Here is a 72,089-nt window from a genome sequence, read left to right on the forward strand (position 1 = left end):
GTCTGGATGAATCAGAATGTGAAGATATGCATCCTGTAAGTCTATCGTGGACATATAATGACCTTGCTGAACAAAAGGCAAAATAGTCCTTATAGTCACCATCTTGAAAGTTGGGACTCTTACAAAACGATTCAAAAACTTCATATCCAGAACTGGCCTGAATGAATTTTCTTTCTTTGGGACAATGAATAGATTTGAATAAAACCCCAGACCCTGTTCCTGAAACGGAACTGGTATTATTACTCCTAAAAGCTCTAGATCTGAAACACACTTCAGAAAAGCCTGAGCCTTCACCAGATTTGCTGGAATGTGAGAGAGAGAGAGAGAGAGAGAATCTTCTCACAGGAGGTCTTACTCTGAATCCTATTTGATACCCTTGAGAGACAATACTCTGAATCCACGGATTTTGAACAGAATCTGCCCAAAAGTCTTGGAATAATTTCAATCTGCCCCCACCAGCTGAACTGGATTGAGGGCCGCACCTTCATGCAGACTTGGGGGCTGGCTTTGGTTTCTTAAAAGGCTTGGATTTATTCTAACTTGAAGAAGGTTTCCAATTAGAACCAGAGTCTTATGGGGAAGGTCTGGTTTTCTGTTCCTTGTTCTGTCGAAAAGAACGAAAACGATTAGAAGCTTTAGATTTGCCCTTAGATTTTTTATCCTGATGCAAAAAAACTCCCTTCCCTCCAGTGATAGTTGAAATAATTGAATCCAACTGAGAACCAAATAAATAGTTACCTTGGAAAGAAAGAGATAGTAATATAGACTTAGATACCATGTCAGCATTCCATGATTTGAGCCATAAAGCTCTTCTAGCTAAAATAGCTAAAGACATAGATTTAACATTAATTTTGAGGATATCAAAAATAGCATCACAGATAAAATGATTAGCATGTTGAAGCAAATGAACAATGCTAGACAAATCAGGATCTGTTTCCTGTTGCACTAAGCTATCCAACCAAAAGATTGATGCAGCCGCAACATCAGCCATAGCAATGGCAGGCCTGAGAAGATAGCCAGAATATAAATAAGCTTTCCTTAGATAAGATTCAAGTTTCCTATCTAAAGGATCTTTAAAAGAAGTACTATCTTCCATAGGAATAACATAATTTATGTAAGAACTTACCTGATAAATTCATTTCTTTCATATTAGCAAGAGTCCATGAGCTAGTGACATATGGGATATACATTCCTACCAGGAGGGGCAAAGTTTCCCAAACCTTAAAATGCCTATAAATATACCCCTCACCACACCCACAATTCAGTTTAACGAATAGCCAAGAAGTGGGTTGATAAGAAAGGAGCGAAAGCATCAAAAATTAAGGAATTGGAATAATTGTGCTTTATACAAAAAATCATAACCACCACAAAAAGGGTGGGCCTCATGGACTCTTGCTAATATGAAAGAAATGAATTTATCAGGTAAGTTCTTACATAAATTATGTTTTCTTTCATGTAATTAGCAAGAGTCCATGAGCTAGTGACGTATGGGATAGTAGATACCCAAGATGTGGAACTTCCACGCAAGAGTCACTAGAGAGGGAGGGAAAAAATAAAGACAGCCAATTCCGCTGAAAAATAAATCCACTACCCAAATCAAAAAGTTTCAATTTTTATAATGAAAAAAACCCTGAAATTATAAGCAGAAGAATCAAACTGAAACAGCTGCCTAAAGTACCATTCTACCAAAACTGCTTCTAAAGAAGAGAAAACATCAAAATGGTAGAATTTAGTAAAAATATGCAAAGAAGACCAAGTCATTGCTTTGCAAATCTGATCAACAGAAGCTTCATTCTTAAAAGTCCAGGAAGTAGAAACTTACCTAGTAGAATGAGCCGTAATCCACTGAGGCGGGAATCAACCCGACCCCAAATAAGCATGATGAAACAAAAGTTTAACCAAGATGCCAAAGAAAAGGCAGAAGTCTTTGACCTTCCTAAAACCAGAAAAGATAACAAATAGACTAGAAGTCTGTGTGAAATCTGAATAGCTTCAACATAGGATTTCAAAACTCTTACCATATCCAAAGAATGTAAGAATCTTACCAAAGAAGTCTTAGGAAAAGACAAAAATTCCTCCCTAATGTTGATAGAAATCACAACTTTAGGTAAGAATTGAAATGAGGATAGCAAAAACCACCTTATCCTGATGAAAAAATCAGAAAAAGGAGACACACAAGAAAGAACAGATAATTCAAAAACTGTTCTAGCTGAAGAGATGTCTAAAAAGAACAATACTTTCCATGAAAGTAAATAATGTCTAGAGAAAGCATATGCTCAAATAGAAGAGCCTGTAAAGCCTTCAGAACCAAATTAAAACTCCAAGGAGGAGAAATTGGCTTAATGACAGGTTTTTATAAGAACCAAAGCCTGAACAAAATAATGAATAACAGGAAGGAACACTGCCTTATCCTGATGAAAAATCAGAAAAGGAGATCCACAAGAAAGAGCAGAAAACTCAGAAACTATTCTAGCAGAAGAGATAGCCAAAAGGAACAATACTTTCCAAGAAAGTAATTTTAATGTCCAGATAACGCAAAGGTTCAAACGGAGGAGCCTGTAAAGCCCTCAGTACCAAATTGAGACTCCAAGGAGGAGAGATTGACTTAATGACAGGCTTGATACAAACCAAAGCCTGTACAAAACAATGAATATCTAAACCAACCTGAAATATTGTAAAATTCTAGGAATTCTAAAAGAATGCCAAGAGAAAAACACCAAGAAATGTAAGTCTTCCAAACTCGATAATAAATCTTTCTAGAGACAGATTTACAAACCTGTAACATAGTATTAATCACTGAGTCAGAGAAATCTCTATGACTAAGAATCAAACGTTCAATCTCCAACCAGCAGTACAAACAAACGCTCCATTAGAATTTTGGAAGAATTAGAGGCGGAAGATATAGGCAGAATGATAATTCCAAGGAAGTGTCAATGCATACGCTACTTCCGCCTGAGGATCCCCGGACCTGAAATAGGCCCCTGGGAAGTTCCTTGTTAAGACGAGATGCCAACAGATCTATTTCTGGAAGCCCTCACATCTGAAAAATTGAAAAACATATCTGGTTAAAAAGACCATTCTCCCGGATGTAAAGCTTGATTAACAGAGATAATCCGCTTCCCAAATGTCTATACCTGGGAAAAGGACCACAGAATTTAGATAGGAGCTGGATTTAGCCCAAGCAAATATCCGAGATACTTTTGTCACAGTCTAAGGACTGATAGTCCCACCCTGATGATTGACATATACCACAGATTTGATATTGTCTGAAAAAAACAATAAACGTCTCTTCTTCAAAAGAAACCAACTGAAGAACTCTGGGAATGCACGGAGTTCCAAAATATCAAATGGTAATCTCGCCTCCTGAGATTTCCAAACTCCTTGTGCTGACAGAGAACCTCAGACAGCCTCCCAACCTAAAAGACTCGCATCTGTAGAGATCATGGTCCAGGTTGAAAGAATCGAAGAGACCTGTAGAACTAAATGATGGTGATCTTAACCACCGAATCAAAGATAGATAAACAGAATTCGAAGATTTAAAAAGTGAAATCCTAGAATCCCTGCACCATTATTCAGCATAAAAAACTGGAAAGGTTTTCTATGAAAATGAGCAAAGGGAATTGAATCCAATGCTGCAGCCATAAGACCTAAATTTCCATGCATATATAGCAACTGAAGGAAATAATAGAGACTGAAGGTACCGACAGACGGAACCCAATAAAAATGTCACTTGTCTGTTAGAGACAAAGACAGTGACACAATCTATCTGGAAACCCCAAAAAAGGTGACCCTTGTGTGAGGAATCAAGAGCTTTTGATAAAAAAGATCCTCTAACCATGTCTTGAAAAAACAAAGTTGAATCATATGAGATTCCGTAGTCTCAGAAAATAAAAATAATCTGAATGAAAACAGAAAATGAAGATATGCATCTATTGTATCTAATGAAAACAAATAATGCTATCACTGACCAAAAAAAGGCAGAATAGACCATATAAATACCAATCTAAAAGATGGTACATTTACAAAATAAAAAGATTTTCTAACTTTGGAACAATGAATAGTTTTGAATAAAACCCCAAAACCCAGTTCCTAAAATGGAACTGGAATAAATACCCCAGAAGATTCCAGATCTGAGCAGTGCTTGAGCCCCAACAGGTGATCAGCCGCACTTCAACATTACCCAAAATATATAGGACTGAAACACATTAAGGAAAGTGTTAGCCTTACTGGAATAGCTGGAATATAATAGAGAGAAAAAGACTTCTCATAGACGGTTTTGCTCTAAATTTTATTCTGTACCCAAAATCTAAGAAATTTGGACCGAATAGAACCAAACAAATTTCAAAAAAATCTTAACCTGCCCCTTACCAGCCAAGCTGGAATACGGCACATACATGGAAATTTAAGGAGCTGATTTTGAACTAAAAAACTTCCAATTAAAAAACATGTTACTTGGGTAAGAATTTAGAATTTTGTTCCTTAGTAAGAACAACCAAACAAAAATAAGCTTAAAGTTTAGTCTTAGAACTCAATCTTGAAGCCCAGAGTAACAGTTAAGAATTGAAACCAATATGAACCAAATAATTGATTATCTTGGAAAAAAAGAAATAAGGATTTTTAGAAATCACAAAATTCTTCTAGCTAAAAACAGCTGAAGACATAGATTAAATCTCATTTGTGAAAATATTTCAATAAAATGAAGATACAAATGAAATTATTAGCATGTTAATACAGTTAAAGGACCAGTCAACACACCGGACTTGCATAAACAAATGCAAGACAACAAGACAAATGCAACAGCACCCAGTCTGAACCTCAAATGAGCAGTAGACTTTGTCCCTTAACAATGCTAAATAAAATATAATCTGATACTTGAACTTAAAGTAAACAGAAAAATTAAGCAAATGCAACATCATCCAAATAAATCACAGGTCCAAGAAAAGTACCTGAAAATAAATAATTTTCCTTAAATAAGATACAACCATCTAAAAGGAAAATAAATACTATTTTGCTATAGAAACAATAGCATATTTTAGCAGAAGTAGAGATAGTCCCATTAAATTGGAGAACCCTCAAAATTGAAATTAACTGCCGGCAAAGAATATAATTTAAAATCTTTGAAGAAGGAAGAAAATTCTCAGCCTATTCCATTCCCTAATATGAAGAACTGGAAAAAAATCTCTGAAAATACAGAAGATAAGATAAGCAGAAAAAAAATGTTAGCTAGTCTTGAAAAAGAACTAGTTACCTCAATATCTAAAATAATCAACACCTTTTCAACAAAAAACAAATGTACTCTAATAAAAAATAAAAAAGTAGATTTGTTAGTGTCAATATCTGATGAAGAAAATTCTAAATGAGAAAAAACATCATCAGAGAAGGATAATTCAGTATGTTGTAGGTCATTTGAAACTTCATCAATTAAAAAAGAAGTTTGAAAAAGACCTAAAAATTTTAATAGAAGGCGCAAAGTCAGACAAAGCCTTTAACATAGAATCAGAAAAATATTCTTATAAATTTTCTAAGTATATCTTGTACATAAGATGTAAAAAGAATAGCAATACATAAAGCATAAATACTAATGGATTCTGCATGTAAAAGTTTATCATGATAACTTATTACAAACCATAGCTAAAGATAAACATTCATAACATTTAAAATAAATGAACTTAGCTTTGGTAGGACTTATCCCAGTCAACAGGAATCCCTCAGTATGTTCTGATCCAGGAATAGTTTTATGGAAAATCTTGCAATATGTAATAGAAAAAAACAACATATAAAGCAAAATTATCAAATTCCTTAAATGACAGTTTCAGGAATGGGAAAAAATGCCAATGAACAAGCCTCTAGCAACCAGAAGCAATGAAAAAATGAGACTGAAATAATGTGAAAAAAAAGGTGGAGACAAGAATGACGCCCACATTTTTTTAGCGCCAAAAAAGACGCCCACATTATTGGCGCCTAAAATTGTTTTGTAAAACTGAATTGTGGGTGTGGTAAGGGGTGTATTTATAGGCATTTTGAGGTGAGGTTTGGGAAACTTTGCCCCTCCTGGTAGGATTGTATATCCCATACGTTACTAGCTCATGGACTCTTGCCAATTACATGAAAGAAATTGCATGCCCTACTTGAATCATAAAAGTTTAATTTTGACTTGACTGTCCCTTTAAGAGCTGAATGCCCTTTTAAGGGCAGTGAAAAAGCTGAATGCCCTTTTAAGGGCAATGCACATACAAATGCCCCTTTAGAGTTAGGTTTTTTTATTTGGGGGGGTTTGTGGGTTTGTTGGGTGGTGGGTTTTACTGTTGGGGGGACTTTATCTTTTTTTTTTACAGGTAAAAGAGCTGTTAAACTTAGGGCAATGCCCTACAAAAGGCCCTTTTAAGGGCTATTTGTAGTTTATTGTAGGTTAGGGGGTGTTTTTATTTTGGGGGCTTTTTATTTTTATAAGGCTATTAGATTAGGTGTAATTGATTTTATTTTTAATCATTTTGATTATTATTTTTGTAAGCTTAGTGTTTTTTATTTTTTTCGTAATTTAGTGCATAATATTTTTCGTAATTTTAGATTTTTTAATTTTTTCGCTATGTGGTTATTAATTAAAAAGGTCTCAATTTTTTCCAAACTGTTTATTAGGAATCAATATATGTTAATAATAAGAGAAAGATTTACAGGTATATATACACATCTATTTTACAGCAGAACAGTCCAAATAATTAATACAGGGCAACTCTACTACAACCCCAATTTGTGCAACACTGTGCAACACTGCTAAAATAATCATAGGAATATACTTAGCCACATTCTCCATGGTGTCCACTATCAGCCATCTTTTCAGCAGGAACAAGATAAGAAGAGAGAGAGGTTTTGGTGTTCCAGTTTTTTATACCCAATTCAATAGGGAATGGATTATCCCAAATGCCAGTCAAAGGCTATTGGGAGTGTCTTTAGTTCAGAGAGAAAGGTGTATCTGGGGGGAAGGGATTTTAATAACAGCTAGGTCAGTAAGCTATGTCACCACATTCCCTCACTTTTTAATCTCCTATGTTTTTCTTCTCCTTTGTTTTCTAGTTATACCCACTAGTACAGAAAAACACATAGTGAGCGAAAACCTTACATGGAAAATTCTCCCACCATCCTTTCGGAATCATTCCCTCGGCGATATGAGCTCTTCTGTACTTTCCTAGGACTGTCAATTCCTAGTCTAACTTTATACAATTCATTAAAAAAAATGCACACAATATTATACATAGACACAAATTCTATGCTAAACCCCATTTGCAACATTTATATAATGGTCTTAAAATTGGGAAAAATTTAAAGTTCATCTATGAGTGCGTGAGTGTGGGTACACTAGATGGGTATGCGTGTAGTAAAATCTTTATTAATAAAGTTTGAATTGTGTCTGTAAAACAAAAGTTATAATAGTTCACTGAAGTTCTTTGTTGTCATCTGGTCCTTGCTTTTGCTTTACCAATCGTCTCTCTCTTTGAACCACTTTGTTTTTTCCAAGACCCTCAAAGGAATAAAAAGAGATTAAAACCAGGCATATATTTACTTCAGACTACAACACTCCATCTGTAGTAGAAACCACATTCACAGTTATTAACTTCAAGTTGGGATGTGCCTCTATCATTGCATTCTATCCATTCAATTCACCCCCTTACTTAAACTTATGTTGTCTGCCCTATATGATTATTTACCCTTTTATGCCATATATTATTTTGGCCTAATGCCGCATTTTACATCTTCATTGTGATACATTTTATACTTATTTAATTTGTCCAACTCCACCATCATAGATTCTTGGTTAGATCAGTCCTGATGACACCTGAAAACAACAATCTATAATATGTGTTATTGGGAAAAGCTGGAAGGAAAGGTGAGAAGACTTCTATCTTCATTGGTTTTCTTCCTGCAAGATAAGACTTCAGACAGTTTACATGGAAATGTTATTGCATGTGGCCTCCCAAAACAAATCACAATGGGGGTATCTGTTATTTGTTTTCCTTAGAAGGAAAATGCATCAATTAACTATCGGCTAGATTACGAGTTTGGCTTTAAGAGGGGTGCATTAGTTACGTGTACTTTATTTCCTTTGCACACTTTTCTTAACGTCGGTATTACGAGTCTCAAAACATCCTCGTAACGCGTCGTGGTAACACGACTACTGCGTTTATTTTTTACGCGTAATCATGGCAGCGTTAAACATTCTCCCATAGAGATCAATAATAAATAAAAGAAGAACGGATTTTTTTAGCTAACACTCGATCTCACGAGAAATATGCACTGCTCTGTCATATTACGTATACCACATAATGCACAACAAAAACACAGCTCAAATGTACTAACAACAATCACGCAACATAGCACATACGCATTACACATTCACAATCGGAAAAGAAAAAGAATAAACATGATTTACACTAAACAAGGAATACAGAAATACCTTACGATCTTGCAACACGGAACAAAACAACACGAAAAAAGAATTGCACACTCATACACAAACAAAACATTCGCGTTCAAGATTACGCAACATTAGTACAAAGAAACATTTACACCACTTCACAAATACGACACCATCGCAAATATGGATTTACATTTACAGATAATGTTTTGGGACAATGTTATGCAAAACGATCACTATGACATCATCACATTATACACATTACATAAATACTAACTCAATATGAGCATGCGCAAATTCACACAACTAATACACATTGCACACTACTAACACATTACTAGCAAAGCACACCTGAACATACTTTACTTGGCAAACCGGTACATTATTAAACATTTACATAGGGTATATAAGCATGCCACAAGCATGGCTTCTTTGACTGTGTTGCTGGAGGATTTTTGGAGATTAGAGAGTTATTGGTATTGTGAGATTTAGTGAGTGAGTTAGTTAGTGGTAGTGTGAGATAGTGAGTTAGTTAGTGGTAGTGTGAGAGAATGAGATAGTTAGTGGTATTGTGAGATTTAGTGAGTGAGTTAGTGGTAGTGTGAGATAGTGAGTTAGTTAGTGGTAGTGTGAGATAGTGAGTTAGTTAGTGGTAGAGTGAGATAGGGAGATAGTGGTAGTGTGAGATAGTGCGAGAGCTTTAGTGAGCGACAGTTTGTTTGGGTGAGTGTGCGAGTGGTTTTTCTGAATACTTAACACATTTACATGCAAACACATTGAATACATACACTTATCAATAACACTACATACACTCCATACCCCATCCCCTCTCATACTACACTTCATACTCCATTCCCTGTAATCCCATACCCCATTCCCTTTAAGCCCATACCCCATTCCCTTTAAGCTTATACCCCATTCCCTGTAAGCCCATACCCATCCCATAGTTAGATTTTGTTTACATATCCTCATTTTAGTCTTTTTTCTACATTTTTGTCTGTTTAATACACCTTACCCTCTTTTATTTATATCCCTTTCACACTTTGAGCACTTTTTTTCCATTTTTGTTAATTATTTTGACCCCCTTTCATTTGGGCACATTCACTTTTTGTTGGAGTATGTCGGGAGGTTGGGATAGGGGGCAGATTAGCCCGCAGCTATTAGAGCTCATCAGGCAGGAGTTTAGAGAGGAGCTTGTAGAGGAGGTTAGGCAGGAGAGGGGGAGAGGGAGAGGGAGAGGAAGAGGAACAGGACAGGAAGGGTGACAGGAAGGGTGACAGGAAGGGGGAGGAGGAAGCGGTGGGTGGACCTGGCCACTTTGTTCAAGATGAACAAGTGGCTGGGCCCAGTTGCAGCCAGCGTAGAGCTTCACAGTCCGGGAAACAGAGGCTCACATCACAGGGGAAAGCCAAGCTGACTAGGGAGGCGAGATATACTATGGAGGAGAAGGAGGCCCTCATAGAGGCTTATATGGAGAGGGCTAGGAGGCTGCAGGCTCAGAAGGCCACCCCTAGGGAGAAGAGGAAGCTATGGCTGGAGATCAGAAATGCCGTTAATGCAGTAGGGGTCCAGAACAGGGATGTCAAGTCCATACAGCATCGCTACCGGGACTGTAAAATGGAACACAAAAGAAAACTCTCGAGGGAGAACCAATATCTAACAGGGACCGGTGGCGGTCCTGAAATGATTGTGGAATATTCCCGATGGGAGGAAATGTTGCGTCCTAGCATCTCAGAGGTGGCCATAGTCGGTATCAGAGGAGTCGATACCGGGAACCTGCCACTCTCATCTGCCGGTCAGCTCATTTAATAATCTCTTTACATAAAAAATAAAGAATGTATTTAAGTATATGATTAACGCAATTACGCTTTTTTAGACATTATTATGTAAACGCATTCACAATTACCTTGCGAAAGTTGCATTTCACGAAAAGCCATCACATTAGTTTCTAGATTAGTATCTAGTCTATAGATAAGGTGTGCATTTAATCAGACTGAAAACAAATGCAAAAACACATTCAGATTGACCATATAGATATCAGAAACACGGTTTGGAAAATGCGGAAATCGTATTGATTGTTGTATATAAAAATGTTTTAATGAGGCTGCCTTTGTAATTCTATTGTAAGCAAAAGCATTTACATCTTTATTTGGAACTGTGCTAATATCTCGATTTCTTTCTTTTTACAATATACAGAGTCTGAGCCCGGGGAGGAGGCAGCACAGCACCCACAGACTCCTCCTTCACCCAGGTATGAGAGTGGTGGAGAATGCTTGCCACCTCGGGGAGACATGGAAGACATCCCTCTATCCTCATCCTCGGAAGAAGCCCCCAATGCAGAAGAGATCCCTGCAGCAGCCCCTCCTGCACCAATAGCCCCTCAGGAGGAGATAGCAGAGCTGCAGATATTAAGAGATTTTCTGGAAGAGATGTGTATGCCTCCCGGAGGGAAAATGCGGAAAGCAGAATCCAGCTGACGGAAGCAATTAATGACATTCGACAAGACCAAAGAGAGCTTCGCCAAGACCCAAGAGAGATCTTGCATGCTCTGAGAGATATATTGCAGGTCCTCCGGGAGCGCATAACGCACCATCTGCTGCTGGACCTCCTCCATCTCATCCTCAATCTCCTCCTCAGCCGGGTGATCCCAGTACTCTTCCTTCCCCTCTTCCCCAATCATCTCCGATGAGAACTCTTCGGAGGGGGCAGTTGTCCCCCCAGAGCCTCAGTCTCGTGGGAAGAGGGGAAGGAAGAGGAAGTAAGTATTTTTGTTATATATATATTTATGTATTTATTTAATGTGTAATGGATAGGTATGTGATGATGTGGTCTTCTTACACTTGTGGAGCCCACTCTGTATATAATCTGCTTCTATGGGACCGGGTCCATGGAGGCAGATTGTTTGCAGAGTTTGTTTTACAAGTGTGTGGACACCACATCATCACATACCTATCCTTGTTGATTACATTGATTGGTTTCTGTGATGCGATGTCCAAACTGTTTCCCTAATCTCAAACAAAATGACCATTACAATTATACATGATGGCATAGCACTGTTTTGATGCCAACAACACAGCTTAAAGGGGCAGTCATAACATTAATTATTGTTGGTTACAAAGAAAACACTTTATTACAAATTATCAAGTTTTGAAAAACCAGACTTAGAGAAATGCACGCTTTACTTCTGTGATTAACCTTGTATCTATGCCTCAGAAAAATGACCACTTATTTCAGTTCTTTTGACAGACCGCCATTTCAGCCAATCACTGATCAATCCAGGGTAACTATACTGCATGAGCTCAATGTTTTCTATATGAAACACAAAAAATAATGCCCTCTAGTGGTCAAAATGAATTCAGATTAGATGCACTCTTCAAGGTCTAAGAAATGAGCAGATGAACCTCCTAGGTTTAACTATCAACTAAGAATACCAAGAGAAATAAGAAAAATTGGTGATAAACGTTTGAGATATATTTTATACAAATTGCCTTTTTGGAGATTAAAATCATTACTGTTTTGCTTGACTTGACTGTCCCTTTAAACAAGAACATATGCTAACATATACTGATCCTTAGGGATTGTTGGTATATCTACATGTACTTGTTCAAACAAGAAAATATTTGAATAGGATACTAAGCCTGTATGCCATATTTCTATCGATGTGTTAAATAAAGTCAATTTTCTTAACGATACATTATTGTGTTTGAATTATTTAAGAAAGACATTTAATTTAGAAGGAATCTGGTTTCATGTCCTTTTAAGAGTTACATTAGAAATATATGCTCACAGTAATATATTTGGAGATTAACAATGTGGAACTCATACATGACACAATACTGAGCATTTGCATTAAAGGGACAGTATACACTCATTTTAAGAAAACTGCATGTAATAGACACTACTATAAAGAACAAGATGCCCAGATACTGATATAAAAATCCATGATAAAACGGTTTAAAGATTTACTTAGAAACTCTCACTTTAGCTATGTTGAAAAGTTAGCTGGAAAGCCCATTGCAAGTGGGAAATAAAAAAATCTTTTGCATATGAAAAGACCTTTTACCCAAACAGGAGTAAGCTGGAGAAGGTAGCTGATGGTACTCGCATCAAACTTTGAGGCTTGGTTAGGAGTCAGAAAATCACAGCAATGGTATTTAAACATAAGCAAAACTATACATTTAAAAGAAATAAGGACTATATAAATAGATCATCTACAAAACATATATGCTAAGAATAAATGAGTGTATAATGTCCCTTTAAGAAAAAATACCACGACATAACATCTAGAATAAGTAGGCATCTAATATATTTAGCATATGATAAAGGTCAATGCATATCAATTACTTGATTCAAATACAATAGCGCATCTTTAGGAATTAGATATGCAGAATATTCAACACAACACAGTAATTATTTATAAACATGAAAATATTGTTCACAAACATATTAAACAAGATGGAGTATATTCATGGATTTGCACTTGCCTCAAAATATATTATGCATGAAAACATATTGCCTTCATTTGTTTCTTCAACGAGACAGCCATCAAAAGAGATTTTTGTGTTCTTTATCAGCTATGGTTCAACAATGTACATGATTGATACAATCCATACTCACCATGGTTTTAAACTTTGCTTCTCATTCACAAACGTGGGTTACGTGCAAAATCAAATATTGCGGGACTATGTAAGCCAATTAGACGGATTTAACACCTTGGCATGTGACGTCTTAACCAACATGGCGCATCCGAGATCGCGTAAAAATGTCATCCAATCAAAGGTGCATCCGAGATCGCGCAAAAACGGCATCCAATCCAAGAACTCATTTTACAGCTTGGCATGTGACGTCTTAAGCAACATGGCACAAGTAAACACATCAGCCAATACAAAGACTCATTTTACAGCTTTGCATGTCAATAAGAAATGTATTTATCTTTTAAAAAATAGTATGTGCTATATTGTTATCTATGAATGACACGCTAGATAACGTAATACTGTGATATATGAAATAGAATCCATTGTTGGTACTAAGGAAATATTTCATTAGAAGCAGAGGATTATTAACTATTTAGCAAGCAGCAGGGTTTAAATGGACATGAAAACCACATTTTATGTTACACGATTATGTACGACATTGCAATTTGAACTACATTTTCACATTAAATTTGAACTACATTTTCACATTAAATTTTAATCTTTGGAATAAATGTGTTTAGAGATAATATCAAGAGCAGAAAAACCAAAATAAATGCTCTAAAGGCTGATTGGTGGCTACATATATATAGATCGATTGTCATTGGTTCACCTATGTGTTCATTTAGAAACCAGTAGTGCCCTGCTGCTCCTTAAACAAATGATACAAAGAGACTGAAGCAAATGTGAGAATTTATGGAAAGAAAATTATTTCAAAATCGTATGTTATACATAAACGAGAAAATAGATTATTGTGTTTCATGTCCCTTTAAATGAGAAATAATGCTACGAGATACATTATGAAATTCATGATTGGTTATACATTATATGTTACCTATAGCTATGATGTCCATCTTTACCATTTAAAAAGGGCCACATGAGAAATACATATGTCAGGGATGTTTTCAGATATGTTAAAAGATTTATTTGGAATAACAATAATGACACATGTATTGATCAAACGTGTCACTTATTCAAGTTGAAATATGGTCAGCCTACCTATAGCAATATATTGTAGGATAATTAAAGAGAAAAAATAATAAGAGAAACATATTAATCATCTAAAATATGCACATTACACACAGTGATTGATTTTGTTACACTACTACAATAAGATATAAGTAAAATTGGAATACATGTGCTGTCAACATTCAAATAATAGTCTGTTTTTACAAATATATGTCTATGTTGATGTAAAAAGGACAAAAATACATTAGAAATGCATATCTATTCCTTAAGAATTGTGGTCAGCATCACTTAAAGGGACATGAAAACATAATTTATGCTTACCTGATAAATTCATTTCTCTTGTGATGTATCGAGTCCACGGATTCATCCATTACTTGTGGGATATTCTCCTTCCCAACAGGAAGTGGCAAAGAGAGCACCCACAGCAGAGCTGCCTATATAGCTCCCCCCTTAACTCCACCCCACAGTCATTCGACCGAAGGCTAGGAAGAAAAAGGAGAAACCATAGGGTGCAGTGGTGACTGAAAGTTTCAAAAATAAAAATACAAATGCCTGTCTTAGAAAAAAACAGGGCGGGCCATTGACTCGATACATCACAAGAAAAATGAATTTATCAGGTAAGCATAAATTATGTTTTCTCTTGTAAGATGTATCGAGTCCACAGATTCATCCATTACTTGTGGGATACCAATACCAAAGCTTTAGGACACGGATGAAGGGAGGGACAAGACAGGGACCTATAAACAGAAGTCACCACTGCTTGAAGAACCTTTCTCCCAAAAATAGCCTCCGAAGAAGCAAAAGTATCAAATTTGGAAAATTTGGAAAAAGTATGAAGCGAAGACCAAGTCGCCGCCTTACAAATCTGTTCAACAGACGCGTCATTTTTAAAAGCCCATGTGGAAGCCACAGCTCTAGTAGAATGAGCAGTAATTCTTTCAGGAGGCTGCTGTCCAGCAGTCTCATAAGCCAAATGGATGATGCTTCTCAGCCAAAAAGAAAGAGAGGTAGCCGTAGCCCTTTGACCTTTCCGTTTACCAGAATAAACAACAAACAATGGAGATGTCTGACAGAAATCTTTAGTTGCTTGTAAGTAGAATTTTAAAGCATGAACCACATCAAGATTGTGCAATAAACGTTCCTTTTTTGATGAAGGATTAGGACACAAAGAAGGAACAACAATCTCTTGATTGATATTCTTAATAGAAACAAAACTTTCCAAGATAAAAGCTTAATATCTATGGAATGCATGGATTCAAAAGGAACCCCTTGAAGAACCTTAAGAACTAAATTTAAGCTCCAAGGCGGAGTAACCAATTTAAATACAGGCTTAATTCTGACCAAAGCCTGACTAAATGCTCGAACGTCTGGGACATCTGCCAGACGTTTGTGTAGTAAAAAAGACAAAGCAGAGATTTGTCCCTTTAGAAAACTAGCTGATAATACCTTCTCCAAACCCTCTTGGAGAAAAAACAAAACTCTAGGAATCCTAACCTTACTCCAAGAGTAACCTTTGGATTCACACCAATAAAGATATTTGCTCCAAATCTTATGATAGATCTTCCTGGTAACAGGCTTTCTAGCCTGAATCAGGGTATCAATGTCTGACTCAGATAAACCACGCTTTGCTAAAATCAAGCGTTCAATTTCCAAGCAGTCAGATGCAGAGAAATTAGATTTGGATGCGAGAACGGACCCCGGATTAGAAGGTCCCGCCTCATTGGCAGAGTCCATGGTGGAACCGAGGACATGTCCACTAGGTCTGCATACCAAGTCCTGCGTGGCCATGCAGGAGCTATCAGGATCACCGAAGCTCTCTCCTGCTTGATTCTGGCAACCAGACGTGGGAGGAGAGGAAACGGTGGGAATACATAAGCCAGATTGAAAAACCAAGGCACTGCTAGAACATCTATCAGCACCGCCTCCCGAGACCTGGACCCGTAACGAGGAAGTTTGGCATTCTGACGGGACGCCATCAGATCCAAATCTGGCGTGCCCCATAGCTGAATTAGCTGGGCAAACACCTCCGGATGAAGTTCCCACTCCCGCGGATGAAAAGTCTGACGACTCAGGAAATCTGCCTCCCAGTTTTCTACTCCTGGTATGTGGATCGCTGATAGATGGCAAGAGTGATCCTCTGCCCATCAAATTATTTTGGTAACTTCCATCATCGCTAGAGAACTCCTTGTTCCTCCCTGATGATTGATATAAGCTACAGTCGTGATGTTGTCCGACTGAAACCTGATGAATTTGGCCGCAGCAAGCTGAGGCCACGTCTGAAGCGTATTGAAAATCGCTCTCAGTTCCAGAATGTTTATCGGAAGAATCGATTCAACCTGATACCATAAACCCTGAGCTATCAGGGAGTTCCAGACTGCACCCCAGCCTAACAGGCTGGCATCTGACGTTACTATGAGCCACTCTGGCCTGTGGAAACATATTCCCTGAGACAGGTGGTCCTGGTCCAGATGCAGTTGAGGAGAAAAATCTGCATAATCCCCATTCCACTGTTTGAGCATGCTTAGTTGCAGTGGTCTGAGATGTAGGCGGGCAAAAGGAACTATGTCCATTGCCGCTACCATGAGACCGATTACCTCCATACACTGAGCCACTGATGGCCGAGGAATGGAATGAAGAGCTCGGCAAGTGGTTAAGATCTTCGTCAGAAAAATTTTCATTTCCACCGAGTCTATCAGAGTTCCTAGAAGGAAACCTTTGTTTGAGGGAAGAGTGAACTCTCCCTTATGTTCACCTTCCACCTGTGAGATCTCAGAAAAGCCAACACGGTGTCCGTATGAGATTTGGCAAGCTGGAAAGTTGACGCCTGAATTAAGATGTTGTCCAGATAAGGAGCCACTGCTATGCCCCGTGGACGAAGAACTGCCAGAAGGGACCCTAGCACCTTGGTGAAAATTCTGGGAGCCGTGGCCAACCCGAAGGGAAGGGCCACAAACTGGTAATACCTGTTTAGAAAGGCAAATCTGAGAAATTAATGATGATCTCTGTGAATAGGGATGTGTAGATAAGCATCCTTTAAATCCACGGTAGTCCTATATTGACCTTCCTGGATCAGAGGAAGAATAGTCCGAATGGTCTCCATCTTGAACTTTGGAACTTTGAGGAACTTGTTTAGAATCTTGAGATCCAAGATTGGTCTGAAAATTCCCTCTTTTTTGGGAACGGCAAACAGGTTTGAGTAAAATCCTAGCCCCTGCTCCTCTCTTGGGACTGGGCAGATCACCCCCATGGTATATAGGTCTTCTACACAGCGTAAGAACGCCTCTCTCTTTGTCTGGTTTGCAGACAATCAAGAAATGTGAAATCTCCCCCTTGGAAGGGAGTTCTTGATATCCAGAAAATATCCCTGGGACACAATTTTTAAAGCCCGGGGATCGTGAACATCTCTTGCCCAAGCCTGAGCAAAGAGAGAGAGTCTGCCCCTACTAGATCCGGTCCTGGATCGGGGGCAACCCCTTCATGCTGTCTTGGTGGCAGCAGCAGACTTCTTGGGCTGTTTACCCTTGTTCCAAGTCTGGTTAGGTCTCCAGACTGACTTGGATTGTGCAAAATTTCCCTCCTGCTTTGAAGTAGAGGCAGTTGAAATGGGACCATTTTTAAAGTTCCGCAAAGGAACGAAAATTATTTTGCTTAGCCCTTGTCTTAATTGATCTATCCAGAGGAAGGGCATGACCCTTCCCTCCAGTGATGTCTAAAATAATCTCTTTCAGTTCAGGCCCGAAAAGGGTCTTTCCTTTGAAAGAGATGTTCAAAAGCTTAGATTTAGATGACACATCAGCAAACCAGGACATAAGCCATAACGCCCTGCGTGCTAAAATGGCAAGACCTGAACTTTTTGCCACTAATTTAGCCAGATGAAATGCGGCATCTGTAATAAAAGAATTAGCCAACTTAAGAGCCTTAATTCTATCCAAAATCTCTTCTAAAGGAGTCTCCATCTGAAGAGCCTCTTCTAGAGCCTCAAACCATAAAGCAGCAGCAATAGTTACAGGAACGATGCAAGCAATAGGTTGAAGAGAAAAACCTTGATGAACAAATATTTTCTTCAGAAGACCCTCTAATTTTTTATCCATAGGATCTTTGAAAGCACAACTGTCCTCAATAGGTATAGTTGTATGCTTAGACAGAGTAGAAATACCTCCCTCCACCTTAGGAACAGTCTGCCATGAGTCCCGCAAGGTGTCAGATATAGGAAACATTTTCTTAAAAACAGGAGGGGGAGAGCACGGAATACCTGGTTTATCCCACTTCTTAGCAATAATATTTACAATCCTCTTAGGGACTGGAAAAACATCAGTGTAACTCCTTTACAACCCTCAAACACAGCAGGAACCCTTGGAGAAGCAGTTGGATGACTCGGAAAAAAAGAAAACTGCACAACTGAGGCCGAAAATAGGCCCCTCCCACCTCACTCGTTTTTTGAGGCCTAGTAAAAGAAAACACCTGTTTTTTAAATAATTATGTGGGTTAAAAAACCCAAACACAAGCCACAATGACCCCTCAGTCCCTTACAAAAAAACGTTTAAAAATGCTTTCCTTTTGAAAAATGTTTTTATCTTTTAAAAATGGTGTCACCAGTAACAAACAAACAAGCCCTTCAAGTAAACTGAAACTTCTATGACTTTAATCAAAGTAAATCAAATGAAATGCAGCTTACCCTTCCCTCATGGGAATATTACCAGCCTTTTCTGGAATTAACACAGTCTGTCTAGAAAAATGTAGCCTGAACATACCTCATATGCAGCTTAGCATGCAAACTGTTCCCCCAACCGAAGTTTTTCCTGTACTCTTCAGCCCTTGTGAGAACAGCAGTGGATCTTAGTTACAAAGTGCTAAGATCATAATCCTCCTTGAAGAAATCTTCATCCCTTTTCTGCCAGAGAGTAAATAGTACGCACCGGTACCATTTAAAATAACAAACTTTTGCTTGAGAAAATAAAAAACTAAAATTTTTGTCACCACACTCATTACCATTTCCTAGCAGTTAGAGTAGGCAAAGAGAATGACTGGGGGGTGGAGTTAAGGGGGGAGCTATATAGGCAGCTCTGCTGTGGGTGCTCTCTTTGCCACTTCCTGTTGGGAAGGAGAATATCCCACAAGTAATGGATGAATCCGTGGACTCGATACATCTTACAAGAGAAATACAAACAATTAAGTTCAGAATTCAAAGAGAGGATACAATTTACATTAAATTCATAATTTACATTGATTATCTCAGTTTAATAATATTGGGATCATTTGTTAAAGGTGCATCAATTCACAAATAGTTTATAAATGAACCCATTGATGAGCCAACAACAAACAATATATATATATATATATATATATATAGACACACACAAACAACAATCAACATCGAGAACCTCACTTCTCTGCTACTCATGATATATCAAGAAAATGAAGCAAATTAAATAAGAGATGTAAATATTATATTTCTTGACAATTGTATTATATATCTGAATCATGAAAGACCATTTTTTGGTTCCATGTCCCTTTAAGGATTAACCACCTAAAATATAGATTTTAACAAATGACATGAATAAAGAGGACAAATAATATATTAATGACATTTATTTTATTATGATGTCATAAAACAGAAAGAAATAAGATAACGTTATGAAAAATCATATTGATAAATCAGCCCCATTGGAGCCATCTGACAAGGTGCCATAGTGCATCACAGTCCTTGGAGGGAGTTGACAAGGGCCAACAAAGCCCCATTGGAGCCATCTGACAAGGTGAAAGAGTGCATCACAGTCCTTGGAGGGAGTTGACAAGGACCAACACAGCTCCATTGGAGTCATCTGACAAGGTGAAAGAGTGCATCACAGTCCTTGGAGGGAGTTGACAAGGGCCAACACAGCCCCATTGGAGCCATCTGACAAGGTGCCATAGTGCATCACAGTCCTTGGAGGGAGTTGACAAGGGCCAACACAGCCCCACTGGAGCCATCTGACAAGGTGAAAGATTGCATCACAGTCCTTGGAGGGAGTTGACAAGGGCCAACACAGCCCCATTGGAGCCATCTGACAAGGTGCCATAGTGCATCACAGTCCTTGGAGGGAGTTGACAAGGGCCAACACAGCCCCATTGGAGCCATTTGACAAGGTGAAAGAGTGCATCACAGTCCTTGGAGGGAGTTGACAAGGGCCAACACAGCCCCATTGGAGCCATCTGACAAGGTGCCATAGTTCATCACAGTCCTTGGAGGGAGTTGACAAGGGCCAACACAGCCCCATAGGAGCCATCTGACAAGGTGAAAGAGTGCATCACAGTCCTTGGAGGGAGTTGACAAGGAGCAAAACAGCCCCATTGGAGCCATCTGACAAGGTGCCATAGTGCATCACAGTCCTTGGAGGGAGTTGACAAGGGCCAACACAGCCCCATTGGAGCCATCTGACAAGGTGAAAGAGTGCAACAGGCACAACAACAACATAATAGGCCAAATGGCAACAAATAACAAACAAACATAGAACAACATGTGGATGGAGGAGTTAGTAGTGCACCCTTGGGCCATCTCCGGATCCTCCACTTATGGGTCATCAGCTTCACCCTCATTGTCCTGTGCATTTCCATCTGCATCTTCACGCCTTGTGCATTCTAGAATCAAGCTAAGAAGATGCAGCTGGAGACGCACGGTGTCATGGATCCTTCCCAGCAACTGAGTGTGACCCAGCATGGTCTACTCTATGCGGGCTAAAGCCTCTAGCGTTAACCATGTTGAGTAACAATCTAAACAAAAAATAAAAATACAAATTAGCAATAATTACAGAACATAATAAAAAGAGAGCAAAGAGACATTGTAATAATTACACAAAAAATCATTATAATTTAATATCCTAGAAATAAGATTGACACATTAAATATGTTCTTCAAGATAAACCACTAAGATATTAAGTCAAATCAAAACCCTATCAATCTTGAAAAATATATTTCTTTGGTTTATGACACATTGTGAAAATGGCAGTGATACCAACTCAAAAATATTGGCATATATACATAATAGATATCAAACATCTAGTCAATATCATTTAGATATTTGAAAATGTGGATGTTGATTTAACAAAATGAAGACTGGAAACATTTACATTAATCAAATAAAGAAGATGTTTAAAAAAAACATTTTCTATTCAAATTCAATTTATGTATAATTAGATCAGTTTAATGGCCCTTTAAGAAAGTATGTTCTAATGTGGATTTGTAATGATACTTACACCGGTGGTTGGGAAGGAGAATCCGACACCCAGGACAATGAAGGTGGGGACTGTGGTAGAAGTCTTGAGGGGGAGGGATGGGGGAGGAATGGGGGGAGGTGGGTTAGTGTTCTGCCACTCAGGGGGAGCCTGCACAGCTGGGGAGTCAGGGGCCTGGTGAGTTGGTGGCTGTGCAGGTGGGGGAGCTGGACGGGTGGAAAAATGGGGAGTGCAGCGAGGGGGGGCAAGGGATCTTTTATTGGGAGGGAGAGGACAGGATTTGGAAGGTCCAGGAGTGGGTTCTGTCTGTGGAGGGGCGGGAGTGGTTCTGTCTGAGGAGGGGTGGAAGTGGGTTCTGTTTGGGGAGGGGAGAGAGTTTGATGCCCATAAGTGGAAGGTCCATCTGAAATATAGAACAAATATATATATATATATACATATATGATATTGAAATATCTTATTATCTTGCAAGAAATCAGTTCTTTTAGACACATGCCTGTGTTTTTTTTTTAAAAAAATACAACAATTGAATAATATGTAATAATATGTGTGTAATATGATCAAATTTAAATGGCCACTACACATAGCCTTTGAAACCAGGTAAACCCTGATTACATCTATTTCAGTGATTGCCTTTGTAATCTTAAATTGAATAATTTGAAGCTTGATACTGCAAACAATTACTATTCTAAATATATACACAGTAGATACTACCATTCATATTATGTATTCAGAATATAATCTTCTATATCTGATCTTAAATTGATTTTTTTAGAGTAATCTATATTTTACATTCTGATTAAATGTATGTCATCCCAATATTAATAGACACATTCTGAAATGCATGCTTATTTTCTGAGGAAGATTAATGTTTGTTTGAAATGAACAGTCTACATATAACTTTTTGGAACAAACATTTACATATCATACATCATGAAATTAAATGCATTAATTGCAATATGATTCTGTTTGATGTGGTTTTGAAGTTCAAAACAATGATGACATAATGATATGGCCTGCATCTATGCACTCTGATGAATAGAAATGACTGTCTGAACAATCAAAAGATGCTTATTGTGGGTTTGCATGGAATATGCATGTGACATCATAATGTCTGTCATTATTTACAAATCATACATAAATTGTATTAAAAATTAAAAACATATGTTCATGCTGCATGATATATAAAGGGGTGCAGGAGGGTATTAAAAAAATGGAATAAGATATTTTAAATGGACAAAGCTATAGACTTTAGTTTTAGTCAAAAGTATGATTTGTAAACAATAATACATGTTAGATACATGTTATATATATTTGACGTACCATCAGACTCCAAGGGAGCCGCTTCCTCCTCCATCTCACATGTTGTTCCAGCAATAACTGTAAAACATAATATGTTGTGTACATGTTAAAATCAAATATAATAAGATATGTTACTGGTGCTCAAGGACACACATCAATGTGGCATTAAAGAGATACAGAACCAAAGTTAGGAATTAATTACATAATTTTGATGGAGCATGCAAATGAACTAAGATTTGTAATTATCGATGAGTAATAATTTGATTTTAATGTCTGGATTTTGAAAACATTCCCAAAAGCTGAGTACATGGAACATTTAAGAGTTTTCATATGTGTATCACTTGATGATTGTTGTCAAATTATATACTAAATAGAAACATGGGATAGCCATGTTATGAAGCACAAAGGTGTAGACTAAGAAGCTTTGAGATCTTAATCTTAAAATAATATATATATATATATATATATATATATATATCATCAGAGGAGGAGTATATTATCTTTTTAATTCAAATGGAATGCTTCATCAGAATCATGTTCAGAATATTTATGATAAATACACCTTGAATGACATATGAATGAGTCAATGGACTTACCAGAACCCTGCAAAGGCAGGTCACTATTGGTGCTGGATCCCTCTGGGCTCGTCACAATAACTAGTTCTATTAATGATATTAAAATGTATTAGTGATCACAGTTTGGACATCACTAAATCACATTAGTCTAAAATATTCCAAATAATATATTTTTCGAAATTTGAAGATTAGAGCACTAATATGAACAATCAATTTGCGAGTTCATCAAGGTGATTGTAAAGAAAATGATGTCTTTCACATATGTTGGATTTCTTACTATATTAGACAGCCAATTCTTCTCATATGAATCAATGGCATATCTAAATATAACTATTGATCCCTGTTTTACAAATAATACACACAACACTTTGAATAACAACTGGTTAAAAAACATAATTTATGTAAGAACTTACCTGATAAATTCATTTCTTTCATACTGGCAAGAGTCCATGAGCTAGTGATGTATGGGATATACATTCCTACCAGGAGGGGCAAAGTTTCCCAAACCTCAAAATGCCTATAAATACACCCCTCACCACAACCACAATTCAGTTTAATGAATAGCCAAGAAGTGAGGTGATAAGAAAGAAGCGAAAGCATCAAACAAGGAATTGGAATAATTGTGCTTTATACAAAAAAATCATAACCACCACAAAAAGGGTTGGCCTAATGGACTCTTGCCAATATGAAAGAAATGAATTTATCAGGTAAGTTCTTACATAAATTATGTTTTCTTTCATGTAATTGGAAAGAGTCCATGAGCTAGTGACGTATGGGATAGCAGATACCCAAGATGTGGAACTTCCACGCAAGAGTCACAAGAGAGGGAGGGATAAAATAAAGACAGCCAATTCCGCTGAAAAAATAATCCACAACCCAAATCAAAAAGTTTTCTTTCATGTAATTGGCAAGAGTCCATGAGCTAGTGACGTATGGGATAGCAGATACCCAAGATGTGGAACTTCCACGCAAGAGTCACTAGAGAGGGAGGGATAAAATAAAGACAGCCAATTCCGCTGAAAAAATAATACACAACCCAAATCAAAAAGTTTTAATCTTATAATGAAAAAAACTGAAATTATAAGCAGAAGAATCAAACTGAAACAGCTGCCTGAAGTACTTTTCTACCAAAAACTGCTTCAGAAGAAGAAAAAACATCAAAATGGTAGAATTTAGTAAAAGTATGCAAAGAAGACCAAGTTGCTGCTTTGCAAATCTGATCAACAGAAGCTTCATTCTTAAAAGCCCAGGAGGTAGAAACTGACCTAGTAGAATGAGGAGTAATCCTTTGAGGCGGGGATTTAACCGACTCCACATAAGCATGATGAATCAAAGACTTTAACCAAGATGCCAAAGAAATGGCAGAAGCCTTCTGACCTTTCCTAGAACCAGAAAAGATAACAAATAGACTAGAAGTCTTCCTGAAATCTTTAGTAGCTTCAACATAATATTTCAAAGCTCTAACTACATCCAAAGTATGTAAAGATCTCTCCAGATAATTCTTAGGATTAGGACACAAAGAAGGGACAACAATTTCTCTACTACTGTTGTTAGAATTCACAACTTTAGTTAAAAAATTAAATGAAGTCCGCAAAACCGCCTTATCCTGATGAAAAATCAGAAAAGGAGATTCACAAGAAAGAGCAGATAACTCTGAAACTCTTCTAGCAGAAGAGATGGCCAAAAGGAATAAAACTTTCCAAGAAAGTAATTTAATATCCAGAGAATGCATAGGTTCAAACGGAAGAGCCTGTAAAGCCCTTAGAACCAAATTAAGACTACAAGGAGGAGAGATTGACTTAATGACAGGCTTAATACGAACCAAAGCCTGTACAAAACAATGAATATCAGGATGATTAGCAATCTTTCTGTGAAAAAGTACAGAAAGAGCAGAGATTTGACCTTTCAAGGAAGTTGCAGACAAACCTTTTTCCAAACCATCCTGAAGAAACTGTAAAATTCTAGGAATTCTAAAAGAATGCCAAGAGAATTTATGAGAAGAACACCAAGAAATGTAAGTCTTCCAAACTCGGTAATAGATCTTTCTAGACACAGATTTACGAGCCTGTAACATAGTATTAATCACTGAATCAGAGAAACCTCTATGACTAAGTATTAAGCGTTCAATCTCCATACCTTCAAATTTAATGATTTGAGATCCTGATGGAAAAATGGGCCTTGAGATAGAACGTCTGGCCTTAACGGAAGTGTCCAAGGTTGGCAACTGGCCATCCGAACGAGATCCGCATACCAAAACCTGTGTGGCCATGCTGGAGCCACCAGCAGTACAAACGAATGCTCCATTAGGATTTTGGAAATCACTTTTGGAAGAAGAACTAAAGGCGGAAAGATATAAGCAGGTTGATAATTGCAAGGAAGTGACAACGCGTCCACCGCTTCTGCCTGAGGATCCCTGGATCTGGACAGATACCTGGGAAGTTTCTTGTTTAGATGAGAGGCCATCAGATCTATTTCTGGAAATTTCCAGATTTGAACAATCTGAAGAAATACCTCTGGGTGAAGAGACTATTCGCCCGGATGTAACGTCTGGCGACTGAGATAATCCGCTTCCCAATTGTCTATACCTGGGATATGAACCGCAGAAATTAGACAGGAGCTGGATTCCGCCCATACAAGTATCCGAGATACTTCTTTCATAGCCTGAGGACTGTGAGTCCCCCCTTGATGATTGACATATGCCACGGTTGTGACATTGTCTGTCTGAAAACAAATAAATGATTCTCTCTTCAGAAGAGGCCAGAACTGAAGAGCTCTGAAAATCGTACGGAGTTCCAAAATGTTGATTGGTAATCTCTCCTCCTGAGATTCCCAAACCCCCTGCGCTGTCAGAGATCCCCATACAGCTCCCCAACCTGAAAGACTTGCATCTGTTGAGATCACAGTCCAGGTTGGACGAACAAAAGAGGCCCCTTGAATTAAACGATGGTGATCCAACCACCAAGTCAGAGAAGATCGAACATTGGGATTTAAGGATATTAATTGTGATTTCCTTGTATATTCCCTGCACCATTGGTTCAGCATACAAAGCTGGAGAGGTCTCATGTGAAAACAAGCAAAAAGGGATCGCGCACAGTCATGAGACCTAGAATTTCCATGCACAAAGCTACCGAAGGGAATGATTGAGACTGAAGGTATCGACAAGGCTGAAACCAATTTCAGACGTCTCTTTTCAGTTAGAGACAAAGTCATGGACACTGAATCTATTTGGAAACCCAAAAAAGGTTACCCTTGTCTGAGGAATTAAGGAACTCTTTGGTAAATTGATCCTCCAACCATGTCTTTGAAGAAACAACACAAGTTGATTTGTATGAGATTCTGCAGAATGTAAAGACTGAGCATGTACCAAGATATCGTCCAAATAAGGAAATACCGCAATACCCTGTTCTCTGATTACAGAGAGAAGGGCACCGAGAACCTTTGAAAAGATCCTTGGAGCTGCTGCTAGGCCAAACGGAAGAGCAACAAACTGGTAATTCTTGTCTAGAAAAGAGAATCTCAGAAACTGATAGTGATCTGGATGGATAGGAATATGAAGATATGCATCCTGTAAGTCTATTGTAGACATATAATGCCCTTGCTGAACAAAAGGCAGAATAGTCCTTATAGTCACCATTTTGAATGTTGGTATCCTTACATAACGATTCAATATTTTTACATCCAGAACTTGTCTGAAGGAATTCTCCTTCTTTGGTACAATGAACAGATTTGAGTAAAACCCCAGACCCTGTTCCAGGACTGGAACTGGCACAATTACTCCAGCCGACTCTAGGTCTGAAACACATTTCAGAAACGCCTGAGCCTTTACTGGGTTTACTGGAATGCGTGAGACAAAAAATCTTCTCACAGGCGGTCTTACCTTGAAACATATTCTGTACCCTTGTGAAACAATGTTCTGAATCCAAAGACTTTGAATCGAATTGATCCAAACATCTTTGAAAAATCGTAATCTGCCCCATACCAGCTGTGCTGGAATGAGGGCCGCACCTTCATGCGGATTTGGGAGCTGGTTTTGACTTTCTAAAAGGCTTGGATTTATTCCAGACTGGAGGTGGTTTCCAAACAGAAACTGTTCCTTTAGGGGAAGGGTCAGGCTTTTGTTCCTTATTCTGACGAAAGGAACGAAAACGATTAGCAGCCCTATATTTACCTTTAGATTTTTTGTCCTGAGGCAAAAAGGCTCCCTTCCCCCCAGTAACAGTTGAAATTATTGAATCCAACTGAGAGCCAAATAATTTATTACCTTGGAAAGAAAGAGAAAGCAACGTTGACTTAGAAGTCATATCTGCATTCCAAGACTTAAGCCATAAAGCTCTTCTAGCTAAAATAGCTAAAGACATATAGCTGACATCAATTCTAATGATATCGAAAATGGCATCAAAAACAAACTTATTAGTATGTTGAAGAAGTTTAACAATGCTATAAGCATTATGGTCTGACACTTGTTGCGCTAAAGCCTCCAACCAGAAGGTGGAAGCTGCAGCAACATCAGCCAAAAAAATAGCAGGTCTAAGAAGATTACCTGAACATAAATAAGCCTTCCTTAGAAAGGATTCAAGCTTCCTATCTAAAGGATCCTTAAAAGAAGTACTATCTGCCATAGGAATAGTAGTACGTTTAGCAAGAGTAGAGATAGCCCCATCAACTTTGGGGATTTTTTCCCAAAACTCTAATCTATCAGATGGCAAAGGGTACAATTTCTTAAACCTTGGAGAAGGAGTAAATGAAGTACCCAGACTATTCCATTCCCTAGAAATTACTTCTGAAATAGCATCAGGAACTGGAAAAACTTCTGGAATAACTACATGAGGTTTAAAAACTGAATTTAAATGCTTATTAGTTTTAATATCAAGAGGACTAGACTCCTCCATATCTAATGCAATCAACACTTCTTTAAGTAAAGTACGAATAAACTCCATCTTAAACAAATATGAAGATTTATCAGTGTCAATATCTGAGGCAGAATCTTCTGAACCAGATAGTTCCTCATCAGAAATAGATAAGTCAGAATGATGGTGGTCATTTAAAAATTCATCTGAAATATGAGAAGTTTTAAAAGACCTCTTACGTTTACTAGAAGGAGGAATAACATAATTTATGTAAGAACTTACCTGATAAATTCATTTCTTTCATATTAGCAAGAGTCCATGAGCTAGTGACGTATGGGATATACATTCCTACCAGGAGGGGCAAAGTTTCCCAAACCTTAAAATGCCTATAAATACACCCCTCACCACACCCACAATACAGTTTAACGAATAGCCAAGAAGTGGGGTGATAAGAAAAAAGTGCGAAAGCATATAAAATAAGGAATTGGAATAATTGTGCTTTATACAAAATCATAACCACCACAAAAAAAGGGCGGGCCTCATGGACTCTTGCTAATATGAAAGAAATGAATTTATCAGGTAAGTTCTTACATAAATTATGTTTTCTTTCATGTAATTAGCAAGAGTCCATGAGCTAGTGACGTATGGGATAATGACTACCCAAGAAGTGGATCTTTCCACACAAGAGTCACTAGAGAGGGAGGGATAAAATAAAGACAGCCAATTCCTGCTGAAAATAATCCACACCCAAAATAAAGTTTAATGAAAAACATAAGCAGAAGATTCAAACTGAAACCGCTGCCTGAAGTACTTTTCTACCAAAAACTGCTTCAGAAGAAGAAAATACATCAAAATGGTAGAATTTAGTAAAAGTATGCAAAGAGGACCAAGTCGCTGCTTTGCAGATCTGGTCAACCAAAGCTTCATTCCTAAACGCCCAGGAAGTAGAAACTGACCTAGTAGAATGAGCTGTAATTCTCTGAGGCGGAGTTTTACCCGACTCAACATAGGCAAGATGAATTAAAGATTTCAACCAAGATGCCAAAGAAATGGCAGAAGCTTTCTGGCCTTTTCTAGAACCGGAAAAAATAACAAATAGACTAGAAGTCTTACGAAAAGATTTCGTAGCTTCAACATAATATTTCAAAGCTCTAACAACATCCAAAGAATGCAACGATTTCTCCTTAGAATTCTTAGGATTAGGACATAATGAAGGAACCACAATTTCTCTACTAATGTTGTTGGAATTCACAACTTTAGGTAAAAATTCAAAAGAAGTTCGAAACACCGCCTTATCCTGATGAAAAATCAGAAAAGGAGACTCACAAGAAAGAGCAGATAATTCAGAAACTCTTCTGGCAGAAGAGATGGCCAAAAGGAACAAAAAACTTTCCAAGAAAGTAATTTAATATCCAATGAATGCATAGGTTCAAATGGAGGAGCTTGAAGAGCCCCCAGAACCAAATTCAAACTCCAAGGAGGAGAAATTGACTTAATGACAGGCTTTATACGAACCAAAGCTTGTACAAAACAATGAATATCAGGAAGAATAGCAATCTTTCTGTGAAAAAGAACAGAAAGAGCAGAGATTTGACCTTTCAAGGAACTTGCGGACAAACCCTTATCTAAACCATCCTGAAGAATACTGTAATATTCTCGGTATTCTAAAAGAATGCCAAGAAAAATGATGAGAAAGACACCAAGAAATATAAGTCTTCCAGACTCTATAATATATCTCTCTGGATACAGATGTACGAGCCTGTAACATAGTATTAATCACAGAGTCAGAGAAACCTCTTTGACCAAGAATCAAGCGTTCAATCGCCATACCTTTAAATTTAAGGATTTCAGATCCTGATGGAAAAAAAGGACCTTGAGACAAAAGGTCTGGTCTTAACGGAAGAGTCCACGGTTGGCAAGAGGCCATCCGGACAAGATCCGCATACCAAAACCTGTAAGGCCATGCCGGAGCTACCAGCAGAACAAACGAGCATTCCTTCAGAATCTTGGAGGTTACTCTTGGAAGAAGAACTAGAGGCGGAAAGATATAGGGAGGATGATACTTCCAAGGAAGTGATAATGCATCCACTGCCTCCGCCTGAGGATCCCGGGATCTGGACAGATACCTGGGAAGTTTCTTGTTTAGATGAGAAGCCATCAGATCTATTTCTGGAAGTTCCTACATTTGAACAATCTGAAGAAATACCTCTGGGTGAAGAGACCATTCGCCCGGATGCAACGTTTGACGACTGAGATAATCCGCTTTCCAATTGTCCATACCTGGGATATGAACCGCAGAGATTAGACAGGAGCTGGATTCCGCCCAAACCAAAATTCGAGATACTTCTTTCATAGCCAGAGGACTGTGAGTCCCTCCTTGATGATTGATGTATGCCACAGTTGTGACATTGTCTATCTGAAAACAAATGAACAACTCTCTCTTCAGAAGAGGCCAAGACTGAAGAGCTCTGAAAATTGCACGGAGTTCAAAAATATTGATCGGAAATCTCACCTCCTGAGATTCCCAAACCCCTTGTGCCGTCAGATACCCCCACACAGCTCCCCAACCTGTAAGACTTGCATCTGTTGAGATTATAGTCCAGGTCGGAAGAACAAAGAAGCCCCCTGAACTAAACGATGGTGATCTGTCCACCATGTAAGAGAGTGTTGTAAAATCGGTTTAAAGATATTAATTGAGATATCTTTGAGTAATCCCTGCACCATTGGTTCAGCATACAGAGCTGAAGAGGTCGCATGTGAAAACGAGCAAAGGAGATCGCATCTGATGCGGCAGTCCTAAGACCCAACATTTCCATGCATAAGGCTACCAAAGGGAATGATTGTGACTGAAGGTTTTGACAAGCTGATATCAATGTTAAACTTCTCTTGTCTGACAAGGACAGAGTCATAGACACTGAATTTATCTAGAAACCTAAAAAGGTTACCCTTGTCTGAGGAATCAATGAACTGATTGGTAAATTGATCCTCCAACCATGAACTTGAAGAAACAACACAAGTCGATTCGTATGAGATTCTTCGAAAATGAGAAGACTGAGCAAATACCAAGATATCGTCCAAATAAGGAAATACCAAAACCCTATTCTCTGATTACAGAAAGAAGGGCACCGAGAACCTTTGAAAAAAATTCTTGGAACTGAGGCTAAGCCAAACGGTAGAGCCACAAAACTGGTAATGCTTGTCTAAAAAGAGAATCTCAGACACTAAAAGTGATCTGAATGAATCGGAATATGCAGATACACATCCTGTAAATCTATTGTAGACATATAATGCCCTTGCTAAACAAAAGGCAGGATAGTCCTACAGTAACCATCTTGAATGTTGGTATCCTAACATAATGATTCAATAATGATAGATCCGGAACTGGTCTGAAGGAATTGACCTTCTTTGGTACAATGAAGAGATAAAATAAGACCCCAGCCCCTGTTCCAGAACTGGAACTGGCATAAATACTCCAGCCAACTCTAGATCTGAAACACATTTCAGAAATGCTGAGCCTTTGCTGTGTTAACTGGGACACGGGAAAGAAAAGAATCTCTTAGCAGGAGGCCTTAACTTGAAGCCAATTCTGTACCTTTCTGAAACAATGTTTCTGAAACCAGAGATTAAGAACGGAATTGATCCAAATTTCTTTGAAGAAAACGTAATCTGCCCCATACCAGCTGAGCTGGAATAAGGGCCGCACCTTCATAGGTACTTAGGAGCTGGCTATAGGTTTCTATAAGGCTTGGATATATTCCAAACTGGAAATAGTTTCCAAACTGATACCGCTCCTGAGGATGAAGGATCAGGCTTTTGTTCCTTGTGAGGAAAGGAACGAAAATGATTATTTACCCTGGAAAGAAAGGGAAAGCAAAGTTGACTTAGAAGACATGTCAGCATTCCAAGTTTAATCCATAAAGCTATTCTAGCTAAAATAGCTAGAGACATATACCTGACATCAACTCTAATGATATCAAAAGATGGTATCACCAATAAAATTATTAGCATGTTATAGAATAAAAAACATAATTTATGTAAGAACTTACCTGATAAATTCATTTCTTTCATATTAACAAGAGTCCATGAGCTAGTGACGTATGGGATATACATTCCTACCAGGAGGGGCAAAGTTTCCCAAACCTTAAAATGCCTATAAATACACCCCTCACCACACCCACAAATCAGTTTAACGAATAGCCAAGAAGTGGGGTGATAAGAAAAAAAGTGCGAAGCATATAAAATAAGGAATTGGAATAATTGTGCTTTATACAAAAAAATCATAACCACCCCAAAAAAGGGTGGGCCTCATGGACTCTTGTTAATATGAAAGAAATGAATTTATCAGGTAAGTTCTTACATAAATTATGTTTTCTTTCATGTAATTAACAAGAGTCCATGAGCTAGTGACGTATGGGATAATGACTACCCAAGATGTGGATCTTTCCACACAAGAGTCACTAGAGAGGGAGGGATAAAATAAAGACAGCCAATTCCTGCTGAAAATAATCCACACCCAAAATAAAGTTTAACAAAAAACATAAGCAGAAGATTCAAACTGAAACCGCTGCCTGAAGAACTTTTCTACCAAAAACTGCTTCAGAAGAAGAAAATACATCAAAATGGTAGAACTTAGTAAAAGTATGCAAAGAGGACCAAGTTGCTGCTTTGCAGATCTGGTCAACCGAAGCTTCATTCCTAAACGCCCAGGAAGTAGATACTGACCTAGTAGAATGAGCTGTAATTCTCTGAGGCGGAATTTTACCCGACTCAACATAGGCAAGATGAATTAAAGATTTCAACCAAGATGCCAAAGAAATGGCAGAAGCTTTCTGGCCTTTCCTAGAACCGGAAAAGATAACAAATAGACTAGAAGTCTTACAGAAAGATTTCGTAGCTTCAACATAATATTTCAAAGCTCTAACAACATCCAAAGAATGCAACGATTTCTCCTTAGAATTCTTAGGATTAGGACATAATGAAGGAACCACAATTTCTCTACTAATGTTGTTGGAATTCACAACTTTAGGTAAAAATTCAAAAGAAGTTCGCAACACCGCCTTATCCTGATGAGGAATCAGAAAAGGAGACTCATAAGAAAGAGCAGATAATTCAGAAACTCTTCTGGCAGAAGAGATGGCCAAAAGGAACAAAACTTTCCAAGAAAGTAATTAATATCCAATGAATGCATAGGTTCAAATGAAGGAGCTTGAAGAGCCCCCAGAACCAAATTCAAACTCCAAGGAGGAGAAATTGACTTAATGACAGGCTTTATACAAACCAAAGCTTGTACAAAACAATGAATATCAGGAAGAATAGCAATCTTTCTGTGAAAAAGAACAGAAAGAGCAGAGATTTGACCTTTCAAGGAACTTGCGGACAAACCCTTATCTAAATCATCCTGAAGAAATTGTAATATTCTCGGTATTCTAAAAGAATACCAAGAAAAATGATGAGAAAGACACCAAGAAATATAAGTCTTCCAGACTCTATAATATATCTCTCTGGATACAGATGTACGAGCCTGTAACATAGTATTAATCACAGAGTCAGAGAAACCTCTTTGACCAAGAATCAAGCGTTCAATCTCCATACCTTTAAATTTAAGGATTTCAGATCCTGATGGAAAAAAGGACCTTGAGACAAAAGGTCTGGTCTTAACGGAAGAGTCCACGGTTGGCAAGAGGCCATCCGGACAAGATCCGCATACCAAAACCTGTGAGACCATGCCGGAGCTACCAGCAGAACAAACGAGCATTCCTTCAGAATCTTGGAGATTACTCTTGGAAGAAGAACTAGAGGCGGAAAGATATAGGCAGGATGATACTTCCAAGGAAGTGAAAATGCATCCACTGCCTCCGCCTGAGGATCCCGGGATCTGGACAGATACCTGGGAAGTTTCTTGTTTAGATGAGAAGCCATCAGAACTATTTCTGGAAGTTCCCACATTTGAACAATCTGAAGAAATACCTCTGGGTGAAGAGACCATTCGCCCGGATGCAACGTTTGGCGACTGAGATAATCCGCTTTCCAATTGTCCATACCTGGGATATAAACCGCAGAGATTAGACAGGAGCTGGATTCCGCCCAAACCAAAATTCGAGATACTTCTCTCATAGCCAGAGGACTGTGAGTCCCTCCTTGATGATTGATGTATGCCACAGTTGTGACAATGTCTTATCTGAAAACAATGAACAACTCTCTCTTCAGAAGAGGCCAAGACTGAAGAGCTCTGAAAATTGCACGGGGTTCCATGTTGATCGGAAATCTCACCTCCTGAGATTCCCAAACCCCTTGTGCCGTCAGATACCCCCACACAGCTCCCCAACCTGTAAGACTCGTATCTGTTGAGATTATAGTCCAGGTCGGAAGAACAAAGAAGCCCCCTGAACTAAACGATGGTGATCTGTCCACCATGTCAGAGAGTGTCGTAAAATCGGTTTAAAGATATTAATTGAGATATCTTTGAGTAATCCCTGCACCATTGGTTCAGCATACAGAGCTGAAGAGGTCGCATGTGAAAACGAGCAAAGGAGATCGCATCTGATGCGGCAGTCCTAAGATCCAACATTTCCATGCATAAGGCTACCAAAGGGAATGATTGTGACTGAAGGTTTTGACAAGCTGATATCAATGTTAAACTTCTCTTGTCTGACAAGGACAGAGTCATAGACACTGAATTTATCTAGAAACCTAAAAAGGTTACCCTTGTCTGAGGAATCAATAAACTGATTGGTAAATTGATCCTCCAACCATGAACTTGAAGAAACAACACAAGTCGATTCGTATGAGATTCTTCGAAAATGAGAAGACTGAGCAAGTACCAAGATATCGTCCAAATAAGGAAATACCAAAACCCTATTCTCTGATTACAGAAAGAAGGGCACCGAGAACCTTTGAAAAAAATTCTTGGAACTGAGGCTAGGCCAAATAGTAGAGCCACAAAACTGGTAATGCTTGTCTAAAAAGAGAATCTCAGACACTAAAAGTGATCTGGATGAATCGGAATATGCAGATACACATCCTGTAAATCTATTGTAGACATATAATGCCCTTGCTAAACAAAAGGCAGGATAGTCCTACAGTAACCATCTTGAATGTTGGTATCCTAACATAACGATTCAATAATGATAGATCCAGAACTGGTCTGAAGGAATTGACCTTCTTTGGTACAATGAAGAGATAAAATAAAACCCCAGCCCCTGTTCCAGAACTGGAACTGGCATAAATACTCCAGCCAACTCTAGATCTGAAACACATTTCAGAAATGCTGAGCCTTGCTGTGTCAATTGGGACACGGGAAAGAAAAGAATCTCTTAGCAGGAGGCCTTAACTTGAAGCCAATTCTGTACCTTTCTGAAACAATGTTTCTGAAACCAGAGATTAAGAACGGAATTGATCCAAATTTCTTTGAAGAAAACGTAATCTGCCCCATACCAGCTGAGCTGGAATAAGGGCCGCACCTTCATAGGTACTTAGGAGCTGGCTATAGGTTTCTATAAGGCTTGGATATATTCCAAACTGGAAATAGTTTCCAAACTGATACCGCTCCTGAGGATGAAGGATCAGGCTTTTGTTCCTTGTTGTGAGGAAAGGAACGAAATGATTATTTACCCTAGAAAGAAAGGGAAAGCAAAGTTGACTTAGAAGACATGTCAGCATTCCAAGTTTAATCCATAAAGCTTTTCTAGCTAAAATAGCTAGAGACATATACCTGACATCAACTCTAATGATATCAAAAGATGGTATCACCAATAAAATTATTAGCATGTTATAGAATAATAATAATGCTATAAAATTATGATCTGTTACTTGTTGCGCTAAAGCTTCTAACCAAAAAAGTTGAAGCTGCAGCAACATCCGCTAAAAATATAGCAGGTCTAAGAAGATTACCTGAACATAAGTAAGCTTTTCTTAGAAAGGATTCAATTTTCCTATCTAAAGGATCCTTAAATGAAGTACTATCTGCCATAGGAATAGTAGTACATTAGCAGGAGTAGAGACAGCCCCATAACCTTAGAGATTTTTGTCCCAACAAACTCTAATCTGTCAGATGGCACAGGATATAATTTGCTTAAACGTCTAGAAAGAGTAAATAAATTACCCAAATTATTCCATTCCCTGGAAATTACTTCAGAAATAGCATCAGGGAGATAAAACACTTCTGGAATAACTACAGGAGATTTAAAAACCTTATTTAAACGTTTACATTTAGTATCAAGAGGACCAGAATCCTCTATTTCTAATGCAAATAACACTTCTTTAAGTAAAGAACGAATAAATTCCATCTTGAACAAATACAAAGATTTATCAGCATCAACCTCTGAGACAGAAACCTCTGAACCAGAAGAACCATTATCAGTATCAGAATGATGATGTTCATTTAAAAATTCATCTGAAAAAAAGAGAAGTTTTAAAAGACTTTTATGTATACTAGAAGGAGAAATAACAGACATAGCCTTCTTAATGGATTTAAAAAATAAAATCTCTTATGTTATCAGGAACACTCTGAAAATTAGATGTTGACGGACAGCAACAGGTAATGTAACAGTACTAAAGGAAATTTTATCTGCATTAATAAGTTTGACATGACATGCAATACAAATAACAGCTGGAGAAACAGATACCAAAAGTTTATAGCAGACTTAGCTTGGTAGCTCCAGCACTGTGCAGTGATTTTCCTGTAGTAACTTCTGACTCAGTTGCAACGTGGAACATCTTGCAATATGTAAAAGAAAAAAACAACATATAAAGCAAAATTGATCAAATTCCTTAAATGACAGTTTCAGGAATGGGAAAAAAATGCCAGTGAACAAGCTTCTAGCAACCAGAAGCAATAAATAATGAGACTTAAATAATGTGGAGACAAAAATGACGCCCATATTTTTTAGCGCCAAAAAAGACGCCCACATTATTTGGCGCCTAAATGCTTTTGGCGCCAAAAATGACGCCACATCCGGAACGCCGACATCTTTGACGCAAAATAACGTCAAAAAATGACGCAACTTCCGGCGACACGTATGACGCCGGAAACGGAAAATAATTTTTGCGCCAAAAAAGTCCGCGCCAAGAATGACGCAATAAAATGAAGCATTTTCAGCCCCCGCGAGCCTAACAGCCCACAGGGAAAAAAGTCAAATTTTTGAGGTAAGAAAAAATATGATAATTCAATGCATAATCCCAAATATGAAACTGACTGTCTGGAAATAAGGAAAGTTGAACATTCTGAGTCAAGGCAAATAAATGTTTGAATACATATATTTAGAACTTTATAAATAAAGTGCCCAACCATAGCTTAGAGTGTCACAGAAAATAAGACTTACTTACCCCAGGACACTCATCTACATGTTTGTAGAAAGCCAAACCAGTACTGAAACGAGAATCAGTAGAGGAAATGGTAAATATAAGAGTATATCGTCGATCTGAAAAGGGAGGTAAGAGATGAATCTCTACGACCGATAACAGAGAACCTTATGAAATAGACCCCGTAGAAGGAGATCACTGCATTCAATAGGCAATACTCTCTTCACATCCCTCTGACATTCACTGCACGCTGAGAGGAAAACCGGGCTCCAACTTGCTGCGGAGCGCATATCAACGTAGAATCTAGCACAAACTTACTTCACCACCTCCCTTGGAGGCAAAGTTTGTAAAACTGATTTGTGGGTGTGGTGAGGGGTGTATTTATAGGCATTTTAAGGTTTGGGAAACTTTGCCCCTCCTGGTAGGAATGTATATCCCATACGTCACTAGCTCATGGACTCTTGTTAATTACATGAAAGAAATAATGCTATAAAATTATGATCTGTTACTTGTTGCGCTAAAGCTTCTAACCAAAAAGTTGAAGCTGCAGCAACATCCGCTAAAAATATAGCAGGTCTAAGAAGATTACCTGAACATAAGTAAGCTTTTCTTAGAAAGGAATCAATTTTCCTATCTAAAGGATCCTTAAATGAAGTACTATCTGCCGTAGGAATAGTAGTACATTAGCAGGAGTAGAGACAGCCCCATAACCTTAGGGATTTTTGTCCCAAAAAACTCTAATCTGTCAGATGGCACAGGATATAATTTGCTTAAACGTCTAGAAGGAGTAAATAAATTACCCAAATTATTCCATTCCCTGGAAATTACTTCAGAAATAGCATCAGGGAGATAAAACACTTCTGGAATAACTACAGGAGATTTAAAAACCTTATTTAAACGTTTACATTTAGTATCAAGAGGACCAGAATCCTCTATTTCTAATGCAAATAACACTTCTTTAAGTAAAGAACGAATAAATTCCATCTTGAACAAATACAAAGATTTATCAGCATCAACCTCTGAGACAGAAACCTCAGAACCAGAAGAACCATTATCAGTATCAGAATGATGATGTTCATTTAAAAATTCATCTGAAAAAAAGAGAAGTTTTAAAAGACTTTTATGTATACTAGAAGGAAAAATAACAGACATAGCCTTCTTAATGGATTTAAAAAATAAAATCTCTTATGTTATCAGGAACACTCTGAAAATTAGATGTTGACGGAACAGCAACAGGTAATGTAACAGTACTAAAGGAAATTTTATCTGCATTAATAAGTTTGACATGACATGCAATACAAATAACAGCTGGAGAAACAGATACCAAAAGTTTATAGCAGATACACTTAGCTTGGTAGCTCCAGCATTGTGCAGTGATTTTCCTGAAGTATCTTCTGACTCAGTTGCAACGTGGAACATCTTGCAATATGTAAAAGAAAAAAACAACATATAAAGCAAAATTGATCAAATTCCTTAAATGACAGTTTCAGGAATGGGAAAAAATGCCAAAGAACAAGCTTCTAGCAACCAGAAGCAATAAAAAATGAGACTTAAATAATGTGGAGACAAAAGTGACGCCCATATTTTTTCGCGCCAAATAAGACGCCCACATTATTTGGCGCCTAAATGCTTTTTGGCGCCAAAAATGACGCCACATCCGGAACGCCGACATTTTTGGCGCAAAATAACGTCAAAGAATGACGCAACTTCCGGCGACACGTATGACGCCGGAAACGGAAATAGAATTTTTGCGCCAAAAAAGTCAGCGCCAAGAATGACGCAATAAAATGAAGCATTTTCAGCCCCCGCGAGCCTAACAGCCCACAGGGAAAAAGTCAAATTTAAGGTAAAAAATGTTAAATTAAAATGCATTATCCCAAATATGAAACTGACTGTCTGAAAATAAGGAAAGTTGAACATTCTGAGTCAAGGCAAATAAATGTTTGAATACATATATTTAGAACTTTATAAACAAAGTGCCCAACCATAGCTAGGAGTGTCACAGAAAATAAGACTTACTTACCCCAGGACACTCATCTACATATAGCAGATAGCCAAACCAGTACTGAAACGAGAATCAGCAGAGGTAATGGTATATATAAGAGTATATCGTCGATCTGAAAAGGGAGGTAAGAGATGAATCTCTACGACCGATAACAGAGAACCTATGAAATAGACCCCTTAGAAGGAGATCACTGCATTCAAATAGGCAATACTCTCCTCACATCCCTCTGACATTCACTGCACGCTGAGAGGAAAACCGGGCTCCAACTTGCTGCGGAGCGCATATCAACGTAGAATCTAGCACAAACTTACTTCACCACCTCCATCGGAGGCAAAGTTTGTAAAACTGAATTGTGGGTGTGGTGAGGGGTGTATTTATAGGCATTTTAAGGTTTGGGAAACTTTGCCCCTCCTGGTAGGAATGTATATCCCATACGTCACTAGCTCATGGACTCTTGCTAATTACATGAAAGAAAACAGACAGAGCCTTCCGAATAGAATTAGAAACAAATTCTTTAACATTAACAGGAACATCCTGAACATTAGATGTTGAAGGATCAACAACAGGTAATGGATTATTACTAATGGAAATATTATCTGCGTTTCATATTTTATCATGACAACTAACACAAACTACAGCCGGAGGTACAGTTACCAAAAGTTTACAACAAATGCACTTAGCTTTGGTAGAACCGACATCAGGCAGCGTCTTTCCAGAAGTAGATTCTGATCCAGGGTCAGGTAGTGACATCTTGCAATATGTAATAGAAAAAACAACATATAAAGCAAAATTATCAAATTCCTTAAATGGCAGTTTCAGGAATGGTAAAAAAATGCAAAACAAAACAAGCCTCTAGAAACCAGAAGCAACTAAAAAGTGAGACTGAAATAATGTGAAAAAAACTGGCGCCAAGTATAACGCCCACATTTCTTGGCGCCAAGAATGACGCCCATATTTTTTGGCGCCAAAAACATCCGCAACACACATACGTCAAAAATGACGCAACCACATGAAAACTTCCGGCGTCAACTATGACGCCGGAAATGACGAAATTTTTGCGCCAAAAAAGTCTTGACGCAATAAATTGAAGCATTTTCTGCACCGCGAGCCTAACAGCCTGCAATTTTAGAAAAAAAGTCAACTGAAAATTTTTAAAGTAAGAAAAAATATAATTCATATGCATTTTCCCAAAAAAATGAAACTGTCAGTCTGAAAGAAGGAATACTGATTATCCTGAATCATGGCAAATATAAGTTTAACACATATATTTAGACCTTTACATATAAAGTGCCCAACCATAGCTTAGAGTGTCATGAATAGAAATAAGACTTACTTACCATAAGACACTCATCTACATATAGTAGATAGCCAAACCAGTACTGAAACGAGAATCAGTAGAGGTAATGGTATATAAGAGTATATTGTCGATCTGAAAAGGGAGGTAGGAGAAGAAATCTCTACGACCAATAACAGAGAACCTATGAAATAGATCCCCTAGAGGAAGACCATGGTATTCAAATAGGCAATACTCTCTTCAAATCCCTCTGACATTCACTGCACTCAGAGGAAAACCGTGCTTCAGCCTGCTGCGAAGCGCATATCAACGTAGAAATCTAGCACAAACTTACTTCACCACCTCCATGGGAGGCAAAGTTTGTAAAACTGAATTGTGGGTGTGGTGAGGGGTGTATTTATAGGCATTTTGAGGTTTAGGAAACTTTGCCCCTCCTGGTAGGAATGTATATCCCATACGTCACTAGCTCATGGACTCTTGCCAATTACATGAAAGAAATAGAACCAAATCCATGAGTCACATAGATCCATTTGTGCAATGTCCAGTAATCTGTTTTAGGACACAACACATATTGATCACAATGCAAAACATAATATATTTTTAAAACTATGTCATCATGGTGCTGTTAGAATATGCTTATATATATATAAAGGTAGTCCAAGAGTGAAAGATGTGATTTAGATATCAATAGTGTTTCATCAAAACAGTGTAAGGATTAATGAAGATATTCTTTATTAGAGGGACACTAAACACAAGTTTTTTATTTCGTGATTCAGATAGAGCATGCAATTTTAAGCATCTTTAAAATTTACTATTTTTATCAATTTGTCCTTTTTTCTATTGCTTTCTTTCTTTGACAAATAAAGCAGCTAAGCTATTTTGGGGTTCAGAAACATGGAAAGCACTTGTTTATTGGTGGGTGAATGTATCCACCAATCAGCAAGAACAACACAGGTTGTTCACCCAAACATTCTTTCATTTCAAACTTACATTCTTTCATTTCAAATAAAGATACCAAAAGAAGGACGAAAATTTGATTATAGGAGTAAATGAGAAAGTTTATGAATATTGCATGCTCTGTCTGAATGACAAAAGACATATTTTTGGTTCAGTGTCCCTTTAATATTAAATCTGAAAATATCTTTATTTGACAATGTCACTGTTAAGGAATTGTCTAGTCCATATGCTGATGTAATGAATGGGATAGAGCATGCAATTACAATCAAATATATAATTTCAGGATATCATCAAGAATCTTTAATTATACTTCTCTCTTAAAGGGACATGAAACTCAAAATGTGTAATTGTATTAATTTCAATAATTCTAATCCAGCCTGTGATTCTAAAAAGCTTTCAAATATACTTATTTCTTCTATTTTGTCTTTTTTTAAAGGAGCAACTATGCCCTACTTTTATCGGAAGACATGTGTTAAACCAATGAAAATAGGCAATTATGTGCATCAACCAATCAGCAGGTTACTCCCATTAATTTATTGCTGCTCCTGAGCCTACATAGATATGCTTTTCAAATAAGGATAACAATAGACTGAAGCAATTTAGAAAATATCCTGAAATTTAAAATTTTTGAAAATCACATGTTGTGTTGAAATCCTAAAAGTAAAATGTTGGTTATCATGTCACTTTAAAAGGGACACTGTACCCACATTTTTTCTTTTGTAATTCAGAAAGAGCATGCAATTTTAATCAACTTTCTAATTTACTCCTATTATCAATTTTTCTTCGTTCTCTTGCTATCATTATTTGAAAAACATAATTTATGTAAGAACTTACCTGATAAATTAATTTCTTTCATATTAGCAAGAGTCCATGAGCTAGTGACGTATGGAATATACATTCCTACCAGGAGGGGCAAAGTTTCCCAAACCTCAAAATGCCTATAAATACACCCCTCACCACACCCACAATTCAGTTTAACGAATAGCCAAGAAGTGGGGTGATAAAAAAGTGCGAAAGCATATAAAATAAGGAATTGGAATAATTGTGCTTTATACAAAATCATAACCACCACAAAAAAAGGGCGGGCCTCATGGACTCTTGCTAATATGAAAGAAATGAATTTATCAGGTAAGTTCTTACATAAATTATGTTTTCTTTCATGTAATTAGCAAGAGTCCATGAGCTAGTGACGTATGGGATAATGATTACCCAAGATGTGGATCTTTCCACACAAGAGTCACTAGAGAGGGAGGGATAAAATAAAGACAGCCAATTCCTGCTGAAAATAATCCACACCCAAAATAAAGTTTAATGAAAAAACATAAGCAGAAGATTCAAACTGAAACCGCTGCCTGAAGTACTTTTCTACCAAAAACTGCTTCAGAAGAAGAAAATACATCAAAATGGTAGAATTTAGTAAAAGTATGCAAAGAGGACCAAGTTGCTGCTTTGCAAATCTGATCAACCGAAGCTTCATTCCTAAACGCCCAGGAAGTAGAAACTGACCTAGTAGAATGAGCTGTAATCCTCTGAGGCGGAGTTTTACCCGACTCAACATAGGCAAGATGAATTAAAGATTTCAACCAAGATGCCAAAGAAATGGCAGAAGCTTTCTGGCCTTTTCTAGCACCGGTAAAAATAACAAATAGACTAGAAGTCTTTCGGAAAGACTTAGTAGCTTCAACATAATATTTCAAAAGCTCTAACAACATCCAAAGAATGCAACAATTTCTCCTTAGAATTCTTAGGATTAGGACATAATGAAGGAACCACAATTTCTCTACTAATGTTGTTGGAATTCACAACTTTAGGTAAAAATTCAAAAGAAGTTCGCAACACCGCCTTATCCTGATGAAAAATCAGAAAAGGAGACTCACAAGAAAGAGCAGATAATTCAGAAACTCTTCTGGCAGAAGAGATGGCCAAAAGGAAAAAAACTTTCCAAGAAAGTAATTTAATGTCCAATGAATGCATAGGTTCAAACGGAGGAGCTTGAAGAGCTCCCAGAACCAAATTCAAACTCCAAGGAGGAGAAATTGACTTAATGACAGGTTTTATACGAACCAAAGCTTGTACAAAACAATGAATATCAGGAAGATTAGCAATCTTTCTGTGAAAAAGAACAGAAAGAGCAGAGATTTGACCTTTCAAGGAACTTGCGGACAAACCCTTATCTAAACCATCCTGAAGAAACTGTAAAATTCTCGGTATTCTAAAAGAATGCCAAGAAAAATGATGAGAAAGACACCAAGAAATATAAGTCTTCCAGACTCTATAATATATCTCTCTAGATACAGATTTACGAGCCTGTAACATAGTATTAATCACAGAGTCAGAGAAACCTCTTTGACCAAGAATCAAGCGTTCAATCTCCATACCTTTAAATTTAAGGATTTCAGATCCTGATGGAAAAAAGGACCTTGAGACAGAAGGTCTGGTCTTAACGGAAGAGTCCACGGTTGGCAAGAGGCCATCCGGACAAGATCTGCATACCAAAACCTGTGAGGCCATGCCGGAGCTACCAGCAGAACAAACGAGCATTCCTTCAGAATCTTGGAGATTACTCTTGGAAGAAGAACTAGAGGCGGAAAGATATAAGCAGGATGATACTTCCAAGGAAGTGATAATGCATCCACTGCCTCCGCCTGAGGATCCCGGGATCTGGACAGATACCTGGAAAGTTTCTTGTTTAGATGAGACGCCATCAGATCTATTTCTGGAAGTTCCCACATTTGAACAATCTGAAGAAATACCTCTGGGTGAAGAGACCATTCGCCCGGATGCAACGTTTGGCGACTGAGATAATCCGCTTCCCAATTGTCTATACCTGGGATATGAACCGCAGAGATTAGACAGGAGCTGGATTCCGCCCAAACCAAAATTCGAGATACTTCTTTCATAGCCAGAGGACTGTGAGTCCCTCCTTGATGATTGATATATGCCACAGTTGTGACATTGTCTGTCTGAAAACAAATGAACGATTCTCTCTTCAGAAGAGGCCAAAACTGAAGAGCTCTGAAAATTGCACGGAGTTCCAAAAACATAATTTATGTAAGAACTTACCTGATAAATTCATTTCTTTCATATTAGCAAGAGTCCATGAGCTAGTGACGTATGGGATATACATTCCTACCAGGAGGGGCAAAGTTTCCCAAACCTCAAAATGCCTATAAATACACCCCTCACCACACCCACAATTCAGTTTAACGAATAGCCAAGAAGTGGGGTGATAAAAAAGTGCGAAAGCATATAAAATAAGGAATTGGAATAATTGTGCTTTATACAAAATCATAACCACCACAAAAAAAGGGCGGGCCTCATGGACTCTTGCTAATATGAAAGAAATGAATTTATCAGGTAAGTTCTTACATAAATTATGTTTTCTTTCATGTAATTAGCAAGAGTCCATGAGCTAGTGACGTATGGGATAATGATTACCCAAGATGTGGATCTTTCCACACAAGAGTCACTAGAGAGGGAGGGCTAAAATAAAGACAGCCAATTCCTGCTGAAAATAATCCACACCCAAAATAAAGTTTAACGAAAAACATAAACAGAAGATTCAAACTGAAACCGCTGCCTGAAGTACTTTTCTACCAAAAACTGCTTCAGAAGAAGAAAATACATCAAAATGGTAGAATTTAGTAAAAGTATGCAAAGAGGACCAAGTTGCTGCTTTGCAAATCTGATCAACCGAAGCTTCATTCCTAAATGCCCAGGAAGTAGAAACTGACCTAGTAGAATGAGCTGTAATTCTCTGAGGCGGAGTTTTACCCGACTCAACATAGGCAAGATGAATTAAAGATTTCAACCAAGATGCCAAAGAAATGGCAGAAGCTTTCTGGCCTTTTCTAGAACCGGAAAAGATAACAAATAGACTAGAAGTCTTTCTGAAAGATTTAGTAGCTTCAACATAATATTTCAAAGCTCTAACAACATCCAAAGAATGCAACGATTTCTCCTTAGAATTCTTAGGATTAGGACATAATGAAGGAACCACAATTTCTCTACTAATGTTGTTGGAATTCACAACTTTAGGTAAAAATTCAAAAGAAGTTCGCAACACCGCCTTATCCTGATGAAAAATCAGAAAAGGAGACTCACAAGAAAGAGCAGATAATTCAGAAACTCTTCTGGCAGAAGAGATGGCCAAAAGGAACAAAACTTTCCAAGAAAGTAATTTAATGTCCAATGAATGCATAGGTTCAAACGGAGGAGCTTGAAGAGCCCCCAGAACCAAATTCAAACTCCAAGGAGGAGAAATTGACTTAATGACAGGTTTTATACGAACCAAAGCTTGTACAAAACAATGAATATCAGGAAGAATAGCAATCTTTCTGTGAAAAAGAACAGAAAGAGCAGAGATTTGTCCTTTCAAGGAACTTGCGGACAAACCTTTATCTAAACCATCCTGAAGAAACTGTAAAATTCTCGGAATTCTAAAAGAATGCCAAGAAAAATGATGAGAAATACACCAAGAAATATAAGTCTTCCAGACTCTATAATATATCTCTCTAGATACAGATTTACGAGCCTGTAACATAGTATTAATCACAGCGCCAGAGAAACCTCTTTGACGAAGAATCAAGCGTTCAATCTCCATACCTTTAAATTTAAGGATTTCAGATCCTGATGGAAAAAAGGACCTTGTGACAGAAGGTCTGGTCTTAACAGAAGAGTCCACGGTTGGCAAGAGGCCATCCGGACAAGATCCGCATACCAAAACCTGTGAGGCCATGCCGGAGCTACCAGCAGAACAAACGAGCATTCCTTCAGAATCTTGGAGATTACTCTTGGAAGAAGAACTAGAGGCGGAAAGATATAGGCAGGATGATACTTCCAAGGAAGTGATAATGCATCCACTGCCTCCGCCTGAGGATCCCGGGATCTGGACAGATACCTGGGAAGTTTCTTGTTTAGATGGGACGCCATCAAATCTATTTCTGGAAGTTCCCACATTTGAACGATCTGAAGAAACACCTCTGGGTGAAGAGACCATTCGCCCGGATGCAACGTTTGGCGACTGAGATAATCCGCTTCCCAATTGTCTACACCTGGGATATGAACCGCAGAGATTAGACAGGAGCTGGATTCCGCCCAAACCAAAATTCGAGATACTTCTTTCATAGCCAGAGGACTGCGAGTTCCTCCTTGATGATTGATGTATGCCACAGTTGTGACATTGTCTGTCTGAAAACAAATGAACGATTCTCTCTTCAGAAGAGGCCAAAACTGAAGAGCTCTAAAAATTGCACGGAGTTCCAAAAACATAATTTATGTAAGAACTTACCTGATAAATTCATTTCTTTCATATTAGCAAGAGTCCATGAGCTAGTGACGTATGGGATATACATTCCTACCAGGAGGGGCAAAGTTTCCCAAACCTCAAAATGCCTATAAATACACCCCTCACCACACCCACAATTCAGTTTAACGAATAGCCAAGAAGTGGGGTGATAAAAAAGTGCGAAAGCATATAAAATAAGGAATTGGAATAATTGTGCTTTATACAAAATCATAACCACCACAAAAAAAGGGCGGGCCTCATGGACTCTTGCTAATATGAAAGAAATGAATTTATCAGGTAAGTTCTTACATAAATTATGTTTTCTTTCATGTAATTAGCAAGAGTCCATGAGCTAGTGACGTATGGGATAATGATTACCCAAGATGTGGATCTTTCCACACAAGAGTCACTAGAGAGGGAGGGCTAAAATAAAGACAGCCAATTCCTGCTGAAAATAATCCACACCCAAAATAAAGTTTAACGAAAAACATAAACAGAAGATTCAAACTGAAACCGCTGCCTGAAGTACTTTTCTACCAAAAACTGCTTCAGAAGAAGAAAATACATCAAAATGGTAGAATTTAGTAAAAGTATGCAAAGAGGACCAAGTTGCTGCTTTGCAAATCTGATCAACCGAAGCTTCATTCCTAAATGCCCAGGAAGTAGAAACTGACCTAGTAGAATGAGCTGTAATTCTCTGAGGCGGAGTTTTACCCGACTCAACATAGGCAAGATGAATTAAAGATTTCAACCAAGATGCCAAAGAAATGGCAGAAGCTTTCTGGCCTTTTCTAGAACCGGAAAAGATAACAAATAGACTAGAAGTCTTTCTGAAAGATTTAGTAGCTTCAACATAATATTTCAAAGCTCTAACAACATCCAAAGAATGCAACGATTTCTCCTTAGAATTCTTAGGATTAGGACATAATGAAGGAACCACAATTTCTCTACTAATGTTGTTGGAATTCACAACTTTAGGTAAAAATTCAAAAGAAGTTCGCAACACCGCCTTATCCTGATGAAAAATCAGAAAAGGAGACTCACAAGAAAGAGCAGATAATTCAGAAACTCTTCTGGCAGAAGAGATGGCCAAAAGGAACAAAACTTTCCAAGAAAGTAATTTAATGTCCAATGAATGCATAGGTTCAAACGGAGGAGCTTGAAGAGCCCCCAGAACCAAATTCAAACTCCAAGGAGGAGAAATTGACTTAATGACAGGTTTTATACGAACCAAAGCTTGTACAAAACAATGAATATCAGGAAGAATAGCAATCTTTCTGTGAAAAAGAACAGAAAGAGCAGAGATTTGTCCTTTCAAGGAACTTGCGGACAAACCTTTATCTAAACCATCCTGAAGAAACTGTAAAATTCTCGGAATTCTAAAAGAATGCCAAGAAAAATGATGAGAAATACACCAAGAAATATAAGTCTTCCAGACTCTATAATATATCTCTCTAGATACAGATTTACGAGCCTGTAACATAGTATTAATCACAGCGTCAGAGAAACCTCTTTGACGAAGAATCAAGCGTTCAATCTCCATACCTTTAAATTTAAGGATTTCAGATCCTGATGGAAAAAAGGACCTTGTGACAGAAGGTCTGGTCTTAACGGAAGAGTCCACGGTTGGCAAGAGGCCATCCGGACAAGATCCGCATACCAAAACCTGTGAGGCCATGCCGGAGCTACCAGCAGAACAAACGAGCATTCCTTCAGAATCTTGGAGATTACTCTTGGAAGAAGAACTAGAGGCGGAAAGATATAGGCAGGATGATACTTCCAAGGAAGTGATAATGCATCCACTGCCTCCGCCTGAGGATCCCGGGATCTGGACAGATACCTGGGAAGTTTCTTGTTTAGATGGGACGCCATCAAATCTATTTCTGGAAGTTCCCACATTTGAACGATCTGAAGAAACACCTCTGGGTGAAGAGACCATTCGCCCGGATGCAACGTTTGGCGACTGAGATAATCCGCTTCCCAATTGTCTACACCTGGGATATGAACCGCAGAGATTAGACAGGAGCTGGATTCCGCCCAAACCAAAATTCGAGATACTTCTTTCATAGCCAGAGGACTGTGAGTTCCTCCTTGATGATTGATGTATGCCACAGTTGTGACATTGTCTGTCTGAAAACAAATGAACGATTCTCTCTTCAGAAAAGGCCAAAACTGAAGAGCTCTGAAAATTGCACGGAGTTCCAAAATATTGATCGGTAATCTCACCTCCTGAGATTCCCAAACTCCTTGTGCCGTCAGAGATCCCCACACAGCTCCCCAACCTGTGAGACTTGCATCTGTTGAAATTACAGTCCAGGTCGGAAGCACAAAAGAAGCCCCCTGAATTAAACGATGGTGATCTGTCCACCACGTTAGAGAGTGTCGAACAATCGGTTTTAAAGATATTAATTGAGATATCTTTGTGTAATCCTTGCACCATTGATTCAGCATACAAAGCTGAAGAGGTCGCATGTGAAAACGAGCAAAGGGGATCGCGTCCGATGCAGCAGTCATAAGACCTAGAATTTCCATGCATAAGGCTACCGAAGGGAATGATTGTGACTGAAGGTTTCGACAAGCTGCCATCAGTTTTAGACGCCTCTTGTCTGTTAAAGACAGAGTCATGGACACTGAATCTATTTGGAAACCCAGAAAGGTTACCCTTGTCTGAGGAATCAATGAACTTTTTGGTAAATTGATCCTCCAACCATGATCTTGAAGAAACAACACAAGTCGATTCGTATGAAATTCTGCTAAATGTAAAGACTGAGCAAGTACCAAGATATCGTCCAAATAAGGAAATACCACAATACCCTGTTCTCTGATTACAGACAGAAGGGCACCGAGAACCTTTGTAAAAATTCTTGGAGCTGTAGCAAGGCCAAACGGCAGAGCCACAAACTGGTAATGCTTGTCCAGAAAAGAGAATCTCAGGAACCGATAATGATCCGGATGAATCGGAATATGCAGATATGCATCCTGTAAATCTATTGTGGACATATAATTCCCTTGCTGAACAAAAGGCAAGATAGTCCTTACAGTTACCATCTTGAACGTTGGTATCCTTACATAACGATTCAATATTTTTAGATCCAGAACTGGTCTGAAGGAATTCTCCTTCTTTGGTACAATGAAGAGATTTGAATAAAACCCCATCCCCTGTTCCTGAACTGGAACTGGCATAATTACTCCAGTCAACTCTAGATCTGAAACACAATTCAGAAATGCTTGAGCTTTTACTGGATTTACTGGGACACGGGAAAGAAAAAATCTCTTTGCAGGAGGTCTCATCTTGAAACCAATTCTGTACCCTTCTGAAACAATGTTCTGAATCCAGAGATTGTGAACAGAATTGATCCAAATTTCTTTGAAAAAACGTAACCTGCCCCCTACCAGCTGAGCTGGAATGAGGGCCGCACCTTCATGTGGACTTAGAAGCAGGCTTTGCCTTTCTGGCTGGCTTGGATTTATTCCAGATTGGAGATGGTTTCCAAACTGAAACTGCTCCTGAGGATGAAGGATCAGGTTTTTGTTCTTTGTTGAAACGAAAGGAACGAAAACGATTATTAGCTCTGTTTTTACCCTTAGATTTTTTATCCTGTGGTAAAAAGGTTCCTTTCCCACCAGTAACAGTTGAAATAATAGAATCCAACTGAGAACCAAATAATGTGTTACCCTGGAAAGAAATGGAAAGTAGAGTTGATTTAGAAGCCATATCAGCATTCCAAGTCTTAAGCCATAAAGCTCTTCTAGCTAAAATAGCTAGAGACATAAACCTGACATCAACTCTGATAATATCAAAGATGGCATCACAGATAAAATTATTAGCATGCTGAAGAAGAATAATAATATCATGAGAATCATGATGTGTTACTTGTTGCGCTAAGGTTTCCAACCAAAAAGTTGAAGCTGCAGCAACATCAGCCAAAGATATAGCAGGTCTAAGAAGATTACCTGAACACAGATAAGCTTTTCTTAGAAAGGATTCAATTTTCCTATCTAAAGGATCCTTAAACGAAGTACCATCTGACGTAGGAATAGTAGTACGTTTAGCAAGGGTAGAAATAGCCCCATCAACTTAAGGGATTTTGTCCCAAAATTCTAATCTGTCAGACGGCACAGGATATAATTGCTTAAAACGTTTAGAAGGAGTAAATGAATTACCCAATTTATCCCATTCTTTGGAAATTACTGCAGAAATAGCATTAGGAACAGGAAAAACTTCTGGAATAACCACAGGAGATTTAAATACCTTATCCAAACGTTTAGAATTAGTATCAAGAGGACCAGAATCCTCTATTTCTAAAGCAATTAGAACTTCTTTAAGTAAAGAACGAATAAATTCCATTTTAAATAAATATGAAGATTTATCAGCATCAACCTCTGAGACAGAATCCTCTGAACCAGAAGAGTCATCAGAATCAGAATGATGATGTTCATTTAAAAATTCATCTGTAGGGAGAGAAGTTTTAAAAGATTTTTTACGTTTACTAGAAGGAGAAATAACAGACATAGCCTTCTTTATGGATTCAGAAACAAAATCTCTTATGTTATCAGGAACATTCTGCACCTTAGATGTTGAAGGAACTGCAACAGGCAATGGTACTTTACTAAAGGAAATATTATCTGCTTTAACAAGTTTGTCATGACAATCAATACAAACAACAGCTGGAGGAATAGCTACCAAAAGTTTACAGCAGATACACTTAGCTTTGGTAGATCCAGCACTAGACAGCGATTTTCCTGTAGTATCTTCTGACTCAGATGCAACGTGAGACATCTTGCAATATGTAAGAGAAAAAACAACAACATATAAAGCAAAATTGATCAAATTCCTTAAATGACAGTTTCAGGAATGGGAAAAAATGCCAAAGAACAAGCTTCTAGCAACCAGAAGCAATGAAAAATGAGACTTAAATAATGTGGAGACAAAAGCGACGCCCATATTTTTTATCGCCAAATAAGACGCCCACATTATTTGGCGCCTAAATGCTTTTTGGCGCCAAAAATGACGCCACATCCGGAACGCCGACATTTTTGGCGCAAAATAACGTAAAAAAATGACGCAACTTCTGGCGACACGTATGACGCCGGAAACGGAAAATAATTTTTGCGCCAAAAAAGTCCGCTCCAAGAATGACGCAATAAAATGAAGCATTTTCAGCCCCCGCGAGCCTAACAGCCCACAGGGAAAAAAGTCAAATTTTTGAAGGTAAGAAAAAATGATTAAATCAAATGCATTATCCCAAATATGAAACTGACTGTCTGAAAAATAAGGAAAGTTGAACATTCTGAGTCAAGGCAAATAAATGTTTGAATACATATATTTAGAACTTTATAAACAAAGTGCCCAACCATAGCTTAGAGTGTCACAGAAAATAAGATTTACTTACCCCAGGACACTCATCTACATGTTTGTAGAAAGCCAAACCAGTACTGAAACGAGAATCAGCAGAGGTAATGGTATATATAAGAGTATATCGTCGATCTGAAAAGGGAGGTAAGAGATGAATCTCTACGACCGATAACAGAGAACCTATGAAATAGACCCCGTAGAAGGAGATCACTGCATTCAAAATAGGCAATACTCTCCTCACATCCCTCTGACATTCACTGCACGCTGAGAGGAAAACCGGGCTCCAACTTGCTGCGGAGCGCATATCAACGTAGAATCTAGCACAAACTTACTTCACCACCTCCATCGGAGGCAAAGTTTGTAAAACTGAATTGTGGGTGTGGTGAGGGGTGTATTTATAGGCATTTTGAGGTTTGGGAAACTTTGCCCCTCCTGGTAGGAATGTATATCCCATACGTCACTAGCTCATGGACTCTTGCTAATTACATGAAAGAAATATTGATCGGTAATCTCACCTCCTGAGATTCCCAAACTCCTTGTGCCGTCAGAGATCCCCACACAGCTCCCCAACCTGTGAAACTTGCATCTGTTGAAATTACAGTCCAGGTCGGAAGCACAAAAGAAGCCCCCTGAATTAAACGATGGTAATCTGTCCACCACGTTAGAGAGTGTCGAACAATCGGTTTTAAAGATATTAATTGAGATATCTTTGTGTAATCCTTGCACCATTGATTCAGCATACAGAGCTGAAGAGGTCGCATGTGAAAACGAGCAAAGGGGATCGCGTCCGATGCAGCAGTCATAAGACCTAGAATTTCCATGCATAAGGCTACCGAAGGGAATGATTGTGACTGAAGGTTTCGACAAGCTGAAATCAATTTTAGACGTCTCTTGTCTGTTAAAGACAGAGTCATGGACACTGAATCTATCTGGAAACCCAGAAAGGTCACCCTTGTCTGAGGAATCAATGAACTTTTTGGTAAATTGATCCTCCAACCATGATCTTGAAGAAACAACACAAGTCGATTCGTATGAGATTCTGCTAAATGTAAAGACTGAGCAAGTACCAAGATATCGTCCAAATAAGGAAATACCACAATACCCTGTTCTCTGATTACAGACAGAAGGGCACCGAGAACCTTTGTAAAAATTCTTGGAGCTGTAGCTAGGCCAAACGGCAGAGCCACAAACTGGTAATGCTTGTCCAGAAAAGAGAATCTCAGGAACTGATAATGATCTGGATGAATCGGAATATGCAGATATGCATCCTGTAAATCTATTGTGGACATATAATGCCCTTGCTGAACAAAAGGCAAGATAGTCCTTACAGTTACCATCTTGAACGTTGGTATCCTTACATAACGATTCAATATTTTTAGATCCAGAACTGGTCTGAAGGAATTCTCCTTCTTTGGTACAATGAAGAGATTTGAATAAAACCCCATCCCCTGTTCCGGAACTGGAACTAGCATAATTACTCCAGCCAACTCTAGATCTGAAACACAATTCAGAAATGCTTGAGCTTTCACTGGATTTACTGGGACACGGGAAAGAAAAAATCTCTTTGCAGGAGGTCTCATCTTGAAACCAATTCTGTACCCTTCTGAAACAATGTTCTGAATCCAAAGATTGTGAACAGAATTGATCCAAATTTCTTTGAAAAAACGTAACCTACCCCCTACCAGCTGAGCTGGAATGAGGGCCGCACCTTCATGTGGACTTAGAAACAGGCTTTGCCTTTCTAGCAGGCTTGGATTTATTCCAGACCGGAGATGGTTTCCAAACTGAAACTGCACCTGAGGATGAAGGATTAGGCTTTTGTTCTTTGTTGAAACGAAAGGAACGAAAACGATTATTAGCCCTGTTTTTACCCTTAGATTTTTTATCCTGTGGTAAAAAAGTTCCTTTCCCACCAGTAACAGTTGAGATAATAGAATCCAACTGAGAACCAAATAATTTGTTACCCTGGAAAGAAATGGAAAGTAGAGTTGATTTAGAAGCCATATCAGCATTCCAAGTCTTAAGCCATAAAGCTCTTCTAGCTAAAATAGCTAGAGACATAAACCTGACATCAACTCTGATAATATCAAAAATGGCATCACAGATAAAATTATTAGCATGCTGAAGAAGAATAATAATATCATGAGAATCATGATCTGTTACTTGTTGCGCTAAAGTTTCCAACCAAAAAGTTGAAGCTGCAGCAACATCAGCCAATGATATAGCAGGTCTAAGAAGATTACCTGAACACAGATAAGCTTTTCTTAGAAAGGATTCAATTTTCCTATCTAAAGGATCCTTAAACGAAGTACCATCTGACGTAGGAATAGTAGTACGTTTAGCAAGGGTAGAAATAGCCCCATCAACTTTAGGGATTTTGTCCCAAAATTCTAATCTGTCAGACGGCACAGGATATAATTGCTTAAAACGTTTAGAAGGAGTAAATGAATTACCCAATTTATCCCATTCTTTGGAAATTACTGCAGAAATAGCATTAGGAACAGGAAAAACTTCTGGAATAACCACAGGAGATTTAAATACCTTATCTAAACGTTTAGAATTAGTATCAAGAGGACCAGAATCCTCAATTTCTAAAGCAATTAGTACTTCTTTAAGTAAAGAACGAATAAATTCCATTTTAAATAAATATGAAGATTTATCAGCATCAATCTCTGAGACAGAATCCTCTGAACCAGAAGAATCATCAGAATCAGAATGATGATGTTCATTTAAAAATTCATCTGTAGGGAGAGAAGTTTTAAAAGACTTTTTACGTTTACTAGAAGGAGAAATAACAGACATAGCCTTCTTTATGGATTCAGAAACAAAATCTCTTATGTTATCAGGAACATTCTGCACCTTAGATGTTGAGGGAACTGCAACAGGCAATGGTACATTACTAAAGGAAATATTATCTGCTTTAACAAGTTTGTCATGACAATTAATACAAACAACAGCCGGAGGAATAGCTACCAAAAGTTTACAGCAGATACACTTAGCTTTGGTAGATCCAGCACTAGACAGCGATTTTCCTGTAGTATCTTCTGACTCAGATGCAACGTGAGACATCTTGCAATATGTAAGAGAAAAAACAACATATAAAGCAAAATTGATCAAATTCCTTAAATGACAGTTTCAGGAATGGGAAAGAATGCCAAAGAACAAGCTTCTAGCAACCAGAAGCAATAAAAAATGATACTTAAATAATGTGGAGACAAAGGCGACGCCCATATTTTTTAGCGCCAAATAAGACGCCCACATTATTTGGCGCCTAAATGCTTTTGGCGCCAAAAATGACGCCACATCAGGAACGCCAACATTTTTGGCGCAAAATAACGTCAAAAAATGACGCAACTTCCGGCGACACGTATGACGCCGGAAACGGAAAAGAATTTTTTGCGCCAAAAAAGTCTGCGCCAAGAATGACGCAATAAAATGAAGCATTTTCAGCCCCCGCGAGCCTAACAGCCCACAGGGAAAAAAGAGTCAAATTTTTGAAGGTAAGAAAAAAATGATTAATTCAAGTGCATTATCCCAAATATGAAACTGACTGTCTGAAAAATAAGGAATGTTGAACATTCTGAGTCAAGGCAAATAAATGTTTGAATACATATATTTAGAACTTTATAAACAAAGTGCCCAACCATAGCTTAGAGTGTCACAGAAAATAAGATTTACTTACCCCAGGACACTCATCTACATGTTTGTAGAAAGCCAAACCAGTACTGAAAAGAGAATCAGCAGAGGTAATGGTATATATAAGAGTATATCGTCGATCTGAAAAGGGAGGTAAGAGATGAATCTCTACGACCGATAACAGAGAACCTATGAAATAGACCCCGTAGAAGGAGATCACTGCATTCAAATAGGCAATACTCTCCTCACATCCCTCTGACATTCACTGCACGCTGAGAGGAAAACCGGGCTCCAACTTGCTGCGGAGCGCATATCAACGTAGAATCTAGCACAAACTTACTTCACCACCTCCATCGGAGGCAAAGTTTGTAAAAACTGAATTGTGGGTGTGGTGAGGGGTGTATTTATAGGCATTTTGAGGTTTGGGAAACTTTGCCCCTCCTGGTAGGAATGTATATCCCATACGTCAAATCCCATACGTCACTAGCTCATGGACTCTTGCTAATTACATGAAAGAAAAGAAGGCATCTAAGCTTTTTTTTGGTTTCAGTACTGTGGACAGCACTTTTTTATTGGTGGATGAATTTATCCACCAATCAGCAAGGACAACCCAGGTTGTTCACCAAAAATAGGCCGGCATCTAAACTTACATTCTTACATTTCAAATAAAGATACCAAGAGAATGAATAAAATTTGATAATAGGAGTAAATTAGAAAGTTACTTAAAATTTCATGCTCAATCTGAATCACGAAAAAAAATGTTTGGGTACAGTATCCCTTTAATGATAAAACGAAAATATCAAAGCATACGAGATGTATATTTCTGTAATCTGCACATATGTAAATATGTGTTAGTGTTGTCTAAATGTAGCAAAACAAATGACAAGCACTACCCAGGGCCAGAATAAAAAATGGCCATGACACTAAGATTACATTAAAATGAAGATATCAAGAATAGAAGGAATATCTTCCAATAATCATCAATTGAGATTTGTATTACAATAGAATCCCAACTCTGAATCGTGATTCTTATTTTAAAATAACAAGAAAAGAGAATTACAGTATACATATTAATAGAGATCAATGTGAATGGATTATGTAATGTTATGTCAAAGTTTGTAAGAGAAAGCTTAATTAAAATCAGACATATCACACTTTGACGAACCCGAGCTCGAGGTTCCAGCACCAACATCCATATCTGTAAAATATTCAATCAGGATTGGATATCATTAATACAAATCATGCCATGGACACCAAAAAAAACATAATTTATGTAAGAACTTACCTGATAAATTCATTTCTTTCATATTAACAAGAGTCCATGAGCTAGTGACGTATGGGATATACATTCCTACCAGGAGGGGCAAAGTTTCCCAAACCTCAAAATGCCTATAAATACACCCCTCACCACACCCACAAATCAGTTTAACGAATAGCCAAGAAGTGGGGTGATAAGAAAAAAAGTGCGAAGCATATAAAATAAGGAATTGGAATAATTGTGCTTTATACAAAAAAATCATAACCACCACAAAAAAGGGTGGGCCTCATGGACTCTTGTTAATATGAAAGAAATGAATTTATCAGGTAAGTTCTTACATAAATTATGTTTTCTTTCATGTAATTAACAAGAGTCCATGAGCTAGTGACGTATGGGATAATGACTACCCAAGATGTGGATCTTTCCACACAAGAGTCACTAGAGAGGGAGGGATAAAATAAAGACAGCCAATTCCTGCTGAAAATAATCCACACCCAAAATAAAGTTTAACAAAAAACATAAGCAGAAGATTCAAACTGAAATCGCTGCCTGAAGAACTGTTCTACCAAAAACTGCTTCAGAAGAAGAAAAGGCATCAAAATGGTAGAATTTAGTAAAAGTATGCAAAGAGGACCAAGTTGCTGCTTTGCAGATCTGGTCAACCGAAGCTTCATTCCTAAACGCCCAGGAAGTAGATACTGACCTAGAAGAATGAGCTGTAATTCTCTGAGGCGGAATTTTACCCGACTCAACATAGGCAAGATGAATTAAAGATTTCAACCAAGATGCCAAAAAAATGGCAGAAGCTTTCTGGCCTTTCCTAGAACCGGAAAAGATTTCGTAGCTTCAACATAATATTTCAAAGCTCTAACAACATCCAAAGAATGCAATGATTTCTCCTTAGAATTCTTAGGATTAGGACATAATGAAGGAACCACCATTTCTCTACTAATGTTGTTGGAATTCACAACTTTAGGTAAAAATTCAAAAGAAGTTCGCAACACCGCCTTATCCTGATGAAAAATCAGAAAAGGAGACTCACACGAAAGAGCAGAAAATTCAGAAACTCTTCTAGCAGAAGAGATGGCCAAAAGGAACAAAACTTTCCAAGAAAGTAATTTAATGTCCAATGAATGCATAGGTTCAAACGGAGGAGCTTGAAGAGCTCCCAGAACCAAATTCAAACTCCAAGGAGGAGAAATTGACTTAATGACAGGCTTTATACGAACCAAAGCTTGTACAAAACAATGAATATCAGGAAGAATAGCAACCTTTCTGTTGAAAAAGAACAGAAAGAGCAGAGATTTGACCTTTCAAGGAACTTGCGGACAAACCCTTATCTAAACCATCCTGAAGAAATTGTAATATTCTCGGTATTCTAAAAAAATGCCAAGAAAAATGATGAGAAAGACACCAAGAAATATAAGTCTTCCAGACTCTATAATATATCTCTCTGGATACAGATTTACGAGCCTGTAACATAGTATTAATCACAGAGTCAGAGAAACTTCTTTGACCAAGAATCAAGCGTTCAATCTCCATACCTTTAAATTTAAGGATTTCAGATCCTGATGGAAAAAAGGACCTTGAGACAAAAGGTCTGGTCTTAACGGAAGAGTACACGGTTGGCAAAAGGCCATCCGGACAAGATCCTCATACCAAAACCTGTGAGGCCATGCCGGAGCTACCAGCAGAACAAACGAGCATTCCTTCAGAATCTTGGAGATTACTCTTGGAAGAAGAACTAGAGGCGGAAAGATATAGGCAGGATGATACTTCCAAGGAAGTGAAAATGCATCCACTGCCTCCGCCTGAGGATCCCGGGATCTGGACAGATACCTGGGAAGTTTCTTGTTTAGATGAGAAGCCATCAGATCTATTTCTGGAAGTTCCCACATTTGAACAATCTGAAGAAATACCTCTGGGTGAAGAGACCATTCGCCCGGATGCAACGTTTGGCGACTGAGATAATCCGCTTTCCAATTGTCCATACCTGGGATATAAACCGCAGAGATTAGACAGGAGCTGGATTCCGCCCAAACCAAAATTCGAGATACTTCTTTCATAGCCAGAGGACTGTGAGTCCCTCCTTGATGATTGATGTATGCCACAGATGTGACATTGTCTTATCTGAAAACAAATGAACAACTCTCTCTTCGGAAGAGGCCAAGACTGAAGAGCTCTGAAAATTGCACGGAGTTCCAAAATATTGATCGGAAATCTCACCTCCTGAGATTCCCAAACCCCTTGTGCCGTCAGATACCCCCATACAGCTCCCCAACCTGTAAAACTAGCATCTGTTGAGATTATAGTCCAGGTCGGAAGAACAAAGAAGCCCCCTGAACTAAACGATGGTGATCTGTCCACCATGTCAGAGAGTGTCATAAAATCGGTTTAAAGATATTAATTGAGATATCTTTGAGTAATCCCTGCACCATTGGTTCAGCATACAGAGCTGAAGAGGTCGCATGTAAAAACGAGCAAAGGAGATCGCATCTGATGCGGCAGTCCTAAGACCCAACATTTCCATGCATAAGGCTACCAAAGGGAATGATTGTGACTGAAGGTTTTGACAAGCTGATATCAATGATAAACTTCTCTTGACTGACAAGGACAGAGTCATAGACACTGAATTTATCTAGAAACCTAAAAAGGTTACCCTTGTCTGAGGAATCAATGAACTGATTGGTAAATTGATCCTCCAACCATGAACTTGAAGAAACAACACAAGTCGATTCGTATGAGATTCTACGAAAATGAGAAGACTGAGCAAGTACCAAGATATCGTCCAAATAAGGAAATACCAACACTCTATTCTCTGAATAGAGAAAGAAGGGCACCGAGAACCTTTGAAAAAAATTCTTGGAACTGAGGCTAGGCCAAACGGTAGAGCCACAAAACTGGTAATGCTTGTCTAAAAAGAGAATCTCAGACACTAAAAGTAATCTGGATGAATCGGAATATGCAGATACACATCCTGTAAATCTATTGTAGACATATAATGCCCTTGCTAAACAAAAGGCAGGATAGTCCTACAATAACCATCTTGAATGTTGGTATCCTAACATAACGATTCAATAATGATAGATCCAGAACTGGTCTGAAGGAATTGACCTTCTTTGGTACAATGAAGAGATAAAATAAAACCCCAGCCCCTGTTCCAGAACTGGAACTGGTATAAATACTCCAGCCAACTCTAGATCTGAAACACATTTCAGAAATGCTGAGCCTTGCTGTGTTAACTGGGACACGGGGAAGAAAAGAATCTCTTAGCAGGAGGCCTTAACTTGAAGCCAATTCTGTACCTTTCTGAAACAATGTTTCTGAAACCAGAGATTAAGAACGGAATTGATCCAAATTTCTTTGAAGAAAACGTAATCTGCCCCATACCAGCTGAGCTGGAATAAGGGCCGCACCTTCATAGGTACTTAGGAGCTGGCTATAGGTTTCTATAAAGCTCGGATATATTCCAAACTGGAAATAGTTTCCAAACTGATACCGCTCCTGAGGATGAAGGATCAGGCTTTTGTTCCTTGTTGTGAGGAAAGGAACGAAATGATTATTTCCCCTGGAAAGAAAGGGAAAGCAAAGTTGACTTAGAAGACATGTCAGTATTCCAAGTTTAATCCATAAAGCTTTTCTAGCTAAAATAGCTAGAGACATATACCTGACATCAACTCTAATGATATCAAAAGATGGTATCACCAATAAAATTATTAGCATGTTATAAAATAATAATAATGCTATAAAATTATGATCTGTTACTTGTTGCGCTAAAGCTTCTAACCAAAAAGTTGAAGCTGCAGCAACATCCGCTAAAAATATAGCAGGTCTAAGAAGATTACCTGAACATAAGTAAGCTTTTCTTAGAAAGGATTCAATTTTCCTATCTAAAGGATCCTTAAATGAAGTACTATCTGCCATAGGAATAGTAGTACATTAGCAGGAGTAGAGACAGCCCCATAACCTTAGGGATTTTTGTCCCAAAAAACTCTAATCTGTCAGATGGCACAGGATATAAATTGCTTAAACGTCTAGAAGGAGTAAATAAATTACCCAAATTATTCCATTCCCTGGAAATTACTTCAGAAATAGCATCAGGGAGATAAAACACTTCTGGAATAACTACCTTATTTAAACGTTTACATTTAGTATCAAGAGGACCAGAATCCTCTATTCCTAATGCAAATAACACTTCTTTAAGTAAAGAACGAATAAATTCCATCTTGGACAAATACAAAGATTTATCAGCATCAAAATGATGATGTTCATTTAAAAATTCATCTGAAAAAAAGAGAAGTTTTAAAAGACTTTTATGTATACTAGAAGGAGAAATAACAGACATAGCCTTCTTAATGGATTTAAAATAAATAAAATCTCTTATATTATCAGGAACACTCTGAAAATTAGATGTTGACGGAACAGCAACAGGTAATGTAACAGTACTAAAGGAAATTTTATCTGCATTAATAAGTTTGACATGACATGCAATACAAATAACAGCTGGAGAAACAGATACCAAAAGTTTATAGCAGACTTAGCTTGGTAGCTCCAGCACTGTGCAGTGATTTTCCTGTAGAAACTTCTGACTCAGTTGCAACGTGGAACATCTTGCAATATGTAAAAGAAAAAAACAACATATAAAGCAAAATTGATCAAATTCCTTAAATGACAGTTTCAGGAATGGGAAAAAAATGCCAGTGAACAAGCTTCTAGCAACCAGAAGCAATAAATAATGAGACTTAAATAATGTGGAGACAAAAATGACGCCCAAATTTTTTAGCGCCAAAAAAGACGCCCACATTATTTGGCGCCTAAATGCTTTTGGCGCCAAAAATGACGCCACATCCGGAACGCCGACATTTTTGGCGCAAAATAACGTCAAAGAATGACGCAACTTCCGGCGACACGTATGACGCCGGAAACGGAAATAGAATTTTTGCGCCAAAAAAGTCCGCGCCAAAAATGACGCAATAAAATGAAGCATTTTCAGCCCCCGCGAGCCTAACAGCCCACAGGAAAAAAGTCAAATTTTAAGGTAAAATATGTTAAATTAAAATGCATTATCCCAAATATGAAACTGACTGTCTGGAAAATAAGGAAAGTTGAACATTCTGAGTCAAGGCAAATAAATGTTTGAATACATATATTTAGAACTTTATAAATAAAGTGCCCAACCATAGCTTGGAGTGTCACAGAAAATAAGACTTACTTACCCCAGGACACTCATCTACATGTTTGTAGAAAGCCAAACCAGTACTGAAACGAGAATCAGTAGAGGAAATGGTAAATATAAGAGTATATCGTCGATCTGAAAAGGGAGGTAAGAGATGAATCTCTACGACCGATAACAGAGAACCTATGAAATAGACCCCGTAGAAGGAGATCACTGCATTCAAATAGGCAATACTCTCCTCACATCCCTCTGACATTCACTGCACGCTGAGAGGAAAACCGGGCTCCAACTTGCTGCGGAGCGCATATCAACGTAGAATCTAGCACAAACTTACTTCACCACCTCCATCGGAGGCAAAGTTTGTAAAACTGATTTGTGGGTGTGGTGAGGGGTGTATTTATAGGCATTTTGAGGTTTGGGAAACTTTGCCCCTCCTGGTAGGAATGTATATCCCATACGTCACTAGCTCATGGACTCTTGTTAATTACATGAAAGAAACATAATTTATGTAAGAACTTACCTGATAAATTCATTTCTTTCATATTGGCAAGAGTCCATGGGCTAGTGACATATGGGATATACAATCCGACCAGGAGGGGCAAAGTTTCCCAAACCTCAAAATGCCTATAAATACACCCCTCACCACACCCACAATTCAGTTTAATGAATAGCCAAGCAGTGGGGTGATAAAGAAAGGAGTAGAAAGCATCAACAAAGGAAATTTAGAAATAATTGGGCTTTATACAAAAAATCATAACCACCATAAAAAGAGTGGGCCTCATGGACTCTTGCCAATATGAAAGAAATTAATTTATAAGGTAAGTTCTTACATAAATTATGTTTCTCCTGTTAAGTGTAGTCAGTCCACGGGTCATCCATTACTTATGGAATATATCTCTTCCTAACAGGAAACTGCAAGAGAATTACCCAGCAGAGCTGCTATATAGCTCCTCCCCTCACCTATCATACTCGGTCATTCTCTTGCAGCCTAACTAAAAAGGAAGCTGTGAGAGATCTGTGGTGTTTTTTAACTTAGTTTATTTCTACAATCAAAAGTTTGTTATTTTTAAATGGTACCGGAGTGTGCTGTTTATTCTCAGGCAGTATTAGAAGAAGAATCTGCCTGGGTTTTTTTCTATGGTCTTAGCAGACGTAACTAAGATCCACTGGCTGTTTCTCATCTGAGGAGTGAGGTAACTTCAGAGAAGGGGAATAGCATGCAGGGCTCCCCTGCAACAAATGAGGTATGTGCAGTAATTTATTTTCTGAGGAATGGAATTGACTGAGAAAATACTGCTGATACCATTGTAAAGTAAGTTCAGCCTTAAATGCAGTGATAGCGACTGGTATCAGGCTGATGTGTGTGTGTGTGTACACTGAATGTATTTTTCTAAGGAATGGAATTGACTCTGAAAATACTGTTAATACTGAAATAATGTATGAGCCTTAACTGCAGTAAAAAGACTGGTAGCAGGCTTATTAATAATAATACATAACTTTCAAATGTATGTTTAAAACGTTTACTGGCTTGTTAATCGTTTTTGTGAGGTACTTGGTGATAAAACTTATTAGGGCATGATTTTTACCACATGGCCATTTTTGTTTTCTGCATAGAAACAGTTTCTGAGCTTCCCCACTGTTGTAATATGAGTGGGAGGGGCCTATTTTAGCGCTTTTTTGCGCAGTAAAAATTCAGTCACAATCTGTCTACTTCATCCTCCATGATCCAGATCGTCTCTAGAGAGCTCAGGGGTCTTCAAAATCCATTTTGACGGAGGTAATCAGGCACAGCAGTCCTGTGACAGTGTATTTGACTGTGAGAAAAACGTTAATTATATAATTGTTATCCGTTTTTGGGTACTAAGGGGTTAATCATCCATTTGCTGCAATCCTTTGCTAACTTAATACATTTACTGTGAAAATTTGGTTGCTATAACTATTTTGGTCATTGTTATTTCAACTGTGTCAGTTTTTCTGTGCTTCTTAAAGGCACAGTAACGTTTTTTATATTGCTTGTAAATTAATTTTGAAAAGTATTTCCAAGTTTGCTAGTCTCATTGCTAGTTTGTTTAAACATGTCTGACTTAGATGAATCTCTTTGTTCACTATGTTTAAAGGCCAATGTGGAGCCCAATAGAAATTTGTGTACTAATTGCATTGATGCTACTTTAAATAAAAGTCAATCTTTACATGTAAAGAAATTATCACCAGACGACGAGGGGGAAGTTATGCCGACTAACTCTCCTCACGTGTCAGTACCTTCGCCTCCCGCTCAGGAGGTGCGTGATTTTGTGGCGCCAAGTACATCAGGGAGGCCCTTACAAATCACTTTGCAAGACATGGCTACTGTTATGACAGAAGTATTATCTAAGTTGCCAGAATTAAGAGGCAAGCGCGATAGCTCTGGGTTAAGGATAGAGCGCGCGGATGAGATGAGAGCCATGTCAGATACTGCATCACAGTTTGCAGAACGTGAGGACGGAGAGCTTCATTCTGTGGGTGATGGATCTGATCCAGGGAGACTGGATTCAGAGATTTCCAATTTTAAATTTAAGCTAGAGAACCTCCGCACATTGCTAGGGGAGGTATTAGCGGCTCTGAATGATTGTAACACGGTTGCAATTCCAGAGAAATTATGTAGGTTGGATAGATACTATGCGGTACCGGTGTGTACTGACGTATTTCCTATACCAAAAAGGCTTACAGAGATTATTAGCAAGGAGTGGGATAGACCGGGTGTGCCTTTTACCCCTCCTCCCATATTTAGGAAAATGTTTCCTATTGACGCCACCACACGAGACTTATGGCAGACGGTCCCTAAGGTGGAGGGAGCAGTTTCTACTTTAGCTAAGCGTACCACTATCCCGGTGGAGGATAGTTGTGCCTTTTCAGATCCAATGGATAAAAAATTAGAGGGTTACCTTAAGAAAATGTTTGTTCAACAAGGTTTTATTTTACAGCCCCTCGCATGCATTGCGCCTGTCACTGCTGCGACAGCATTCTGGTTTGAGTCTCTGGAAGAGGCCATTCGCTCAGCTCCATTGGATGAAATAATCAACAAGCTTAAGACACTTAAGCTAGCTAAAGCATTTGTTTCTGATGCCGTTGTGCATTTAACCAAACTTACGGCTAAGAACTCCGGATTCGCCATCCAAGCGCGCAGAGCGCTATGGCTTAAATCCTGGTCAGCTGACGTGACTTCTAAATCTAAATTGCTTAATATTCCTTTCAAAGGGCAGACCTTATTCGGGCCCGGCTTGAAAGAAATTATTGCTGACATTACGGGAGGTAAGGGCCATGCTCTACCTCAGGACAGGGCCAAATCAAAGGCCAAACAGTCTAATTTTCGTGCCTTTCGTAACTTCAAGGCAGGAGCAGCATCAACTTCCTCCGCTCCAAAACAGGAAGGAGCTGTCAGGGCTGGAAAGTTAACCAGTCCTGGAACAGGGGCAAGCAGGCCAAGAAACCTGCTGCTGCCCCCAAAACAGCATGAAGAGAGGGCCCCCTATCCGGAAACGGATCTAGTGGGGGACAGACTTTCTCTCTTCGCCCAGGCTTGGGCAAGAGATGTCCAGGATCCCTGGGCGTTGGAGATCACATCTCAGGGATATCTCCTGGACTTCAAAACTTCTCCTCCACGGGGGAGATTTCATCTTTCAAGGTTATCAGCAAACCAAATAAAGAAAGAGGCGTTTCTACGCTGTGTACAAGACCTCTTACTAATGGGGGTAATCCACCCAGTTCCGCGGACGGAACACGGGCAGGGATTCTATTCAAACCTTTTTTGTGGTTCCCAAGAAAGAGGGAACCTTCAGGCCAATCTTGGACTTAAAGATCCTAAACAAATTTCTAAGAGTTCCATCATTCAAAATGGAAACTATTCGAACCATCCTTCCCATGATCCAAGAGGGTCAGTACATGACCACAGTGGATCTAAAGGATGCCTACCTTCACATACCGATTCACAAGGACCATTACCGGTATCTGAGATTTGCCTTCCTAGACAGGCATTACCAGTTTGTAGCTCTTCCCTTCGGATTAGCTACGGCTCCAAGAATCTTTACAAAAATTCTAGGATCACTTCTGGCGGTACTAAGACCGCGAGGCATAGCGGTGACTCCGTACCTAGACGACATTCTGATACAAGCTTCAAGTTTTCAAACTGCCAAGTCTCATACAGAGATAGTTCTGGCATTTCTGAGGTCGCATGGGTGGAAGGTGAACGTGGAAAAGAGTTCTCTATTACCACTTACAAGAGTTCCCTTTCTAGGGACTCTTATAGATTCTGTAGAGATGAAAATTTACCTGACAGAGGCCAGGTTATTAAAACTTCTAAATGCTTGCCGTGTCCTTCACTCCATTCCACACCCGTCAGTAGCTCAGTGCATGGAAGTAATTGGCTTAATGGTAGCGGCAATGGACATAGTACCATTTGCGCGCCTGCATCTCAGACCACTGCAATTGTGCATGCTAAGTCAGTGGAACGGGGATTACTCAGATTTGTCCCCCCTACTAAATCTGGATCAAGAGACCAGAGATTCTCTTCTATGGTGGCTTTCTCGGCCACATCTGTCCAAGGGGATGACCTTTCGAAGGCCAGATTGGACGATTGTAACAACAGACGCCAGCCTTCTAGGCTGGGGAGCAGTCTGGAATTCCCTGAAAGCTCAGGGATTATGGACTCAGGAGGAGAAACTCCTCCCAATAAATATTCTGGAGTTAAGAGCAATATTCAATGCTCTCCTAGCTTGGCCTCAGTTAGCAACTCTGAGGTTCATCAGATTTCAGTCGGACAACATAAGGACTGGGGCTCACATCAACCATCAAGGGGGAACCAGAAGTTCCCTAGCGATGTTGGAAGTCTCAAAGATAATTCGCTGGGCAGAGTCTCACTCTTGCCACCTGTCAGCAGTCTACATCCCAGGCGTGGAGAACTGGGAGGCGGATTTTCTAAGTCGCCAGACTTTTCATCCGGGGGAGTGGGAGCTTCATCCGGAGGTCTTTACTCAACTGATTCGTCGTTGGGGCAAACCAGATCTGGATCTCATGGCGTCTCGTCAGAACGCCAAGCTTCCTGGTTACGGATCCAGGTCCAGGGACCCGGGAGCGGTGCTGATAGATGCTCTGACAGCCCCTTGGGTCTTCAACATGGCTTATGTGTTTCCACCATTCCCGATGCTTCCTCGTTTGATTGCCAAGATCAAACAGGAGAGAGCTTCGGTAATTCTGATAGCGCCTGCGTGGCCACGCAGGACCTGGTATGCAGACCTAGTGGACATGTCGTCCTGTCCACCGTGGTCTCTGCCTCTGAGACAGGACCTTCTAATTCAGGGTCCTTTCAGACATCCAAATCTAATTTCTCTGAGGCTGACTGCATGGAGATTGAACGCTTGATTCTATCAAAGCGTGGCTTCTCGGAGTCGGTTATTGATACCTTAATACAGGCTAGGAAGCCTGTTACCAGAAAAATTTACCATAAGATATGGCGTAAATATTGACATTGGTGCGAATCCAAGAGTTACTCATGGAGTAAGGTTAGGATTCCTAGGATATTGTCCTTTCTACAAGAGGGTTTAGAAAAGGGCTTATCTACTAGTTCGTTAAAGGGACAGATTTCTGCTCTGTCTATTCTTCTACACAAACGTCTGGCTGAAGTTCCAGACGTTCAGGCTTTCTGTCAGGCTTTAACTAGGATTAAGCCTGTGTTTAAGTCTGTTGCTCCGCCGTGGAGCTTAAACTTAGTTCTTAATGTTCTTCAAGGCCTTCCATTTGAACCCCTTCATTCCATTGATATCAAGCTGTTATCTTGGAAAGTTCTGTTTTTGATGGCTATTTCCTCGGCTCGAAGAGTCTCTGAGTTATCTGCCTTACATTGTGATTCTCCTTATCTGATTTTTCATTCAGACAAGGTAGTCCTGCGTACTAAACCTGGGTTCTTACCTAAGGTAGTTACTAACAGGAATATCAATCAAGAGATTGTTGTTCCATCTCTGTGTCCTAACCCTTCTTCAAAGAAGGAACGACTTTTGCATAATCTGGACGTAGTCCGTGCCCTGAAATTCTATTTGCAGGCAACTAAGGATTTTCGTCAAACTTCTTCCCTGTTTGTCGTTTACTCTGGACAGAGGAGAGGTCAAAAGGCTTCGGCTACCTCTCTCTCTTTTTGGCTTCGTAGCATAATACGCTTAGCCTATGAGACTGCTGGACAGCAGCCTCCTGAAAGGATTACAGCTCATTCTACTAGAGCTGTGGCTTCCACCTGGGCCTTTAAAAATGAGGCCTCTGTTGAACAGATTTGCAAGGCTGCGACTTGGTCTTCGCTTCACACCTTTTCAAAATTTTACAAATTTGACACTTTTGCTTCGTCGGAGGCTATTTTTGGGAGAAAGGTACTTCAGGCAGTGGTTCCTTCTGTTTAATGTTCCTGCCTTGTCCCTCCCTTCATCCGTGTACTTTAGCTTTGGTATTGGTATTCCATAAGTAATGGATGACCCGTGGACTGACTACACTTAACAGGAGAAAACATAATTTATGCTTACCTGATAAATTCCTTTCTCCTGTAGTGTAGTCAGTCCACGGCCCGCCCTGTTTTTACGGCAGGTCTAAATTTTAATTAAACTCCAGTCACCACTGTACCCTATGGTTCCTCCTTTCTCGTCTGCTTTGGTCGAATGACTGAGTATGATAGGTGAGGGGAGGAGCTATATAGCAGCTCTGCTGGGTAATTCTCTTGCAGTTTCCTGTTAGGAAGATATATATTCCATAAGTAATGGATGACCCGTGGACTGATTACACTACAGGAGAAAGGAATTTATCAGGTAAGCATAAATTATGTTTTTCTTTCATGTAATTGGCAAGAGTCCATGAGCTAGTGACATATGGGATATCAATACCCAAGATGTGGAGTCTTCCACTCAAGAGTCACTAGAGAGGGAGGGAATAAAATAAAAACAGCCATATTCCACTGAAAAAATAATCCACAACCCAAAAAATAAGTTATTTTCACTTTTGAAAGAAAAAAAACTTAAATCAAAAGCAGAAGAATCAAACTGAAACAGCTGCCTGAAGAACTTTTCTACCAAAAACTGCTTCCGAAGAAGCAAATACATCAAAATGGTAGAAATTAGTAAATGTATGCAAAGAGGACCAAGTTGCTGCTTTGCAAATCTGATCAACTGAAGCTTCATTCTTAAAAGCCCACGAAGTGGAGACTGATCTAGTAGAATGAGCTGTAATTCTCTGAGGCGGGGTTTGACCCAACTCCAAATAAGCTTTATGAATCAAAAGTTTCAACCAAGAAGCCAAAGAAATAGCAAAAGCTTTCTGACCTTTCCTAGGACCAGAAAATAAAACAAATAAACTGGAAGTCTTCCTGAAATTTTTAGTAGCTTCCACATAATATTTCAAAGCTCTTACCACATCCAAAGAATGTAAGGATCTCTCCAAAGAATTCTTAGGATTAGGACACAAGGAAGGGACAACAATTTCTCTATTAATGTTGTTAGAATTCACAACCTAAGGTTAAAATTGAAAAAAAGTCTGCAAAACTGCCTTATCCTGATGAAAAACCAGAAAAGGAGACTCACAAGAAAGAGCAGATAGCTCAGAAACTCTTCTAGCAGAAGAAATAGCCAAAAGGAACAACACTTTCCAGGAAAGTAGTTTAATGTCCAAAGAATGCATAGGCTCAAATGGAGGAGCCTGTAAAGCCTTCAGAACCAAATTAAGACTCCAAGGAGGATAAATTGATTTAATGACAGGCTTAATACGAACTAAAGCCTGTACAAAACAGTGAATATCAGTAAGTATAGCAATCTTTCTGTGAAATAAAACAGAAAGAGCGGAGATTTGTCCTTTCAAGGAACTTGCAGACAAACCCTTATCCAAACCATCCTGAAGAAACTGTAAAATTCTAGGAATTCTAAAAGAATGCCAGGAGAATTTATGAGAAGAACACCATGAAATGTAAGTCTTCCAAACTCTATAATAAATCTTTGTAGAGACAGATTTACGAGCTTGTAACATAGTATTAATCACTGAGTCAGAGAAACCTCTATGACTTAGAACTAAGCGTTCAATTTCCATACCTTCAAATTTAATGATTTGAGATCCTGATGGAAAAACGGACCTTGAGATAGTAGGTCCGGCCGTAATGGAAGTGGCCAAGGAGGGCAACTGGACATCCGAACCAGATCCGCATACCAAAACCTGTGTGGCCATGCTGTAGCCACCAGCAACACAAAAGACTGTTCCATGATGATTTTGGAGATAACTCTTGGAAGGAGAACTAGAGGCGGGAAGATGTAAGCAGGTTGATAACACCAAGGAAGTGTCAGCGCATCCACTGCTTCTGCCTGAACATCCCTGGACCTGGACAGGTATCTGGGAAGTTTCTTGTTTAGATGAGAGGCCATGAGATCTCTCTCTGGAAGCCCCCACATCTGAACAATCTGAGAAAACACATCTGGATGGAGAGACCACTCCCCTGGATGTAAAGTCTGGCGGCTGAGATAATCCGCCTCCCAATTGTCTACGCCTGGGATATGCACCGCAGAGATTAGACAGGAGCTGGATTCCGCCCAGGCAAGTATCCGAGATACTTCTTTCATAGCTTGGGGACTGTGAATCCCACCCTGATGATTGACATAAGCCACAGTTGTGATATTGTCTGTCTGAAAACAAATGAACGGTTCTCTCTTTAGCAGAGGCCAGAACTGAAGAGCCCTGAGAATTGCACGGAGTTCTAAAATATTTATTGGTAATCTCGCCTCTTGAGATTTCCAAACCCCTTGTGCTGTCAGAGATCCCCAAACAGCTCCCCAACCTGAAAGACTCGCATCTGTTGTGATCACAGTCCAGGTTGGGCGAACAAAAGAAGCCCCTTGAACCAAACGATGGTGATCTATCCACCATGTCAGAGAGTGTTGTACATTGGGATTCAAGGATATTAATTGAGATATCTTTGTATAATCCCTGCACCATTTATTCAGCATACAAAGCTGTAGAGGTCTCATGTGAAAACGAGCAAAGGGGATTCCGTCCGATGCTGCAGTCATGAGACCTAAAACTTCCATGCACATAGCCACTGAAGGGAATGACTGAGACTGAAGGAGCCGGCATACTGCGACCAATTTTAAACATCTCTTGTCTGTTAGAGACAGAGTCATGGACACTGAATCTATCTGGAAGCCTAAAAAGGTGACCCTTGTCTGAGGAATCAAGAAACTTTTTGGTAAATTGATCCTCCAACCATGTTTCCGAAGAAACAACACTAGTTGATTCGTGTGAGATTCTGCAGTATGTAAAGACTGAGCTAGTACCAAGATATCGTCCAAATAAGGAAACACCGCAATACCCTGTTCTCTGATTACAGATAGAAGGGCACCCAGAACCTTTGAAAAGATTCTTGGAGCTGTTGCTAGGCCAAATGGAAGAGCAACAAATTGGTAGTGCTTGTCTAGAAAAGAGAATCTCAGGAACTGATAATGTTCTGGATGAATTGGAATATGAAGGTAAGCATCCTGCAAGTCTATTGTAGACATATAATGTCCTTGCTGAACAAAAGGCAGAATAGTCCTTATAGTCACCATCTTGAAAGTTGGTACTCTTACAAAACGATTCAAAATTTTCAGATCCAGAACTGGTCTGAACAAATTTTCTTTCTTTGGTACAATGAATAGGTTTGAATAAAACCCCAAACCTTGTTCCTGAGGAGGAACTGGCATGATTACACCTGAAGACTCCAGGTCTGAAACACACTTCAGAAAAGCCTGAGCTTTTACTGGATTTACAGGGATGCGTGAGAGAAAAAAATC

Source organism: Bombina bombina, chromosome 6 (genome assembly GCF_027579735.1).
Source record: "Bombina bombina isolate aBomBom1 chromosome 6, aBomBom1.pri, whole genome shotgun sequence".
In the NCBI taxonomy this organism is placed as follows: domain Eukaryota; kingdom Metazoa; phylum Chordata; class Amphibia; order Anura; family Bombinatoridae; genus Bombina; species Bombina bombina.